The 72,089-nt window shown below is 44.4% G+C and overlaps 2 protein-coding genes across 9 annotated transcripts in view; both read right to left on the reverse strand.

Annotated features, from left to right (window-relative positions):
* Positions 1–22,026: 22,026 nt before the first annotated feature.
* SLC10A3 (solute carrier family 10 member 3) lies at positions 22,027–29,754 on the reverse strand. Its single transcript, XM_077478788.1, has 2 exons — positions 29,221–29,754; positions 22,027–29,126 (listed from the first exon to the last, which is right to left on the reverse strand). The coding sequence occupies exon 2, from the start codon at positions 28,210–28,212 to the stop codon at positions 26,800–26,802; it is 1,413 nt and encodes a 470-aa protein (XP_077334914.1). The 5' UTR covers positions 28,213–29,126; positions 29,221–29,754; the 3' UTR covers positions 22,027–26,799.
* Positions 29,755–58,055: 28,301 nt separating this feature from the next.
* Positions 58,056–72,089, reverse strand: part of FAM3A (FAM3 metabolism regulating signaling molecule A) — a 104,219-nt gene continuing 90,185 nt past the window's right edge. For all 8 annotated transcript variants that reach the window (XM_077478797.1, XM_077478796.1, XM_077478793.1 and 5 more), the window contains 2 exons: positions 62,932–63,058; positions 58,056–60,079 (listed from right to left, as the gene is read on the reverse strand). In XM_077478797.1, coding sequence (XP_077334923.1) covers positions 59,981–60,079; positions 62,932–63,058 — 226 coding nt within the window. In that variant the 3' untranslated portion in view covers positions 58,056–59,980. The remainder of the gene's footprint in view (positions 60,080–62,931; positions 63,059–72,089) is intronic.

Raw genomic sequence — 72,089 nt, forward strand, 5'->3', positions numbered from 1 at the left:
CATCTCCATTGAGAATAATGGATTTTTTCCCCTCCAGCGTTTTGTAGCTTCAGGCGTAGGGCTACAAAACGTTCAGGTGTGAACGGGCTGTTAGCACTGCACATATCTTATTGATTCTCTAGGGGTCTCTGCTAAAAAATAAAAAAATAAATCATGTTCATGTGTTCCAAGTAATTTTCTAGCAGAAAATAATGATTTTTACTTGTACGCAACAAATGTCAGAAAAGGTTTGGTCTTTAAATTGTTAAACTTCCTTTATTTACACACTGGAGTTCATTCCTTTGATGAAAGAACGAAAAGATACTTTGTTTCTATTCGTGTGTTGTGATTAAACTTGGTAGGCTGTCTGCATTTTTACATATATATATATATTTTTCCCAGGTGTGAGAACACTACTCTTGTTAGGCCTAATGTACACAGGACGCTGAGGCAACCTCTTCTGTATGATTTTTTTTTTTGACAGCTTGAAACCGGCGATTAAAAGTGCTCGTTAAGCCGCGTTTGCTTCTTGGAGCATTTAACTGCTTCAGCCCCGGAAGATTTTACCCTCTTCCTGACAAGAGCACTTTTTGCAATTGACAATTGCGCGGTCGTGCAACGTTGCACCCCAACAAAATTGATGTCCTTTTTTTTCCCGCAAATAGAGCTTTCTTTTGGTGGTATTTGATCACCTCTGCGGTTTTTATTTTTTACACTATAAACAAAAAAATAGTGACAATTTTGAAAAAAATAAAAAAGCAATACTTTTTACTTTATGCTATAATGAATATCCCCCAAAAATATATTTAAAAAAAAAACAATTTTTTTCCTCAGTTTAGGCCGATATGTATTATTCTACATATTTTTGGTAAAAAAATAAAATCGCAATAAGCATATATTGATTGGTTTGCGCAAAAGTTATCACGTCCACAAAATAGGGGATAGTTTTATGGCATTCTTATTATTCATTTTCTTTTTTTTACTAGTAATGGCGGCAATCTGCTTTTTATATCGGGACTGCGACATTATGGCGGGCACGTTGGAAAATTTTGACACATTTTTGGGACCATTGGCATTTATACAGTGATCAGTGTTATAAAAATGCATTGATTACTGTAAAAATAGGATTTTTTGTACTCACCGTAAAATCCTTTGCTCTGTAATTCAAGGACTGACACAGCTCCTCTCCTAGACCATTCGGTTGTTACACCACCTTCAGGAGAGGACTAGACATAACATGTTAACATGTAATATAAAAACTAGAACTTTCTAGTACCTCCCAAGGGGCGGTCCCTTAGGTAACAACCACACAGCCTGCCTTGCAGCTTCAGTACGTCAACAAGCAGCATAACGTCGAGAAAAATAGGAGGGGTGGGTGCTGTGTCAGTCGATGAATTACAGAGAAAAGGATTTTACGGTGAGTACAAAAAATCCTATTTTCTCTTACATTCGCCGATTGACACACCTCCTCTCTTAGACCATTGGGATGTCCCCAAGCAGTGCCAAAACGAGGGGTGGGAAATCAGCATAAAACTTCACCCACCATGGCATGTGGGAATTGGTATAAACTTTACGTACAAAAACAACAGTGTGGCAATAACTAAAACTTTTTTACCCACAAAAAAAACAGGTGCTCCTCAACTGAGAGGCACTACCTCCAAACCGCACCAGAACTGCGGTAACAAATGCAATAGTGCATTACTTAATCACTTCAGCCCCGGACCAATTAACAGCCTAAGGACCAGAGGTCTTTTTACAATTTCGCACTGCACTGCTTTAACTGGTAATTGCGCGGTCATGCAATATTGCACCCAAACGAAATTTGCGTCCTTTTCTTCCCACAAATAGAGCTTTCTTTTGATGGTATTTGATTGCCTCTGCGATTTTTATTTTTTGCGATATAAATGGAAAAAGAGCGAAAATTTAGAAAAAAAAAAGATATTTTCTTCTATTTGTTATAAGAAAAATCGAATAAACTAAATTTTAGTCATACATTGAGGGCAAAATGTATTCAGCCACATGTCTTTAGTAAAAAAAATGTCAATAAGCGTATATCTATTGGTTTGCGCAAAAGTTATAGCGTCTACAAACTAGAGTACATTTTCTGGAATTTACACAGCTTTTAATTTATGACTGCCTATCTCATTTCTTGAGGTGCTAAAATGGCATAGCAGTACAAACCCCTCCCCCCAAATGACCCCATTTTGGAAAGTAGATACCCCAAGGAAATTGCTAAGGGGTATGTTGAGCCCATTGAATATTTATTTTTTTTGTCCTAAGGGATTGAATAATGACAAAAAAAAATTTTTTTTACAAAAAGTTGTCACTAAATGATATATTGCTCACACATGCCATAGTTATATGTGGAATTGCACCCCAAAATATATTTCGCTACTTCTCCCGAGTATGGGGTTACCACATGTGTGGGACTTTTTGGGAGCCTAGTCGCGCACGGCACCCCGAAAACCAATCACCACCTTCAGGATTTCTAAGGGTGCAAATTTTTGATTTCACTCCTCACTACCTATCACAGTTTCGAAGGCCATAAAATGCCAAAATAGCACAAAACCCCCCAAAATGACCCCATTTTGGAAAGTAGACACCCCAAGCTATTTACTGAGAGGCATGTTGAGTCCATGGAATATTTTATATTTTGCCACAAGTTGCGGGAATATTACAAACTTTTTTTTTTTTTGCACAAAGTTGTCACTAAATGATATATTGCTCACACATGCTATAGGCATATGTGAAATTACACCCCAAAATACATTCTGCTGCTTCTCCTGTGTACAGGGATACCACATGTGTGGGACTTTTTGGGAGCCTAGCCGTGTACGGGACCCCAAAATCCAAGCACCGCCTTCAGGATTTCTAAGGGCATTAATTTTTTATTTTACTCCTCACTACCTATCACTACCTATCACAGTTTTGAAGGCCATAAAATGTCAAGATGGCACAAAACCCCCCCAAATGACCCCATTTTGGAAAGTAGACACCCCAAGCTATTTGCTGAGGGCCATGTTGAGACCATTGAATATTTTTTTTTTGTCCCAAGGGATTGAATAATGACAAAAAATATAAATAATTTTTTTTTTTTTACTAAAAGTTGTCACTAAATTATATATTGCTCACACATGCCATGGTTATATGTGGAATTTCACCCCAAAATACATTTTGCTGCTTCTCCTGAGTACTTTTTGGGAGCCAGCTGCGTACGGGGCCCCGAAAACCAATCACCGCCTTCAGGATTTCTAAGGGTGAAAATTTTTGATTTCACTCCTCGCTACTAGGGATGAGCTTCGTGTTCGAGTCGAACGTACGTTCGACTCGAACATTGGCTGTTCGGCCGTTCGGCGAATTCCGAACGTTTTGGCCGTTTGCGTCAAAATTCGAGTGACGCGCGCGCGGACCACAATGCACTGCGTTGGCGCAGTGCATTGCTGCCCGATGATTGGCCAAGCTTGCACTGTGACCCCGCATGCTTGGCCAATCGCAGCGCCGGCAGCGAGGAGAGCCATGATTGGCCACAGGCATCCTGCCTGTGGCCAATCATAGCTCAGGCTGTGTAGTGCACGCCCCACACTATATAAGGCCGCCTTTAAGGCGGCCTCCTGTAGTGTGTTACTTTGTATCTGAAGCAGTGGGTGTTCTGTGTACCTTCAACACAGTACACACCAATCGTTTTTGGCTGATTTCCTATCTTGCTGCTGTGTAGTGGTTGTTGTCTGTGCCCTGACTGCAGTATACACCACTATATTCACCTCACCTATATAGCTAATGATCTAGCTTTAACCACTTAACAACTGCCCATTGCCGATTAACGGCTTCAGGGCGGTTGTTTAACTCAGAGAGGCCGTTAATTAATGGCCTCCCAGAATTCTGCTCTCGCGTGCCCCGAGGTGTGCGCACTCGAGAGCATCCGTGACCGCCGGGTCCATAGGACCCGGCGCATCACGGTAAACGGCCGCTCATAGCGGCCGTTTACCACGTGATTGCTCCGTCAAATGACGGAGTGATCACTTGGAAACAAACCGGCGTCATGTTATGACGCCTGTTCCTCCCTCCCCTTTCTGTACCGATCGGTACAGCGGAGGGGAAAGAGATCGGTGTCAGCAGCGATGTGGGCTGCATCTGCAGTGCCCACATCGCTGCTCACCGAATTTAACCCCTCAATTCCCTGCCAATACTCTGCAATACCAGTGCATACTCTGCAGTACCCTGCCATTACTCTGCAGTGCAGTACCCTGCCATTACTCTGCAGTACCCCGCCATTACTCTGCAGTACCCCGCCATTACTCTGCAGTGCAGTACCCCGCCATTACTCTGCAGTACCCCGCCATTACTCTACAGTACCCCGCCATTACTCTGCAGTACCCCGCCATTACTCTGCAGTACCCCGCCATTACTCTGCAGTGCAGTACCCTGCCATTACTCTGCAGTACCCCCCATTACTCTGCAGTAACCCCCAATACTCTGCAGTAACCCCCAATACTCTGCAGTACCCCCCAATACTCTGCAGTACCCCCCAATACTCTGCAGTACCCTGCTATTACTCTGTAGTACCCCGCCAATACTCTGTAATACCCTGCCATAAATTGCCATACCCAGCCATACTCAGAGATACCCAGCCATACTCGGTGATACCCTGAAATACCCAGCCATAGACGCCCCCCACCCCTCACCGCCCTCCGGTGCTTCTACCAACTCGCCAGTACGATCAAAGCCAGAATCTTTTTTTTATTTTTTATTTCAGGCTTCCCAGCCTAGAGGTGAGATGTGGGGTTATATTGACCCCCCAGATTTCACTGTAAAGAGGACCTGTCACCCCATATTCCTATTACAAGGGATGTTTACATTTCTTGTAATAGGAATAAAAGTGATCAAAAATATATTTTTGGGAAAAAAAATGTCAAACTAAAATAAATAAAGTAAAATGAACAATAAAAAAATAAAATAAAAATTAAAGCGCCCATGTCCCCATGTGCTCGCATGTGCCACACATGTGAGGTATCGCCGAGAATGTTAGAGCGAGAGCAATAATTCTAGTCCTAGACCTCCTCTGCAACTCAAAACATGTAACCAGTAAAAAAATATTTAAAGCGTCGCCTATGGGGATTTTTTAAGTAGCGACGTTTGGCGCCATTCCACGGGCATGTGCAATTTTGAAGAGTGACATGTTTGATATCTATTTACTCAGCATAACTTCATCTTTCACTTTATGCAAACATTGGGCTAACAAGTGGTTAATAATAGAGCTTGCAGTCAGTAGTGTTAGGAGATAGTGCGTGCTGTCTGCGTGCTCTGTACCCAGTACATACCGCTATAATATAGGGCAGGCCCCTACTTTCAAACATCCAACTTACAAACATCTCCTACTTGCAAACGCAAGGAGACAGCAGCAAGTGAGATGAAAAAAGATGGACGACAAAACAAATTATACAGGGGTGATAACCCTTCCCTATGTTTTCCAAAAAGCTTAAAGATAGTTTTTTTGACTGGAGCTACACTTTAAAAATGTACCGGTTGAAAATGACAAACAGATTCAACTTAACACAACAAACCTACACAGTCCCTGTCTTGTTTGCACCGCCTGTATACTGCTGTTCTGAGTATATAGGGCCTGGGGGCCACGCGCATTTCCTTTTTTTAATATGGGTACGGGGTTCCCCTTAATATGCGTACAAGACCCAAATAGGCTGGTAATGGGCAGGGAGGGCTACCCATGCCATGTTTCTCAATGATTTTCAACCATATTGCAGGAAGCAGATATAACATTAAAACCGCAAGCAGTTTTAAATGGTGTTATTTCCGTTTAATGTAATTTTGTGCAGGGACTGTTCTAAACACGGGAAACACGTGGCACTTCACAGGCATACTACAGCCACCCCGCAGGCACCATATTTAAAGGAATATTTCACTTTTTTTTTTTCACTTTAATCGTCATTAAAATCAGTGCTCCCGCCAAAACGGTAGTTTTTAAAACTTTTTTTTGCAGTGACCCATGTCCCCTGAGGCAGGAGGCAGGTCGCCAAACCCTTTTTAGGACACTATCTTGCATATTAGCCGTTAAAATGAGCACTTTCCAATTCGAACGTTCGAGTCCCATAGACTTCAATGGGGTTCTAACGTTCGTACCGAACGCGGGGGTCGTTCGCAAGTTCTGGTGCGAACCGAACCGGGGGGTGTTCGGCTTATCCCTACTCGCTACCTATCACAGTTTCGAAGGCCATAAAATGCCAAAATAGCACAAACCCCCCCCCCCCCCCCAAATTACCCCATTTTGGAAAGTAGACACCCCAAGCTATTTGCTGAGAGTCAAGTTGGCTGAACGAAAAAAAAGATTGATCGGTGGGTATGCCCACCATTAGAATACCTCCCTTCATCCACCCACTTCTAATGATGGACATACATGCACCATTTATATATGCCGAAGCATGGGGGCATCCTCCCGCAAAAAAGTTATGCCGCGTACACACGGTCGAACTTTTCCACGGGCAAGCCCTCCGTCGGAATTTCGACCGTATGTACGCGGCAATAGGAGCAAAATCGCTCCTCCGCCCCAGCTACCCCCATGCTTCGGGCATATATGCTCTTTTTTTTTTTTAACTGCAGTGGTGGTGAAATCACCTCCTACAGCGTTGGAGTCGCGGCTTTATGTATCGTGGGAGCAAACGCTGTTGCTGTCAAGATAAATAAATCCATGCTGCAACTGAATGCTGAGCAAATTATGGTTAATGTTAAAACAAAGTAACATTACAGTATAACAGTAAAACCTTACCATACCATACCTGCAAAGCAAATGCCAAAAAAAAACTGTAAAAAATAAAACATTTTTTAACACAACCTATGCCTAAAATATATATATGCCGAAGCATGGGGGCATCCCCCCGCAAAAATGTTATGCCGCGTACAAACTTTTCCACGGGCAAGCCCTCCGACCGTATGTACGTGGCATTAGGAGCAAAATCGCTCCTCCGCCCCTGCTTGCCCCCATGCTTCGGCATATATGCTCTTTTTTAACTGTGGTGGTGAAATCACCTCCTACAGCACTGGAGTGCGCGGCTTTATGTATCGTGGGAGCAAACGCTGTTGCTGTAAAGATAAATAAATCCGCGCTGCAGCTGAATGGCGTACCTGAAAACAAGAAAAATGGTTAACAATAAAACACAGTAAACGGGACAGAGAGACAGAGAGAGACAGAGAGAGACAGAGACAGAGACAGAGAAACTTTTTTTGTATTTTATATTTTTTTGGTTTTTTTTTTTACTGCATTTGGTTGGGAATGGTGAGGTGCAGAACCGTCTGGATACAGAAGCTCTGTGACAACCTCTCTTTGGAAGAAAAGAAAGGTTAAAGTCCCGCCTGAAGCTTTGTATAGCACAAAAGCATTCAGCAAAGCCAATTGAAATAAGTAAGCAGACACTTTTTTGTACCAGCGTCTGGCCTTACGGGAAACTAGATACAGCGCCAACAACTGGTCATTGAGGTCCACCCCTCCCATATTTTTGTTATATTCGTGGACACAGAGGGGTTTCTCCACAATACCAGTCGCCGTAGAAATTTGGACCGTCGTGTCTGCATGAAGGGAGGTAAGAAAGAAAACATTCTTATTATCCCTCCACTTTATAGCGAGCAAATTATTACACCGATAGCAGGCTCTCTCCCCCAGCCTAAGACGGGAATCTACAAGCCGCTGGGGAAAGCCCCAGCGATTAGGTCGCACGTACAAGTGGTACCCCTTTCCGAATAAGGGTGACACCAAGTTCCACACATCTTGCCAGCGCTTCCTATGTAGTCAGGGCAGTTCTCCAGCTCTACGTAACTATCTTTACCCTCATAAACCATAAAGCTCCATGCATAGCCTGTGGCCCTGTCACAGCACTTATAGAGCTTGACCCGGTATCTGTTACGCTTGTTGGGAATGTACTGTTTGAATGACAAGCGACCAGTAAACTTAATCAGGGACTCATCAACGCAGACAACTTGATGGGGAGTAAACAAGTCTGCAAAACGTTGGTTGAAGTGGTTTATGAGGGGCCGAATTTTGTAGACCCGATCGTATTCAGGGTCTCCACGATGACGACAAAGTTCATTGTCACTGAAGTGCATGAACCGCAAGATCTGCTCGTATCGTTTCCTGGACATGGAGTTAGAGAACACGGGCATGTGGTCAGTCGGATGCGTGGACCAATAAGCCCGCAACGTCATGAATTTGTGTGCCCATGTTGAGGGAAAGGCCCAGAAAGGTCTTAAATTCGGAAACCGTAACTGGTTTCCAATCTCTGGCAAGGGAAGGCAACTGGGGATTAGCGGCGATGTGTTGACCAGCATATAAATTGGTTTGGTCCACAATAGATCTATAGAGCTCTTCCGTGAAATACAGAGAATAAAAATCAAGTGGCGTAAAATCATCTGTATCCACCTGAATACCGGGTTGGGCAGTGAATGGGGGAAGTACTGGTGCTGCAGAAGTGGTGGGCACCCAATCAGGATTGGCGAATTCTGCAGGAAGGGCACTATGGGAACGACGGGCCTGCCTTCATCTTCTTCTTGGTGGCAGCGGGACACTACTTGTGCTTGCCACCTCGCCAGCTTGAACTGCACTTATGGGACTCGCCACGTCACCATGTGATACTGCAGTGCTGGATGTACATCCATGGTGTACTAGGCCGCTGGTGCTTGCCAGTTCACCAAAAGGATTAGCGGCGCTAGTACTTGCTCTCTGCTCCATACGAGGGACCTGCGGTTCCTGCACCTCAACAACATCAGAAGATCAGGGTCGGGTACGCCTGACGTTAGCAGGGACCTCATCTTCGTCGTCAGAGCTATCTGTCATGGAGCCGCTGTCCTCTACAGGTTCGTATTCTGAGCCTGAATCTGACAGATCAGTGTCTTCCTCTTCACTATCTGTCATGCTCAGAAACGTGTAGGCCTCTTCACTAGTGTACCTTCGCTTTGCCATTTTGGGCTCTAAATTTAGGGGTACACTAGTGAGACTCACAGGTAAAAAAGCACCTAGCCTGTCAGCGACTGTATCAAAACGCTACAAAAAAAACTGTTAGCGATCGCAGGGATCAAGCCTGACTCTGTGAATGCTGCAGTTATGTGTGTTTTGTAAGTGACAGTGATCGATCGATACTGCACTTGGGTGGGCTGGGCTGGACGGAAGGGCAAAACGCAGGTGCTAGCAGGTATCTGGATTGATCCTGCTAACAATGCGTTTTTTTAGAACCCTAAACTGCTGGGCACGTTAGTATAGATCTGATCAGATCAGATATTGATCTGTTCAGATTCTATACCACTAAGGGAGGTGTATGCTTTGCGCGTGGGTGTTAGCGGTACTGGCACTAACTTAGCACTGCCTGGGGCGACGCAGACCCTATCTGACCCTAAAACCGAATTGATATCACCCGCCGGGTGATCAGGGGGTTAAACCTTTATTAGGTAATAAATGGCGGGTGCCCTGATGCTATAAAAAGCAAACTACCTAACCAGCGTCACCCGTAACACTTATACGGTGATCACTGGTGAAAGGGTTAACTAAGGGCAATCAGGGGGTTAAAACCTTTATTGGGTATTTATATGGGGGTACCTGACGCTATATAAAAACCTGACGGGGAACCTAAATAACTAACTGGCTAACCAGCATCACCAGTGACACTTATACAGCGATCGCTGGTGAAAGGGTTAACTCTAGGGGCAATCAAGGGGTTAAAACCTTTATTAGGTTATATATCGGGGTACCTAACGCTATAAAAACCTGGCGATGAAACTAAAAAAAAAAAAATAGCTTCCTAGCGGGACCAGTGACACTAATGCAGCGATCAGAAAAATGATCGCTTAGTGACACTGGTAAAAGGGGGTGAAAGGGTTAACTGGGAGGGCAATCAAGGGGTTAAACCTTTATTGGGGGGGTAGGGGGCTACCCTGGACCTAAAGGGGCCTAACACTAGCTGCCCTGACACTTTTTACAGTCACAACTGACACTAAATGCAGTGATCAGTAAATAAATGACCACTGCAATCAGTGACACTGTGACGGGGGGGGGGGGGCGGGGGCCGATCGGGGGGTGACTGGGGTGAAAAGTGTGCCTGTGTGTACCTATGTGTCAGTGGACTGTTGGTGCACTTACTTGGATGTCTTCACTCCTCGCCATCTGGTCAAAAAGACCGACACGTGGAGTGTGACATCACTTCCTCCTTCCTGTGTTTACACTTAGGCTGCTTTCACACTGGGCGGTATTCAGGCGTTACAGCGCTAAAAATAGCGCCTGTGTAGCGCCTGAAAAAAACCGGCCCCTTTCACTCCAGTGTGAAAGCCGGAGGGCTTTCACACTGGAGCGATGCGCTGGCAGGACGGTGAAAAGAGTCCTGCTAGCCGCATCTTTGGAGCGGTGAAGGAGCGGTGTATTCACCGCTCCTAAACCGCTCCTACCCATTGAAATCAATGGGACACCGCGGCAATACCGCCGGCAAAGCGCCGCTGCAGCGGCGCTTTGCGGGCGGGTTTAACCCTTTTTCGGAGTTAAAACCACTCCGCTAGCGCCCGCAGACCGCCGCTAAAACGACGGTAAAGCGCCGCTAAAAATAGTGGCACTTTACCGCCGACGTCGCTCCCGCCCCAGTGTGAAAGCAGCCTTACACAGGGGAGGAAGCTTCTCATTCGCCAGGAGCGATCGAGAGGGGATGGCCAGAAACCAACGGCCATCCCCTCATCCCGGATCGCTCCTGAAGCGAACCGTACCGCCGCATCCAGCGGGAGGGGGTCCGATCGGACCCCCCACCCGCTGGAAGCCAAGCACGTACATGTACGTGCTTGTGCCTGTACATGCCATTGCAATGACGTACATTGGCATCCGGCGGTCCTTAAGTGGTTAAAAGTACTGTGTTTTTACCAAAAAAAAAAGGAAAAAATGTAAGTGCAATTATACAGCTGCCTGCAAAACTTAAACAGGCATTGGCCAATGCACTGACATCTACCTTGTAGAATTTTGTAAAAGTGTGAACAGACAACCAAGTCCCCCTTTACACACTTGAGCAACAGACGCTTGCTGTTGGAAGGCCCAAGACGTTCCGATTGCCCTTGTGGAGTGGGCCGTGACCGGAAAGGGGGGCACCTGCCGTTTCAAGGCGTAGGCCTGCACTACAATCTGTCTGATCCACCTGGAAATGGAGGCCAACGAGACCGCTATGGCTTTTTTCGGACCAGCCACCGAAACAAACAAGGAGTCTGACTTCCGAAAGGGAGCCGTAGCAGACAAATACACCCTCGGAGCCCGAACCACGTCCAGGGCATGAAGGGTCACCTCCTTAGGACGTGTAGGCTTAGGACACAGAGATGGTAACACAATGTCTTCATTGATGTGGAATGCCAAAACCACCATTGGCAGAAAAGAAGGTTGCGCATGCAACACCACCTTATCCTTGAGGATAACCAGATAGGGCGACTTGCAAGACAAGGTCGCCAGTTCCAAAACCCTCCTGGCCGAAGTAATGGCCACTAAAAAGACCACTTTCTGGGGAAAAAGAGTCAATAGAGGGATCTCTCTGATATTTTCCAATGGAGGTTTTTGAAGCTCCGATAACACCAGGTTCAGATCCCACGGTGGACGCACCAGAGGAACTACACGTCAGACCCCTTGAACAAAAGTTCTCACTAGAGAGCGAGACACCAGGGGTCGCTGAAAAAAAGACAGCCAAAACTGATATTTGTCCTTTAATGGTGCTTAAAGTCCATTTCTGGTGTACTCCTTGCTGTAGAAACAGCAGGATCCTGGATATAGAAAAGGAGCGCGGACGCCATCCTTTCTCCTCACACATGGAGATGTAGGCCTTCCAGGTACGACGATATATCTTCTGAGAAGAAGATTTCCGCGCTCTCAGCATAGTTGGAATCACTGAGTCCCAAAGACCCTGGTTCCTCAACACCTGGCTCTCAATAGCCATGCCGTTAAAACCAGCGATGGTAAAGCAGGATGGAGAATCGGACCTTGAGACAGAAGGTCCTCTCGTAACGGCAGTCACCAAGGGCGTCTGCCACCAGACGCACTAGGTCTGCATACCAAGGACACTGAGGCCAATCTGGGGCAATCAGTATTACTGGGTTCCCCTCGGCCCCCACTCTGCGGAGCAGACGTGGTAACAGTTTCAGCGGAGGAAAGGCATAGATCAGCTGGTACTAATCCCACGGAGCCACCAGTGCGTCTGAGACGTCTGCCCAAGGATGTCTTGTCCTGGACATGAATCTCGGCACCTTCCGATTGAGACGGGGGGCCAGAAGATCCATGTCTGGTGTGCCCCATCGCAGGCACAATAGCCTGAACACCTCCGGATGCAACGCCCATTCTCCTGGGTCCAGCATCTGGCGACTTATGCAGTCCACCTGCCAGTTCTTCACTCCCGGGATGTAAATGGCCGACAGGACTGGTACATGCTGCTCTGCACACTGAAGGATGTGAGCGACCTCCCGTGCGGCGGCCAAGCTTCTTGTTCCTCCTTGGGGATTGACGTATGCCACCGCCGTGGCGTGGTCTGACTGGATCCTGATCGGACACCCTCGAAGTCTTAATGACCATGTGGAGAGGCATAGCCTGATCTCACTCAGCTCGAGCAGATTGACTGGCAAATTGGATTCCTCCACCGACCAGAGGCCCTGGGTCGACTGAATTCCCATTACTCCCCCCCAGCCGGTTAGGCTGGCGTCCATTGTGATCACTGCCCATTTCAGAGGTAGGAACGACTTCCCCGGACCGAAGTGCCGGGGACCTCAGCCACCAGAGCAGGGAATCCCTGACTAACTGGCTCACCTGAATCTGCCGATCCATCGACAATGGAGATTTGTCCCATTTTGTCAAAATCTCCTTCTGCAGGACTCTGGTGTGAAACTGGGCGTATGGTACTGCCTCAAAGGAGGCCACCATGAGTCCCAGAACTTGCATGCAGAAGCATAGCGACAACCACCTGCGGTTCATCAACAGCTTTACCGTGGCTCTAAGAGTCTGCAGCTTATCTGAAGGGAGAAACTCTCCCTTTCATGGAGTCCAGCACTAAGCCTAGGTACTCCAAACGCTGAGTCGGTACGATCACCGACTTTTTTAGGCTCAACAGCTACCCAAATTCCTGCAGGGTCTGCATGGTGATCTCCACATCCTCCTCTAACTCTGAGGCGGAAGATGCTCTCAGGAGGAGATTGTCTAGGTATCCCGCGATCGCCATCCCACGTTGCTGCAGCAACGCCAAAACAGGAGTCAATACCTGGTAAAGACTCGGGGGGCTGATGCCAAACCAAAAGGGAGAGCCAGAAACTGGTAGTGGGCTTCCCTGACTGCAAATCGCAGAAACCCCTGATGCCGAAGGCATATGGGTATGTGCAGGTACGCATCCTAGATGTCCAAGGACGCCAGGTAGTCCCCTTGATGGAGTGCAGTGACTACTGAGCGAACTGATTCCATTCTGAACCTCTGTACTTTTACAAAGTAATTGAGGCCTTTCAGGTCCAAGATTGGACGTACCTCGTCCTTTTTGGGGACTACAAACAGGTTTGAGTAGAACCCCTGGAAACGTTCCGATTCTGGAACAGGTACTATCACCCCGTGACTCAACAGGTACCTTACCGCCCCCAATAGGGCCTCCCGGCGAGCCAGAAGTACGGGTATGGAGGGGAAGAATCTGTTTTGCGGCCAAGAGAGGAACTCTATCTTGTAGCCTGAGGAAATCAGATTGCAGACCCATTGGTTGGACAGCCGAGAGGCCCACCGGGCTGCAAACTCCCGAAGGCGACCCCCCCATCCGCGTTGTGGGCGGGGGCAAACCTTCATGCGGTAGCATTTTTGCTTGTAGGCTTGCGGTTCCAGGGACGCTTTGGTCCTTCAGAGGTCGTCCTGTTGGGCTGGGGATGCTTGGTCGAAGCCCTGGGCGGACGAAAAAGCCCTTTGTGAGTGGAGAATGAGGACCCTTGCCTACGGCGTAGCTCCTTAGCCTTCCTGGCCTGTGGGAGTAGTGTACTCTTACCACCTGTGGCATTTTTAATAACGTCATCCAATGAGGCTCCAAAGAGCCAGTCACCAAGGAAGGGAAGATCCGTCAGGGCTTTTTTGGATGCCTGGTCAGCAGACCAGCATTTTAGCCAAATCAGACGCCTCAGCACCACTGCTGACACTGAAGCCCTGGATAACAGAGGAAGGGTATCCAGGGCTGTGTCACAAATATACTTCAGGCCTTGCACTAGTTAGTTTGCTAGTTCCACACAGACAGGAGAAGCCTGTTGCTCTCACAATTCGCGGTACAAAAGTTTTGCCCACTGGGTTAGTGTCTGAGAGACAAGTGTGGATGTCAGTACTGGTCGTATTGTTGACCCCACAACCGTAAACAAGGAACGAGCCACTGCCTCGGCCTTCCTGTCCGTGGAGTCCTTAAAGGCAGGAGTCCCCTCTACCAGGATCGTGCTTACTTTGTTTAACCTGGAGGGGTCCACGACCGGAGGAGTCAACCAAGGGGTAACGTACCGCCATGTATTTTGAGACCGAAAAGGTCCGTTGCGGTCGACCCCATTCCTTGTAAATTAACTTATCAAAATAAGTCAGATACGGGAACACCTTAGGTCAGTGATGGTGAACCTTGGCACCCCAGATGTTTGGGAACTACGTTTCCCATGATGCTCTGGTACTCTGAACTGTAGATGAGCATCATGGGAAATGTAGTTCCAAAACTTCTGGAGTGCCAAGGTTCGCCATCACTGCCTTAGGTGAATGGGCTGGCTTACGGGACCCAAAAGGGACCACTACATCAGCAGAGGGATCTGCTAGCTCCTGAATCTTCAGGGTATCACGCACAGCTGTGATAAGTGCTCCAACAAGCGCTTTGTCGCGCACGGACCCGGACGGGGACTCATCCTCAGTGTCCGTTCGGTCCTGGTCAGCGTCATCTGAAACGACAGAGCAGGTGTCACCAGCCTGAGCAGGGCACGAGTCTGAGTCAGAGCTCTCCTCGGAGGACGGGGGGGTGGACCTTTGCGTCCACACACCGCCTCCATCTTGGCAACGAACGAATTGAGGACCACCGACAAAGCGCCCAGAGGCACTGCACTGTCTGCAGGCGAAACGGTTGCAATTGCCTGGATTTCTGGGGAAGAAGCACCAGTTTCTGAAACCATGCTGACCCTACCCTGTCTGCCACCTGATGGGGACTTAGGACAGTGATGGTCCCACCCTCCTAACTGCTGCTGGCTGAGGGGCTCTTTCCCGCAGCACTCAACACCCTGACTGGTTCTGCACTGTCCAGCTAGTAGTGCCTGTGTCAGCTCCCAGATGCATAGGAGACCACACTGCCCTGTGCGGAGCTGCTCTAAATGGCGCTGAAACTGACAAAAAACATGTGCAGGCTTCAAGAAAATGGCCACCGAGCAACCAGTATAAAGGACATAATCAAAGGGAAAATGGCTGCCAAACTACAGGGAAATGGTCAGAGAGCATGCTGCTCCTTGCCCCACCAAAGATGGCCACCGAGCACAGTATACCATGAAGGACAGTGAACAAAACAGGCAGACAAATGGCGGTGAAACAGTGCTACAGCGATCAACAGACACAGCCTCCAGACACCTCCAGGGAGAGCCCTACATACATCCAGGGCAAAGCCAGCCAGCGCAGTCCCCCCCAGGTGAGAGCCCCTGTACATGGCACACACACCGCTCAGCAGCCCATGCAGCATCCCCCACAGGGAAGGGGGGAGGGAAGAAAGAGACAGGGAGAGAAGAGAGGGAGGTGAGGGACCCACGAATCAACCTCCCAGGCAATGCCCAGCTTCTCAGCCCCACCGAGGCAGGAAGAGCTGTACTTACCAGTCCTCAAGAGCTGGGAGACATTCCATCACAGACCCGCTCTCCGATCAGTACGGGGTGGCTGCTGGCCCAGCACACTGTGACGCAGACATCAGTAGTCCGGTCATATGTGTGGCCCGGAGCATTTAAGCTCACCAACCACCTCTGGAGCTGAGGCATGTCTTGGCCGACCCAGCACGGAGCTTTGGTCTGCACACGCTCGCTGGCCAGGCTGGGGAGACTACAAGGATAAGAGTATCTAGCTTGTCACCCAGCTGGCTGTTGATAGCAGATCACAGGATCTTTAATCTTTTGCAAAAAGCAAACCTTCTGCAAACAATTCCAGGGACCGATGGGCCCGCAGGGTTCCTAGGTCCTTCTCCTTAACAGGCAGAAAAAAACTGAAACTGCAAGGCAGGCTGTGGGGTTGTTACCTAAGGGACCGGCCCTTGGGCGGAACTAATAAGTTCTAATTTTTATATTACATGTTAACATGTTATGCTAGTCCTCTCCTGAAGGTGGCGTAACAACCCAATGGTCTAAGAGAGGAGCTGGGTCAGTCGGTGAATGTAAGAGAAAATTTCACTGGTAGGGAAGGTGTTAACACTAGGGGGTGATCAAGGGGTTGAGTTCCCTAGTGTGTGTTCTAACTGAAGGGGGGAGGGGACTGTGTAGGGGAGATGACAGATCGCTGTTCACACTATGAACAGACAATCTGTCTCTTCTTCCCTCAGAGAACTGGAAACTGTGTTTACACACACAGATCCTGGTTCTCGTGTGCCCCGAGCGATCGTGGGATGCTGGCGGTGATCGCGACCGCCGGGCACTCGCATCGGCTCCGTGGGCAAACAGGGCGAAGCGATGTTACATAACATAGTTTCACCCAGCCGTGCCATACCGCCGCAACGGCAGTACAACTGCGGCGGCTGGTTGGCAAGTGGTTAAGATAACATCATAAGACCCTCCCAAAGCACAAAACAGTATTATTTAACTATTTCAGCCATTCTGTGAGACCAAAGTGAGTAGCAGCAGCTGAGAGAGAAGCAGTGTACTTGTATCTACCTCAATTTCGATGCTTTTACTATTAATCCCATAATGAGCATATGCAAGGAAATTTAAAAAAGACAGATATTAAATTTCATGCAACTATGTTTGATCAAGTCGGGGTGAAGCTCAATGGTGGGGTCATCAGGTTCAAATCTAACATATACCGTAGGTCAAATTCCAATTCTACTTTGGCAAACAGCAATGCTAGTGGTGTATTGGATTGGATCATGGGCTCATTAGGGGTAAATGGTCTATGAAGCATTGCAAGCAATTACAAGTTTTTTAAAATATATTTTTTAGTGGTCTTTCATCATTTACTATCATTTTAAGTTTTGTAATGTAAAAAAATAAAATAAAAATATAGGGCACCTTTAACCACTAGCTACAGTGTGGCGCTCAATTGCCGGGAGGGCATCCCTGGATGTGATCCTGTTTACTTCCTCCCTGTGCGCCGCCGTGGGTGTGCATCGGGGGAAATTTGTGTTGGCCGTGTCCCTTGGACACAGCCAATCACAGATCGTGCTAAATGGCCAATCACAGCGGCCATTTAGCACTCGGAGTGTCCAATGAGAGATGATCTTATATGTAAACATATGAGATCATCTCTCATTGCTGGCCCTTGCTGCAGCGTGAGTGAAAAATCATAAAATTAGTGCCACACTAATACAACACAGTGCTCACAGTACCTATCAGTGCCATCTGTCCCCAATGCCACCGATCAGTGCCATCTGTTAGTGTCACGTGCCATTTGTTATCAGTGTTACATGTCATCACTGCCACCTGTCAATGCCACATCATTGTCACCAGTGCCATCTGTCAGTGCCACGTATCACTGCCACCTGTCAATGCCACATCATTGTCACCAGTGCCATGTATCAGTGCCATCCATCATCAGTGTCACGTGCCATCAGTGCCACGTATTAGCGCCATCTGTCATCAGTTTCACATCAGTGTCATGTGCCATTGTCCTGGTGCTTCAGGGCCTTCAAAAGTGTAATAGGTAGTCAACAAGTTAGATGTCTAATTTATCCTCCTAGAACACCTGAAGGTACTCCCTGCATGGCCTCTATATGTGGCTACACTGTGAAAAAGTCCCACACATGTGGTATCATAATACTCAGGAGGAGTAGCAGAATGTATTTGGGACATCATTTGTGGTATACACATGCCATATGAGAGAAATAACCTATTACAATGACAATTTTGTGGGAAAAAAAACACAACTTAATTTTGCAATGAATTGTGGGAAAAAAATATCAAAAACCTCATCATGCATCTTACTTAAAAAATTGGTCATTTGGGGGGGGGGGGGGGGTATTTGTACTTTCCTGGCTTGTTAGGGTTGCAAGAAATGAGAGGCCACCAGTACATCAGGTGTGATCATTTTTTTATGATTTGCACCACAGCTTGTAGACTCTCTAACTTTCACAAAGACCAAATAATATCCACTAATTTGGGTTATTTTTACCAAAGATATGTAGCAGTATAAATTGTGGCCAAAATGTATGAATAAAAATTAATAACTTGCAAAATTTTATCACAGAAACAGACCAAAAAATTAGAAAAAAACAAATTTTTCTTTTTTTTCATTACTAGCTCAAAAAAATAAAAAACCCAGATGATCAAATACCACCAAAAGAAAGCTCTAATTGTATGAAAAAAAAGGAACTGAAAGCTGCAAATTGGTCTGGGCAAGAGGGGGGTTTAAGTGCCCAGTAGGCAAGTGGTTTAAAAAATACTTCTAAAACACCGGTACCACGTTTAGCATCTGAACTAATTTTTTCTACTTCAAAGAAAAGCCTAAAAACGACATTAAATTAACTTGTGTACATGTACACATAAGATGACATTGGATGAGTTCAGGAGCAGCTGAAAAAAAAGCATCCAACTGCCTCTGAACATCCATTTACCAGCAGCAGTGTACATGAAAAAGCTATTCAACAACAATACTGCGCAAATTGAACAAAAAAGAAGAGTTGAAAAGAAAGGAGGGTAAAAAATAGGCTGTAAGCTGCTGACACGCTAAAATTAGGGACTTTTTAGCTGGGAGACATGTCAAAGATAAAGTGTAAGCGCTCAACTTATATATATATATATGTTTCTTGAAGTGATCCAAAAACATACGTGCTCCTGTGTATCAAAAAATATATATAGAATAACCCCAAGGAAAAAAAAAGGGGATAATACTGTATTGCAACAAAAAATAAAAAAAAGATCTATAAAGTGACCTATGAATGTATATGTGAACAAAAATGGGGACTGTGTGGATATTTATCCCAGTGAGAAGGAAAACCAAACAGTAACTATAAATATATGAAAATATAACTAATAACAGTAATAAAGTCCATAAGCAAACATATAGTCCATATGAAAACGTGCAAAATGTCAGTCCAAACGTGTTGTGATAACAGCCAGGATTCTGTGGTATTGTAACCAAAGAAGATGATATTTCACCCTGTGACGATCCCACCACCTTATAAGGTACAGGCTTACCGGATCTATATGACCCTAGCAGACATACGCCTCAGGGGTCAATCAAAGCTTATGGTCCTAGCCAAAATGGTCCCAAGGATTGGATGTATCAATCGTGCCGTGTACAATCCCCACAAACGACTAGATGTAATCACAGTTCTTCATATGCATATACAAATCCGACAACGACTCAGGCATGGAAGATGAAGAAACAAGGCCAACATGGCATAATAACGTTTTATAAAAAAACTTTTAATAAAAAATGTTTTGCTCAAACTCACATTTCCAAGGTGAACAGTAAAGCATGTCAGAGAAAAAATGGCAGTAGCGGAGTCCTCCCGACGCGTTTCGACCTACAGGTCATCATCTGGGGTGGGCTCCCACTACTGACATACTGCCTTATATAGGTACTTACACAATACAGTGATGCCATTCCCCCATGTGTCACAATCGTGCCCACTTCCGGTATATCCAAGATGGCGGACGGGCGTGCGTTGAGCAGTGTACATGAAGCCTTAGAAAGAATCACGACATGCTGTTTTGAAGATCGGGAAGGGAAAAAGATTGCGATTTTGATTCTTAATGATTAATCGTGCAGCTCTAGTGCTTGATGCAAAAGATTCTCTCAAGCATTCTCTTCCCTGTAAGGCACCTCTACGAGCAATAACCATTTTTAGGGCTTTGTTTCCTTACACCTATTAGAAGACATGGGTGCTGCTACATGGGTTGGGGGAGCTCATGTATATACAGGATTTAGGGCCAGTTCACACTGCTGACATGCGCTCTGGAGGTCACATGGTTGGTTCCCTATGAGAGCCGTTTTAACTGCTTCCCGACAACCCAAAGCACCCCCCCATGTTGAGGGCATGTGGCCTGGTATGGTCCGGGGGGGGGGGTGTTCGCTTGTCCCCCTCCTTTCCTGACCTGCCGGGCTGCATGCTAGGATAAGAGTCTGGGATGGATTTTTGGGGGCCCCTACACCATTTTTTTTACATTTTGGCATGGGGTTCCCACCTTAAGGTCCATACCTGCTTAAAGGGCCTGCTATGGTCGGATCTCGTTCATTGAAGTCACATGGAAGTTTGTCCATCTTCCGAAGTCATAGGGCAAAGTCAGATCACAAGTTGTATGACTTTTGTGTTGGTGTGAACATAGCCTTAAAAAGGAGAGCTCCAGGTGGAACTGCGGTCACATGTGCAAAGGCAAAAGCTTACTCTGCCAGCTTATGTTGGTTTACTAGTTTGATTATTGCCAACGTTTTACTTCAAACTTGCCTCCCTTGAGAAAAATGCTACTACACTCTTCAGGTTTCAAAGTTTTGAAATCAAGGAAGACAGACAAAGTTTAGAAGCCCTTATTTCTATACTTGTTGAGGGTCAGTGACTAAGTACTGGACGGCAGAGGCAGCCAGGCAACTAGTATGTCCAGCAGGAGTGATCATCCATGACAGCCCCCATAGTTTTCTCATGACAGGTTTATTATAATGGCTGTGTGAAATATGTGCTCTTATCTGAAATTGTCCAGGCTCCAAAACAGACTGGCTGTTAGAAGAGGTGCTGCTATACATTGATATTTTGTTTCATATGTATAATGGCAGCACCACTCTAACAACCAGCCTCAACATGGACTACAAGGTTTAGACTTCACTAAGGGCTTGTTCATATGTATGGCTATAGTACCACCCAACTGAAATGCAACCTGCAGTGGATTGTTTTTCAAACAGCATTTGACAGGTGGTTAGGAGGTGATACCTCTTCTCCTCACCGCCTGCTTTAACTCTGAGCCGCAACCGCAGACATATCACGCTGTTCTTGGCACAGCCCCATTTACTTAAATGGGAAAGAAAACTTAATTTAATCTTTTCTGCGGCAAGTGTACAGCCAAGAGAGGCAGCATGCCCTAGTTTAGGTGTGTGGGCAAAAGGCAGCAAAACCTTAGATCAACCACCTGCTTTTACCAGCCAGCCCCGTGAACAAGCCCGAAAAGGTACAGCCCCATTACAATAAAATGTTACCTTTCTTAACACTAAACAATAGCTAGGATGCCATTGCTGAACTTTTTTTTTTCCCCATCATACTAATCCAAAAACTCCAATGCTTTCTGAATCGCCGACTTGCAAATCAGGTCCTACAAATCTGAAGTTTTGACTTTCCCCTAACTTCACTAGCTGCATGCTTGTTCCAGACCAGTGACTCAAATTGTATTGGAGGCAACAGGTTAGCTTCTGCATTTCTCACATTATAGGTTTCAGTTAATGTGTTACTAAATCCAGGACCCTTCATTCACTACATCTGGTCTCCCACAGTACATGGACATGCAATTATTTTAGTAAATATAAACTGCTAAATAACTTTTCTCATCAGCGGTATATTTGCAGTCTTGTGACTTCTATCAGTGTCTGGTTAAAGCTTGTAAGAGGAGTTTTCATCCCCCCCCCCCCAATTGTGCTACGAGACTGCATGACCCCTGACCCTCTGTCTGGACAGTGCTGATTGGCCTTGTGCTGATCATTTGCACCCTCCCAAGAAGAAAAAAAAAACTCTAGCGATACACACCAATCTGAGCAAGTGCCCCCAAGGAGATGGATTGGGGACTGTGGATGAAGGGAAGGATCAGAGAAGACAGCCTTTTTACACAATGCAGAGAATTAACCCCTTAGGTTCCACAGCGAGTATAACAAGCATGCTTTACTGGATATACAGGCTGATTTCACTGTTTGTGGTCTTAGTGACACTTTAATGAAGAATTTGACAGTAAAGTGGTTTTAGCAGGCCCCATTTTTGTGCTCCCAGAGCAGCAGAATTAGAATGCAGATAATATATGCAATACACTACGCTATAAAAATAGTTTAAATATTGTACACAAAGTCGCTAAAGACTAATTGAGAAACAAAATGCAGTCGTGCAACAAAATATAACCCATGTAGCTGTAAAACTGAAAAATGTGCAGGCAGTATGCTTACATAAGCAAACAAGACATTCTCAAACACACACAAGACACGCTATGACTTTACTTCTGTTTAATTTCCACGTAGCAAAAAAAAGAAAGAAAAGAACAGCAGAAGAAAGGGAAACAAGTCTTTCACCATACCCCGTTTACAAAACAATTGTGTATATTTGTGTATATATATATATATATATATATATATATATATATATATATATATATATATATATATATATATATATATATATATATATATATATATATAAAAGCCACCCCACCCTCAGTGCATAGAGCCTAATGCACGCATAGCTTTGGCTTTAGGAGTATGACATGGCAATAACTTAGGAATGTCGGGTCAAGACACAAAACTAAGCACCCAAGGGAGCTGATCGAGCTTGTTACCCAAATACAGTTTTAACAAAAGTGCCTGTGGTCACTTAACTTTAAAGTGGTTGTAAACACTTTACAACCACTTTATACTACAGGCAAGCCTATAATTAGGCTTACCTGTAGCTACACTGGATATTGGCTAAACCTGCAGGGTTTAGGAGATATCCCTGTATTTGCATGTGCCGACGTCAGACACATGCGCACTCAAACAAACTGAAGCAACGGCACATAAGTGCCGTTGCTTCAGTTGTACTGTGACATTGCCGGCTGCTCCAGCGCGCAAGTGACGTTATCATGGCTCCGGCCAATCACATGGATTGCGACTTGGAGTCGCAATACCCGGAAGTAACCCCCCGCGGGAGATGTCAGCCGCCGGACCGGTGACCGAGGACCGCTGCGGGGGTTTGATCTCAGGTAAGTAATTCATAATGAGCTAGTATGCTATGCATACTAGCTCATTATGCCTTTGTCTTGCAGGTTTGTTTCTTATTTTAATTTTTTGTTTAACGGGTTTACAACCACTTTAGAATTCATGAGAGAAATACAGGAACTACAATTGCTCCAGCCTACTGAAAATTTTTGTTGCCTGGCTGTCAAGATATTGCAGAAAGATTGGCAAGACAAGCAGGTAACAAGCATTTTCAAAGGCCAGCAATGGCACACCATATTTCTCTCAGAACAGCTTCCTATTAGAGGCATATTAACCAAGTTAGGGTCCTTTCACACGGGGCGGATCAGTTCTGATCCGCCCCGTGGATGTCCGTTTGCTCAGCGGGGATCACTCCGCCGATCCCCGCTGAGCAGGGAGATGACAGGTCTGTCTCTGCACACTGCGCAGGGACGGACCTGTCACAGCGCCGCTCTCCCCTATGGGAGATCGGATGACGACGGACCGCAGTGCCCGTCGTCATCCGATCCGATCCGCAGACGGATGGAAAAATAGCTTTTTCCTCCGTCACACTTTTTCGGATCGGAGCGGGTCGGATGTCAGCGGACATGTCACCGCTGACATCCGACGCTCCATAGAGCTCTATGGAGCACCCGTTCAGGTCCGCCTGAAAAACTGACAGGCGGGCCTGAACGGCACGTTGGTGTGAAAGAGGCCTTACAGGTTCCCCTTTCTTTCAGTTTCTGAAAAAAGGATCAAGTAAAAAAGGTATCAATGGAGGACTTGCATCTATTTTAAGAAAGAACGAAAAAGGCTTCAGCTTGTATAAGGGCAGTGTGGACAGCAAACTTTGACAAAGCATTTGCAGAACTTTCATCATTCAGCTCCGTAAATGTTGAACCTAGATGGTAATGGGAGTGCTGCGCCACTTTAAGCAAGCTGCTAGCAGGCATCAGCACTCCTATTAGAATCCGGGGTGGATAAAAACTGTTGGGATTTTCTTTTATTTTCATCAAATTTATATTAATAAAATGCTTTTGTAGTAAAAAATCTATCTAAAAATTGTTTTCTATTTAAGATACATTAATCATTTCCTTTACGGAGCATGAAATGGAGCTTAGTTATGTAGCATGAGGCTGTATAGTCTGTAATATGTACATTTTTGGTAAACTCATTCAATGAATCTAAGCTCTGTAAGCTGAGATAAGATGCCAGTACTGCATTGATTGACAATTTCACACTACCAGCAAGAATAAGTCCTTACATTTAAAAAGCACCTGTCATTTCTGATCCATCATGGCAGCGCCCGTTAGCAGGCATCCACTCATCTGCTGCCGCCACATCCCTCACCTTGTGTCACTGCATCACCAGCCATCCCATTAAAGTGAATGGGACTGTCGGTGAGTCAACAGCGGGTCAGAGGATGAACCACTGTGGAACATAGATGACAGCTGCTCTTTAAAAATTATGATTTAAATCAAATACACCCTCTTAGGATCTAGGCTCAAAATGTACAAACTTGAGCTGAATGGTACTTTAATAGCTTCAATAAAGCGTGCTGAAAGCTCTGCAAATGCTTTTCAAAGCTGTGAACACTGCTCTTATACAAGCCAGTGTGAAACACTGAAGCTCCAGTATGGTAAATGTTGAACACAGATCCTAATAGCAGTTTTAATTGCCATTTTAATCAAGCTGCTAGCAGGCTTCAGCACTTTTAGAAGAGCGTTGAATGTCAGCTAAAGCCTAGTAGCAGCTTGCCTAAATCAGCACCTCCCATTAGGATAGTGTTCAACATTCACAAACTGGAGCTGAATGGTACCCCACTGCTCTTATACAAGCTGAATCTCATGTGAAACAGGCCTTAGAGAAACCTGTACTTGGGTACAGCAACTATTTGACAACTAAGACAATGAACATGCCAAAGAAATAACTTTTAAATGGTTATCCTGTTCCATTATGCCTGTACAGAATTTCACATTATCAGTTTTATCTAGTAAAGCATGCAGCTTTAGTTCCCTACTAACTTTCGATACAGCCATCTAAAGCTGAAAAAAATAAATGCAAATTTAAATATCATGTCACAAAGGTGGGTACCAGCTCTAGTTATTTCTTGGTACATTGGCTACATGACTCCTCTTCTGTTATTTGTGTTAAAGCATACCTGTGTTTGGAAAAAAAAAAAAAAACATGTAGACTGCCACTGCTGACCTAAACACCCCCCCCCCCCTCCCAAAAATTCTAGCTCTCTAGCAGACAGGACTTCAATACATTGACTGGCCCAGATGAACCATGCATTTTAGGAGTTTTAAAGTGGAGCTCCACCCAAAAGGGGACGTTCCACTTTAAGGACTCGTTCCCCGCTCCTCTTGAACAATTGGCACTTTGAGGAGCGGGGCGGGGGGCAGGTACCCAATTTTGACAGCTACCTGCTTCCCACTTCCATTCCGAGTGTAGCGGTGCTCCGAAACAGAGGATCTCCTCCCGCCCCACTGCAGTCTTCTAGAATACTGACAGGTCCCAGAAGACTGCATCTACTACTCATGATGAAAAGCACGACTCACGTATGCGCAGTGGGCACCTGGCTGTGAAGCCGCAAGCGGTCATAGCCAGGTGCCCATAGTGAAGATGCCGGCACCGGGGACCGAAGACAGCGGGTGAGACCGACTGGGGTGATGGATCATGGGACAGGCGAGTGGCTATTTTTTAAAGTCAGCAGCTAAAGGTTTTTGTAGCTGCCGACTTATTTTTTTCTCACAGGTGGCTGGAACGCCGCTTTAAGCTGGCCTTATACTGTGAGAGTTCAGAGGAATTGGCCAAAACTGTAACAGTGGATGGCCTTGCCAGGTTAACAAGTTCATTACTCAAACTTACAGGGAAGATACTGCAACAAAACATCCGCCAATCAGCACAGCTGTCAGCATACAACATGATGGGGGGGGGGGGGGAATTTGTCCATCCGCACCATTAGAGTTGATGGAAGAACCCGTTCATTTTATTTTTGTTCAGCCTAAGTGAAAAGAAGAAGATCTATTAGCACAAGACCAGCATCGTTATTAGTTTGACTTTGTTTGCCGCATGTCTATTTTAGATAAGTAGTTGTAAGTATTGAAGTAAACAGGATCAGCATGACTGCCAACCTATCAGCATTTTCAGAAGTAGGTCAGCAGTAGCATCCCTCAATTGTCTCACAACACAATTTTTTTTAGTGTACAAAATAATTCTTCAAATTTAGCACACCCAATGGCAACAAAGTTTAAACTTTTCTAATTGAGCTATAACACATATTTGATGTCTTCATACTGCAGAGGCATAGTGGAAAAGAACAGAAAACACCATTATTATTCATAGAAATAAATATTACTTGTAGAAACATGCTGGCTCAGTAATATTTAAGATGCTTTGTAGCTTATCCAGGCAGGGGTATTTTTCTGACGCTCATTAGAAGTGGCTTGGATAAGCGACAAAAAAACATCTTCAACATTACAGAACAAGTCCAGCTGAATGTGACCAACTAGTGCTAGATACACAATGACCTGGATAAATGTAAACCTTAACAGACTATTTATAATATTATATTGCTGTCCTGCCTTACAATCAAATTTTGGCAAAAATAAAATAAAGTTTTTTTTTTTTTTTTTGGAATGTTAGAAAAGCAATATAAACAGAAAAAAAAAAAAAAAAAAGGGAGTAGGAGCAGAAAGTCCATATTTGCAGCATGTAAACTGTTTTAATCATCTTAGTTGGCATAGTCCTCATCCAGAACCTCATTTGCGGTCTTTAAACTTTCGGTAGGCAAAGTGTAACAGGACCAACATTAACATCTCCGAAGTTCCACTCAGAGCCACCAAGAATGGTGCCTGTGAAGAAAGATCAGCCTCAACACGATGGAAGGAGAGCTGTAGAACAGCCAAGGCCAAAAGGCTGTTCTGTACCCCAACTTCAATACTAACCGTCCTACGTTGGGGGATGGGCAAACGCAGAATGTACGCAAGTAGATATCCAATCAGGAGTCCCACCAGTGGCACGCTGACCCCGGCTACCACCAGTAAGGGTTGCACTTTGCTCAGCAGTGAGGACCCCATCTGATAAGCCATGACCAACCCCCCAATCATTAGGACAACACTGAAAGGCTTTATAACCATCAGGAGAAGGCGGGACACTTGGGGAAATCGCCATTTGATGACCATGCCTGTGGAAATTGGCACAGCTATAAAAAGCAGTGTAGCTAAAATCTTCAGAAAAGGAATGTGCATGGTCTGGTGTACACCAAGGAACCGTCCATACAGTGATGATGAAAGAGGCATAAGTCCTACAGCTGCCACTGTGGAAATCAATGTCATAGATATGGCCACAGTGACATCTCCACCCAGTAGGAGACTGTATAGATACCCACCACCGCCTCCTGGAGAGGAACAGGTGACCACCAGGCCCAGTGCCAGGGGCAGAGAGAGTCCCAAAAGCAAAGAGAGGATGTATGCATATAGAGGCATCAGAACAAACTGACCCACAATGCCTAGCAGAACTGGGTGGGGGCGTTTTACTAGGCTTTTTAAAACCTCAAGGTCCACTTTACATCCAAAGGCACATTTGTTGATGAAGATGAGGGGCAGCAGCGCATAGAGGAGAGGACTCTTAGAAAAGTGGCTTGCAGCAAATCCTGTATTTTCTTGAGCTTCATCGTTGGCAATAACATGAATCAAGAAATCATCCCGCTCTTCAATTACAGAATCAAGGAGGTGCAGTCTAAGGTGAAGAGGTGCCGTGCCAGGCATGCCTGACCAGATATGTGCCAGGAACTTGCCTGGCAATCCTTCAGAACCACGACTCACATTGAGAACCTGCAGCACCGAGGTGTCTAAGGACTTCACGCTAAGGTCAAAAGTGGGAGCTGCAGCTCCAGTGCTGATGACAATGACACCCTTACTATGCTCCGGAAAGTCAAACTGCAGGCAACAACCATCTCCGATTTGCAGAAATCCTGGTGCGGAAGGAGTAGGTAGTGAGACTGATAAGGATCTAAAGCTGGGAGGGACAGATGCGATTAGGAGATGTGATGAGTTCAAGGGTTGCCCAGCACTAGGAAAAAGGGAATCCAATATTTGCTCAGAACCATTGACAGGCAGAGAGGATGTGGTGGACAGCACAAAACCAAAAAAAAAGAACACAAAATACTGCATTGTGCATGACAGGGGGGGGGGGGGTAGGGCTCAGTCCACACTGTCACACTCCATAAGTGCTTGGCCTGTCACCTCACAGATAATGATCCTGGCAGCATCATTCAGAGCTATTGTTGGAATGTCATTCTCTCACCCAGAGGGCAACCCAACCTTTGGGAGTTTCTACGGTTATGTCACGGTTTGTTAGGCTTGTGGGTGCAGGGGTCATGTGGTACATTCAGGAAGTCTCCTGGGGACCTCCTTTCTGCCTGCCCACTGCTTCTCTTGATGCCAGGTGTCAATTGTACTGGTTATCTTCAGATCTGTACCCCCTTACTCTGTGAAAAGTGTGCCACCACCTCAACCGGTGTCGCTTGGCTCTCAGGAGGTTTTAGGGCCCCGCAGTATGTCTCTCATGTATGTGGCAGGGTGTCTGCATCTGAGAAGTTGTAGGTTATTGTACTGTAGGAGGTTGCAGGCTGTCTCTCCTGTGTGACAGAGGTTACACACTGTCTGTAGGTCAAAGGTTGCAGGCTGTTGGTCTCTCCTGTACCTCACAGATTGCGGGGTGTCTCTCTCCTGTACCTCACAGATTGCGGGGTGTCTCTCTCCTGTACCTCACAGATTGTGGGGTGTCTCTCTCCTGTACCTCACAGATTGCGGGGTGTCTCTCTCCTGTACCTCACAGATTGCGGGGTGTCTCTCTCCTGTACCTCACAGATTGCGGGGTGTCTCTCTCCTGTACCTCACAGATTGCGGGGTGTCTCTCTCCTGTACCTCACAGATTGCGGGGTGTCTCTCTCCTGTACCTCACAGATTGCGGGGTGTCTCTCTCCTGTACCTCACAGATTGCGGGGTGTCTCTCTCCTGTACCACAGATTGCGGGGTGTCTCTCTCCTGTACCTCACAGATTGCGGGGTGTCTCTCTCCTGTACCTCACAGATCGCGGGGTGTCTCTCTCCTGTACCTCACAGATCGCGGGGTGTCTCTCTCCTGTACCTCACAGATCGCGGGGTGTCTCTCCTGTACCTCACAGATCGCGGGGTGTCTCTCCTGTACCTCACAGATCGCGGGGTGTCTCTTCTGTACCTCACAGATCGCAGGGTGTCTCTCACAAGCTGAAGGTTGGTTCTCAGTCTGTAGAACTTCTGGATGACAGGAGTGTGTCTTCCTCAATGTCCGTCAATGTCCTGAGGCTGTGTTTCTCTGTGTGTCTCTCTCCGCTGGCAGGTTGTTGCCTCTCCCCTCTCAGACTGACTCTCTATGCTTTAGGGCAGGGAATGTCCCTCAGGGTGTAGGACAATGTCTCTGGTTCCTCCTGTACACAGGCTGTTCTCTCCTCACACACAGGGTTCAAGTTGTTTGCTCTTTCCTCTGCCACAGGCGGTCTCTCCTCTCAGTGTGCTGGATATCTGTTTCCCCCTCTGTTGATTCTCAGTGTACGGGGTGCACACTGTCAGCTCGCTCGTGTTTCGCTCAGTCACGGCGTTGAACAGTCGCCACACAGCAGCTGATTTCCAATACAACAGACTCGGCTTTCCTGGCTATCACGTGACCCTCCCAGAGCCACCCCCGGCTCACTTCCGGATTCCAGGCGTGTTAGCGCGCAGAGCGCATCGGGAGTTGTAGTTTTCTGCTGCATGACGTCGTGTTACTTTTAGGGGATTCCGGAAGTAGAACATTGTAGGCTTCTGTGTAGCATTGAGCGCGGCTATTACAGAAATATAATAATAGAAGTCATTTGCATGATCTCAGGAGCAGTTATTTGGTTGCTGGAACTGTAGGGCATCACTTTTGATCTTTAACCACTTCAGCCCCAGAAGAGTTAGCTGCTCAATGACCAGGCCTTTTTTTGTGATACGGCACTGCGTCGCTTTAACTGACAATTGCGCAGTCATGCGACTCTGTACACAAACAAAATTGATGTCCTTTTTTTCCCACAAATAGAGCTTTCTTTTGGTGGTATTTGATCACCTCTGCGTTTTTAATTTTTTGCGCTATAAACAAAAGAAGTGTGACCATTTAAAAAAAAAAAAAAAAGACACCTTTTACTTTTTGTTATAATATCCTACATTTTTTTCCCCCAAAATGTTTTTTTCCTCCGTTTAGGCTGATATGTATTCTTCTACATATTTTTGTTTTAAAAAAAACTTTCAAGAATTGTATATTGATTGGTTTTGTGCAAAAGTGTCTAAAAAATAGGGGATAGATTTATGACATTTTTTATTTTTTTACTAACCACTTTAACCCCCTGAAGGATTCACCCCCTTCCTGACTTTTTATCGTGACTGCGACATTATGGTGGACACATTTTTGGAACCATTGTCATTTATACAGCGATCAGTGCTATACAAATGCACTGATTCCTGTGTAAATGACACTGGCAGTGAAGGGGTTAACTACTAGGTGGCAGTGTAGGGGTTAAGTGTGACCTAGGGGCGTGTTTCTAACTGTGGGGGTGAGGGGGGGTGGCTGTGTGTGACACGTCACTGATCTCTGCTCCAATCACATGGAGCAGAGATCAGTGACACTGTCACTAGGCAGAACAGGGATATGCTTGTTTACATTAGCATCTCCCCGTTCTTCCTCCCCGTGAGGCGATCGAGTCCGCGGGACCTGCGACCCAACTCATGGAACTTGCCGCGGGCACGCGACTGCTGGCCACCTCTTAAAGGACAATGTACAGGTACGTGATTCTGCCTGTACAAGCCTTTCTGCCAACGTATATCGGCGTAGGGCGGTTGGCAAGCGGCTAGTAATGGCGGAGATCTGCAATTTTTATCAGCGGACAAATTGGACACTTTTAGACATTTTTGGGACCATTGACAATTATACAGCGATCATTTCTATAAAAATGTAGTGATTACTGTAAAAATGTCACTGGCAAGGAAGGGGTTAACACTAGGGGGCGATAAAGGGGTTAACTGTGTTCCCTCGGCATTGTTAAAACTGTAGGGGGGGTGGGACTGTCTAGGAGGAAGACTTAGTATGAAGAGACGATCTGTCTCTACTCCCCTAAAAGAACTGGAATCTGTGTGTTTACACACACAGATCCCTGTTCTCACTCTATTACGAGCGATTGCGGGCGCCCAGCAGGGATTGCGCCCGCCGGGCACTCGCATCGGCTCCGGGCACACGCTGCGTGCGCACGCCCCTAATGGTCAAAAGGAAAAGCGCCGGAAGGTAACGTCGATTTGCCCAGCTGAGCCAACCTGTCACAATAAAACTGCAGCAGCTGATCCGGAAGTGGTTAGTCACTTTTATTTATTTTAATTTATCCTTGCTGTCCAGGTCAATGTTGATATTTCTCTCATACATGTTAAAATCAGCATTTTTTTTGTTTTTTGCTAGAAAATGTATTTCCTAACCCTCAAACATGATACATTTTCTGTAAGCAAAAGCCCTGTAAAATAGAATGGTGGCTGTTGCAAATTTTTATGTTGCACAATATTTGTGCAGCAGTTTATTAAATGTAAATTTTCAGTAAAAAATACACTTAAATTAATGTTAATGCACATAAAAAAAAACCACTAAAAATACACACTTTTAAAAAAAATATATAAAATAAGATGTTGCGCCAAGTATATAGGTACGAAACATGTCAATATTTAACATTTCCATAAGGGGCGATTTAAAAGTGTTTATAGGTTACCAGTTTAGAGTTAAACGTGAGCTCTGGAGCTAGAATTATTGTTCTCACGCTGACGTTCATGGTGATGCCTTACATGTGTGGTTCAATCACCATCAACACCTGCACGCCAGACCGATGTGTGCGTTTGTGCGTGAGCACAGGAGGGCAGGGGGCTTTAAAACATTTTTATTTTACTTAAATTTACTTACTTTTATTTTACTTAAATGTTCTTCATTCTACTATATTGCTATCATAAGGAATGAACAACACCCCATGTGATAGCTTGGACAGTGACTGGTCTTTTTTATTGAGAGATCTGGCTTCCATAAGACCCTGGATCCCTCCTGTGCCCTTCCAGGCAGACGATCAAACACAGATCAGTTTGATCGGCTGCCTCCCTGGCCGATACCAATCGGGCAAACAAAGAACCCGAAACCACAAGTGACAAAATCCTAATTGCTTCTGGCTTCCTCAGTCACGGAGGAGGGGGAAGAATGGATGTTCTTGCTTCTCCTCCAACCACTTACAGTGGTCCCCCCTGGTAGAATGGGAGAGCCCAGGAACAATGGCAGGAGGGAGAGGGGCCCCTTCTGAGCCCTGTGATTGGGTGACTGTATAGCCGCTCAGACCCGTTTTACCTGAAAGCTTATCACTGGCTAAATGTTTTGACACCAGGTTCATGATTACAGCAGCAGCCAGGATCCTGGTATAAGAATTTGATCTTGAGACCACAAATATGCGGCTTCAGGACAGCAAGTGGTTAAAGGACAACAATTGTCAACATAATTAAACTTTGATAACTAAAAGCATTGATTTACGTGTATTCTAGCCCTTTTTATCATTTTGAATACACTAGGAAAGAGTTGAAATGTTGTTGTTTTTTTTTTCTTTTTAATTTCTTTTCCCCTTATGAACATTTTCCCTCACTTCATGTTCTTGTGACACCTGTATGGTAAACAGGGAGGTGCAATTGTCACTATACATTAAAGAACAGGCAGCAGTGAACATTTTCAGACTTCTGGTGCCCAACACAGGTCCTTCCCCCCCCCCCCCCCCCTCTTGGGCAGACCAGTGAGTGTTGATAACCACATAAACAAAGGAGCAAGGGCTCCATAGTTAAAATGTAAACAATGGCTGCCAATGGTGACCTGCACACTGGCTGCTGAAGTGCTGGCCACATCCAAGGGATTGGGTTCAAATGTACTAAAGTAAGGTGACCAGATTTTTTAAATGAAATCCGGGGACATATTTTTTTTTACTAGTAATGGCGGCAATTAGCGACTCTCTGCCCATCAAGTCTTACTCTAAGGGCCCTGGTTACTACTGGGTGGGGAGCGGAGGAAGATCACTCCACCAGGGAAGGCAAGGAGATGAGCAGGTGACTGGCCGGGACTTAAGCCAGGCTGAAGAACATGCGAGCAGGAGCGGAACGGGCATGCACCCCAAAACTGAAGAAATATTCTCTCCGCTCCGACCAGCACATGATCATCAGAAAGGAGCACAGATAATGAAAAAAATACACCCCCACCCCCTAAGCTAGTAGGAGCGGCAGAGCAGGGGGGTGTAATTCTGATTTTTTTTTTTATTCTGCAGTGACTGTCTTTGAAATGGCCCCAGCCCCTGTTCAAATCCAATCCGGGGACAACACTGGGGACAGACTTGGTTCGGGGACAGTGTCCTCAATCCGGGCACTGTCCCCGGAAACCGGGGATGTCTGGTCACCCTACACTAAAGGGCAGAGACTGCCAATCTGAGCGCCCATCTGGGGAGGATGATCCTGCAGACACTTTCAGTCCTGCCCTTCTGGAAATGGTACGCTAAAGAATTTAAACTATTGATGACCACATAAAAAATATGTGCAGCAACAGGGAGGGGGTGCTATGATGCTCATGTGCCACACATATGTGCCCATGAGGGCCAAGGATTCAGTACTGAGAACTGCCTAACTAAAGAAGGAATTGGACTTGTTGCCTGTTGCAGTCAATCAGATTTCCTTACATTGCTCCACATAGCCTTTGAAAATGCCACTTCAAGTGGATCCCATATTCCCCTCCCCCACGTGTGTACAACGAAACTCCAGCAAAAAGCAAAGCAAAAAAAAACCAAACACAACAAAACAAAAAAACAAAACATTGTTCTTGTTTTTGAAGAGGAATGGTTAGAACCTCTGTCAGCTTTTTACGTTTGTCTGTGTCTCCATGATCAGGGTTATCCCTCACTTCCTGTGTGGTCACTGGGGTAGGAAGTGAAAGCAAAGCTGGCCAGACACTAGTAGAGTTTTTGTTCACATTTTTTCATTTTAAAAGCGTTTGATTTTCTAATTGTGGAGAAAATATGACATCTGTTTTTGACCACACAGAAAATTTGAAGGAGCTGAACAGAATTTTTTTTTCTCGAACAAGGAATTTCTAACAGTGAATGTATTTTTTGTTCGGGAAATTACATTTATTTCTAAATCAAATGTTAAAAGCAAACAAAATCTTAAAATCATTTCAAACGACATTTGCCCTTGATGGCAGTAAAATCCCAAGAGAGGTCCTAACCACCCCCACTACAAAATGACAAAGCTTTGGGTGGAGTTTCACTATTTTAGAATCTGATTGATTTGAAAAGCAGAATTGGCTTTGTTTTCATTCATATGAAGAAATGTTGTAGGACAGGTCGGTTTGTTGAGCACCAAGTCTGGTAACTGTTGACAGGCAACGTTTGTATTGGAGATGGAATCAGCCAGCGCCACACAGTCATGAATAGTGCTGGGGGAGAAATATTTCCACCTCGCAAAGAATTTGTAAAGTTCAAAGAGGAAATGATGAGGGGAGGGGGACAGATGCTTCACCCTTGCCCTAGGGAATATTACTTGGCTTGCTAAGCTGCAGCTGTATGCAGGGTGTGCATAGTTTGATATGGGGACTGTACTTATACTCTCATGTTCATTAGCTGCCAGAGGGTTTAGTGCTGTTCTTTGTAGGATGGAACACATCATCTAGATCAGGGAGCTCCAAACTTTTAAGTAGCAGGGCCACATTGTATATTTTATTAATAAATCGATCAATAATAAATGAATGAATATGTTTTACTTTGATCTTTTTTGAAATCCACAAGATATGATTTAGAACAATGGTCTCAAAATTGCGGCTCTTTGCTTGCTTTTGTCCGGCCCTTGGGGCACAGTTTCATTTACTGACATTAACAAAGGGGCACGGTTCCTCCCAATGACACCAATCATGGGGCACACTTCCGCCCAATGACACCAACGATGGGGTACAGTTCCTCCCAATGACACCACTAACAATGGGGCCTAATGACACCAAAAACAACAAAATACAGCTTCAAAAAACTCATTATGCCTCTTACTAAATACCTTGGACTGTCCACTATCCAAAAAGGGGTAATTTGATGGATATTTGTACAGTCCTGGCATTTTCGAGCCTCAAAGAAATGAGATACAGTACATCAGGATTGAACAATTTTCATATATATATATATATATATATATATATATATATATATATACATACATACACATACACACACTATAGTTTGTGGACTCTGTAACTTTCCTACAAACTAAACAATATGCACTGATTTGGGTTATTTATACCAAAGAAATGTAGCAGAATACATTTTAAACAGGAACTAAGAAAAACTTTCTGTTTTTTTTTTTTTTTTTTGTTTATTTAGCAAAAAATAAAAACCCAGTGGTGATTAAATACCACCAAAAGAAAGCTCCATATGTGTGAAAAAAAATGATAAAAATTTAATTTGGGTGTAGTGTTGCATGGCCACGCAATTGTCATTCAAAGTGTGACAGCACTAAAAGTTGAAAATTGGCCTGTGCAGCAAGGGGGTAAAAGTGCCCGGTGTTGAAGTGGTTAACACTTGAACAATGGTTTGAGCTGGCATCAAACTGGAGAAGGCAATGCAGAAGGAGAGGGCAATGCAGAAGGAGTGGGCATTGCATCATGTGGTCCCAATAAAGGAGTGCACATGGTAGGTGGACAATGCTGCTGGTAGTTGCGGAGAACAATCTTTGCACTGACAGCCTGAAACAGAAAGTGCATTGTAGAGGAACAATGCTGGCGGAATGTCCAGATACTACAAAATGTAGAAACATTTCACAATAATTATATAATAATTGTTTTCATTTGCAGAAATGTACACAGTGATACATGAAGCAAGACAGAATATTAGCTTTAGGGTTTACATACAGTGCCTTGAAAAAGTATTCCTACCTATTGAAATCTTCCACATTTTGTCATGTTACAACTAAAAACATAAATGTATTTTTTCGGGATTTTATGTAATAGACCAACACAATTGTGACATGTTTGCCTGCCCATTCTTCTTTGCAAAATAGCTTAAGCTCTGTCAGATTGGATAAAGAGCATCTGTGTACAGCAATTTTCAAGTTTTGCCACAGATCCTCAATTGGATTTAGGTCTGCACTTTGACTGGGCCATGAATATACTTTGTTCTAAACCATTCCATTGTAGCTCTGGCTGTATGTTTAGGGTCGTTGTCCTGCTGGAAGGTAAACCTCCGCCCCAGAGTAAAGTCTTTTGCAGACTCCAACAGGTTTTCTTCTAAGATTGCCCTGTATTTGCTTTTAGCGTCTTTGCCTTCTAGGTAGTAGAGGGTGATTGGTTGGAGGAGCGGGGCTGGCAGTGGGGTAGTAGTAAGGTGGATGGAGGTGTATTTAGGGGATATCAGTGCTGGCTTCCTGTAACACGTGCAGTGTACGGCTGATCCCGGTGATCGGTGCTCTGGCACCGCTCATCTCTCGTGACTGAAATGGGGGCGGGGTACTGCCTGTGTCCCCGAGTCCCTCCCATGCTTCCTAGACCTCGGGTCCCTCCTTCTCGATGCTCGCTCACCCCCAGCCACTCCATCCCTGATTGTCTCCTCCAGCTCTGATCCAGGTCCCTCCGACCGTTCCAAAGTGTCAATGTCCAGGGTCCCCTCTGACACTGTCCTCTGCCCTCTACTCCTCCATTGAACCCTGTGTGGGAGCCCTCTCTTCTTCCTGTACCTCCCTTCTACCCTGCACCCCTCTACTCTACAGAACCCTGCCCCAAGCCCATGATATCCTGCACCCCTCCACAGATCACAGCCCCCAACCCACAGAACCCTGCACCCCTCCACAGAACCCCTCCCTCAACCCATGGTACCATGCACCCCTCCACAGAACCCCACCCCCAACCCATGGTACCCTGCAACCCTCCACAGAACCCTGCCCCCAACCCATGGTACAGTGCAAAAAGTTAGCACTTGCCCTTGCATGGGCATGCCTATTTTTCTGATTTAATGTGTATACTTGTAACCTGATTTTATGAACACGTAGATACTTTCTGTATGGATTCAGCCCCCCCCCTTTTTTTTCATGAATAAACCTTAACATCTTGATCAATGTACTGGATCACGCGCCTTTGTTTCTTTCTTACACTGGGCTTACTTCAGACCACCCCTGGTCAGTTTAGGCAGCAGGACTCACATGATCTTCTTTTAATTTATCTCTTCCTTTGAAAGTACTACCATTTAATATCAACAAATGCCTTCACGAACGCAGGAGAAAATTCTTTCTTTGTTTAAATTGTCACCCCTCCACAGAACCCTGCCCCCAACCCATAGTACCCTGCACCACTCTACAGAACCCTGCCCCCAACCCATAGTACCCTGCACCCCTCTACAGAACCCTGCCACCCACCCATAGTACCCTGCACCCCTCCACAGAACCCTGCCCCCAACCCATAGTACCCTGCACCCCTCCACAGAACCCTTCCCCCAACCCATAGTACCCTGCATCCCTCTACAGAACCCTGCCCCCAGTCCATAGTACCCTGCACCCCTCCACAAAGCCCCGCCCCCAACCCCCAGTACCCTGCATCCCTCCACACAACCCTGCACCCTTCCACAGAACACTGCCCCCAACCAATAGTACCGTGCACCCCTCCACAGAACCCTGCCCCCAACCGGTAGTAATCTGCACTCCTCCACAGAACCCTGCCCTCAGCCCATAGTACCCTGCACCCCTCTACAGAACCCTGTACCCCTCCACAGAACCCTCCCCCCTCCACAGAACCCTGCACCCAACTAATAGTACCATGCACCCCTCCACAGAACCCTGCCCCCAAACCATAGTACCCCTCCACAGAACCCTGCCCCAACCCATAGTACTCCGCACCCCTTTACAGAACCCTGCCCCCAACCCATAGTTCCCTGCACCCCTCTACAGAACCCTGCAGCCCTCAGTATACACCCTGCACCCCTCTACAGATCCCTGCACCCTTCACTTTACACCCTCACTATTGGCTGGCAAGTGACACTGCATCTGGTGACAGGCTCCGGGTGGCAAGTGGTACACTGCATCTGGTGGCAGGTTGTGAGTGGCAAGTGGCACACAGCATCTGGTGAAAGGATACAGGTAGCAAGGGGCACAATGCATCTGGAGACAGGCTATGGGTGGCAAGTGGCACACTGCATCTGGTGGCAGGCTATAGGTGTCAAGTGGCACATTGCATTTGGTGTCAAGTGACACACTGCATCTGGCAGCAGATGATGGTGGTAAGTGACAAGCTGCATCTGGGGGCAGGGGCGGTGGCATGCTGTATCTGGTGGCAAGTGACAAGCTCAGGGTTCCCACTTATTCTACATTATGGTGAGTTGAAGTATTTCATTATATATTACAATTTAGTAGGGCTGTTACTGATTAGATTGCTGTTCTAAAGTGACATAACTTCCTCCTAGCATTCTATGATAGAGATAGCAATGCAGGAGGGAAATGAGTGACAAATTCCATTGTCAGCTAGAGTTTTGAAATCATATTTTTTTGGAAAAGGGGGGGGGGGGGGGGGGTGTCCCTGAATGGCAGTTTGGAAATGTGTTCACCCTACTCTGCAGCTACACCAGATTTATCATGGGCCTCTTGGCTGCTTCTCTGATTAATGCTCTCCTTGCCCGGCCTGTCAGTTTAGGTGGACGGCCATGTCTTGGTAGGTTTTCAGTTGTGCCATACTCTTTCCATTTTCAGATGATGTATTGAACAATGCTCCGTGAGATGTTCAAAGCTTAGGTTTTTTTTTTTATAACCTAACCCTGCTTTAAACTTCTCCACAACTTTATCCTTGACCTGTCTGGTCTGTTCCTTGGCCTCCATGATGCTGTTGGTTCATGAAGGTTCTCTAACAAACCCTTGAGGGCTTCTAAGAACAAATGTATTTATACTGAGATTAAACTACACACAGGTGGATTCTATTTACTAAATAGGTGAGTTCTGAAGGCAATTTGTTCCACTAGATGTTAGGGGTATCAGTAAAGGGGGCTGCATACAAATGCACGCCACACTTTTCACATATTTATTTGTAAAACATGTTGAAAATCATTTATCATTTTCCTTCCACTTTGCAATTATGTGCCACTTTGTGTTGGTCTATCACATAAAATCCCAATAAAGTACATTTATGTTTTTGGTTGTAACATGACAAATTGTTGAAAATTTCAAGGGGTATAAATACTTTTTCAAGGCACTGTACGTTAACTTTCCACTCATTTGTAATCTCTGAAGCAGGTTATAGAACCTATAAAACTTGGAACCTATGTACAGGAAAACAGAGCGATGAGATCAAACATGTGATAGGATTACAATTGTGCAATATCATCATCTGACAAGCCCAGAGGTGAATGCCCGTTAAAAGGAAATCATGAAAAGGTTCAAGATCACTTAATGTTTGTATATACTAAACATTCCTGTAAATAAATGACAGTAAACTATATGTTTGTTAAGGATGATCTTACTTGCACCAATTGCCTAAGTCCTAAGCACGCAATAAAAATTTCTCGATCTTCACCTTGATCCTTTAATTATGCATTATCTCATTGCCTGTCATAGAAGTCTGCACAAAGGTTGGAAAGAAAACTCGACTTACCTCCAAACAAAATTATATAACTTTGAATGGCTGCACAGGTCATTTATTTACATTTGCTGTTATCATCATTTCCTTTAAAAAAAAAAAAAAAAGCTCCGGGAAATATAAATATTCTCATTTGCAGTGCCCTGTACACACGGTTGGACATTCCGGCGACAAAATCCGTCAGATTTTTTCCAACGGATTTTGGCCCAAACTTGTCTTGCATACACACGGTCGCAGAAAGTTGTCAGAAAATCTGATCATTCAGAACGAGGTTACGTACAACACGTACGATGGGACTATAAAGAGGCCAGTAGCCAATAGCTTTTGTCTTGTAATTTATTCTGAGCATGTGTGGCACTTTGTGCGTCGGAATTGTCTACACACGATCGGAATTTAAACAATCGAATTTTGTTGTTGGAAAATTTTAGATCCTGATCTCTTGAGAGTTAAAGCTGAACTGTGGAAAAAAAAAAAAGTGAAAGTTATGCTCATTCTCTTCCTCCTCTCCTCTATCCTCATTGGCGGCTTTATTTATTTCCTGGGAATGGGTACCTTTTTTGTGACAGATACTAGCTCCCCCCCCTCCCTTGTCCACAACCTAGTGTGAAAGTGCAGCGTGATTTTGCACACATGAAGTGAGGAGCAGGTTGTGATATAGCAGGAAGTCACAGCCAGCTCCCACAGTCAAGATGGCAGCACCAGAGTTCCAAAGAATGACTAAGAACCAGCCCAGGGAAAGATGCTGGATTCCGGGACTGGGGAGTATCTGTTTATTAAAAGTCAGTAGCTGCAGTAATTAAAGAAAAAAACTAACCATAGTTCCTCTTTAACTGCTTGTTCTCATAACTAATATCCTCCAGACCCTTTATTAGCTTTGTTGCCCTTCTTTGTACTCGCTCCATTTCCAGTACATCCTTCCTGAGGACTGGTGCCCAGAACTGGACAGAATACTCTTTGTGCGGCCAGACCAGAGTCTCGTTGAGCAGGAGAATTATCGTTTTATCTTTGGAGTTGATCCCCTTTTTAATGCATGCCAATATTCTGTTTGCTTTGTTAGCAGCAGCTTGGCATTGCATGCCATTGCTGAACCTATCATCTACTAGGACCCCCTGGTCCTTTTCCATCCTAGTTTCCCCCAGAGGTTCTCCCCCCAGTGTATAGATTGAATTCATATTTTTGCCACCCAAATGCATTATTTTACATTTTTCTACATTAAACCTCATTTACCATGTAGTTGCCCATCCCATTAATTTGTTAAAATCTTCTTGCAAGGTTTCCACATCCTGCAGAAAAGTTATTGCCCTGCTTAGCTTAGTATCGTCCACAAATACAGAGATTGAACTGTTTAACCCATCCTCCAGATAATTTATGAACAAATTAAATAGGATTGGTCTCAGCACAGAACCTTGGGGGACCCCACTACCCACCCCTGACTATTCTGAGTACTCCCCATTTATCACCACCCTCTGAAATCACCCCTGTAGCCAGTTTTCAATCCATGTACTCACCCTATGGTCCATGCCAACAGATCTTATTTTTTTACAGTAAACGTTTATGGGGAACTGTGTGAAATTCTTTTGCGAAATCCAGATACACCCGGCCTACGGGCCTTCCTTTATCTAGATGGCAACTCACCACCTCATAGAAGGTTTATAGTTTGGTTTGGCTAGAACGATTCTTCATGCTTTGCTGATTACTGCTAATGATACCGTTCTCATTACTAAAATCCTGTATATAGCTCCCTATCATCCCCTCCAAGAGCTGGCATACTATTGATGTTAGGCTAACTGGTCTGTAATTCCCAGGGATGTATTTTGGACCCTTTTTAAATATTGGTGCTACATTGGTGTTTCTCCAATCAGCTGGTACCATTCCAGTCAGTAGACTGTCAGTAAAAATTAGAAACAATGTTCTGGCAATTACTTGACTGAGTTCCCTAAGTACCCTCGGGTGCAAGCCATCTGGTCCCAATGATTTATTAATGCTAAGTTTCCCAAGTCTAATTTTAATTCTGTCCTCTGTTAACCATGGAGGTGCTTCCTGTGATGTGTCATGAGGATAAACACTGCAGTTTTGGTTACCTGAAGCCCCTCGATACCCTTGTGAAGACTGGGGAGAAGAATAAATTCAATACCTTCGCCATCTCCCCATCCTTTGTAACCAGATGTCCTTCGTTATTCTTTATGAGGCCAATATGCTCTGTCCTCCCTTTTTTACTGTTTACATACTTAAAGAATTTCTTGGGATTTTTTTTTGCTTTCCTCCACTATGTGTCTTTCATCTTCTATCTTAGCCGCCCTAATTGCACCCTTACATTTCTTGTTGCATTCCTTATAAAGTCTGAAGGCTGATGATGATTCCCTGAACCTTGTATATTTTTGAAGGCCTTCTCCTTTGCTTTTATATGCATTTTTACATTGGAGTTAAGCCATCCAGGACTTTTGTTTGCTCTTTTAAATGTATTACCCAATGGGATGTATTGGCTAAAGCCCTTATTTAATATGCTCTTAAAGTAAACCCATCTCTCCTCTGTTTTCTTTGTTCCTCAGATTTTATGCCAATTTATGCCTTCTAGCAAGGTTCATAGTTTAGGGAAGTTGGCTCTTTTGAAATTCAGTGTCTTTGTATTCCCCTTATGTTTCCTATTTGTGTGATTTATACTGAAGCCAATTGACCTGCGATTGCCACTTCCTAAATTGCCCCGTATTTCCACATCCGTGATCAGGTCTGTATTGTTAGTAATCAATAGATCCAGTAACGCTTTATTTCTAGTTGGTGTGTCTACCATCTGAACCATGAAATTGTCCTGCAAGACATTTAGGAACTGGCGAGCCTTAGACGAATGCGTGGTTCCCTCCGCCCAGTCCATGTCTGGATAATTAAGGTCCCCCGTTATGATAACACTTCCCATCCTTGCTGCTAATCCAAATTGTGAAGGGAGATCCGTCTCCCGCTCCTCCCTCACATTAGGGGGCCTATAGCATACTCACAGTATTATTTTTTTCTTAGCTTCATCCCTTTGGAGCTCTACCCATAAGGATTCCACCTCCTCCCTAGCTCCCTTGGTGATGTCATCTCTCACATTCACTTGTACATTATTCTTGATATGTAGTCATACCCCTCCCATTTTTTTACCCCCTCTATCACTGTGATAAAGGGTATACCCTTGAATGGTTGCCAGCCAATCAGAGAGTTGTTGAACCAGGTCTCTGAAATTCCCACAAAAGCCAATTCTCCTCATACAATAGTATCTCTAGTTCACCCATCTTGTCCGCCAGGTTCCTGGCATTTGTGAACATGCCACATAGTTTAGACCGGTTGCATATTATCCTCTTATTGGGTTTTCCAAGATTGCAACTAGGATTTGTTACTATACTTACCTTGGGTTTATGTGCTTTAGTCAACCTACCACTAATGCCCCTAATAACTAGCCCCTGGAATATGTTCCGCTCTATCTCTACCTCTGGGCCCTCCCTCCCGCTCTATCACTACCTCTGCGCCTAGTTTAAAAACCCCTCTAACTTTTTGGCCATCTTTACTTCCAGCTGATTTGCACCCTCCTCATTTAGGTGCAGTCCGTCCCTTCTAGAATACTGTGATCGCCCGAGAAGTCAGCCCAGTCCTCCAGGAACCCAAACCTCTCCTTACCACATCAGCTTCTCAGCCACTTGCTTACTTCCCTAATCTCCCTCTGTCTTTCTGGTGTGGCTCCATGTACCGGTAGTATTCCTTAAAATACTACCTTGGAGGTCCTTTTTCTCAATTTATCTTCCAAGTCCCTAAATCATCCACAGAATGTTGTCCCAAAAGTCTTGGGGATCATCAAGATGTGTTGTGGGGAAATTGAGACGAGCTTTGATGTTCTTTTTGCTCAGCAGTGGTTTTCTCCTTGGAACTCTGCCATGCAGGCCATTTTTGCCCAGTCTTTTCCTGATGGTGGAGGCATGAACGCTGACCTTAACTGAGGCAAGTGAGGCCTGCAGTTCCTTGGACGTTGTTGTGGGGTCTTTTGTGACCTCTTGGATGAGTCGTCGCTGCGCTCTTGGGGTAATTTTGGGCGGCCGGCCACTCCTGGGAAGGTTCACCACTGTTCCATGTCTTCGCCATTTGTGGATAATGGCTCTCACTGTGGTTCGCTGGATTCCCAAAGCTTTGGAAATGGCTTTATAACCCTTTCCAGACTGATAGATCTCAATTACTTTCTTTCTCAATTGTTCCTGAATTTCTTTGGGTCTCGGCATGATGTGTAGCTTTTAAGGATCTTCTGGTGGACCTTACTGTGTCAAACAGCTCCTATTTAAGTGATGCCTTGATTGTGAACAGGTGTGGCAATAATCAGGCCTGGGTGTGGACAACCACAGTTATAGTATGTTTTAACAAGGGGGGGCAATCACTTTTTCACACAGGGCCATGATGGTTTGGATTTTTTTTCACCTTTAATAATAAACACCTTCATTTACAAATTGCATTTTGTGTTTACTTGTGTTGTCCTTGACTATTGTTTAAATTGGTTTGATGTTCCGAAACACTTAAGTGTGACAAACATGCAAAGGAACAGGAAATGAGGAAGGGGGCAAACACTTTTTCAGACCACTGTAGGTACCATCTGACACTAATACTCAAGCCCATGTGCACTAATGTTCAGGCAAGATTGAATAATGACAACAGTCCATCCATTTCAACCTGAGTGCGTGTGTGTGTGTGTGCAAATTGTCACTACCATTATCCTCATCCGTGTACACTGCATTCACTAAGAAACACATCTAAAAGTTTTTTGAATTTATCTACACTCCTCACTGACAACACCAATTGTGGAAGGGAGTTCCACATCCGTACCACTCTAATACCATGTACACACAAGTGTTTTTTTTCCATCGGTATAAACTTTTCTCCGATGGAATTCCGCTCAAGCTGTCTTGCATACACACGGTCACACCAAAGTCCAACCGCAAAGAAAGCGGTGGCATACAACATATACAACGGGACTAGAAAAAGGAAGTTCAATAGCCAGTAGCCAATAGCTTCCCTCTCGTACTTGCTTCAGAGCATGCGTCCTTTTTGGTACATCGGAATAGCATACAGACAATCGGTTTTCGCAATAGGAATCGGTTCTGTCTGAAAAATTTAGAATATGTTCTCTTTCTAGGTCCCTCAGAATTTTCGACGTAAAAAGTCCGATGGGGCATACACACGATCGGAATATACGTTGAAAAGCTCCCGTCTGACTTTTTCTGTCTGAAATTCCGCTCGTGTTCACATGGCATTACAGTAAAGAACCCCTTACACACATAACACAACCACACCTCATCCAACTTCATTGTGTGGCCCACGTGTCTGCTTTAGAGACCTTAGGTAAAATCGTCTCCTCCCAATGCTAGAGTCACCATTTAAAGATTTGTATATTGCAATGATATTCGCTCAAAAGTGTCTATTCTCCAGGGAGAATAAGTATAATGTTTGCAGTCGTTCCTAAGAATGGAGGTCCTCCAGCCCCCTTATTAGCCTGGTTGCCCTTCTCTGGACTATCTCTAGGTCAAGCACATCCTTCATTAGGATTGTTAACCAAAAATGGACAGGGTACTCAAAATGTGGCTGAACCATATTACAACCAAATACTTCAATGTATTTTATTGGGATTTTATGTGATAGACCAACACAAAGTGGCACATAATTGTGAAGTGGAAGGCAAAATTATAAATGGTTTTCAAATTTTATTTTTTACAAATAAATATCTGAAAAGTGTGGCGTGCATTTGTATCCAGCCCCCTTTACTGTGTGTAATTTAATATAAGTATCAATACAGCTATTCTGTAAAACCCTCGGAGGTTTGTTGAAGAACCTTAGTGAACAAACAGCATCATAAAGGCCAAGGAACACACCAGACAGGTCAGGTATAAAGTTGTGGAGAAGATTAAAGCAGGGTTAGGCTATAAAAAAAAATCCCAAGCTTTGAATATCTCACAGAGCACTGTTCAATCCATCATCTGAAAATGGAAAGAGTATGGCACAACTGCAAACCTACCAAGACATGGCCGTCCACCGAAACTGACAGGCTGGGCAAGGAGATTATTAATCAGAGAAGCAGTCAAGAGGCCCATGGTAACTCTGGAGGAGCTGCGGAGATCCACAGCTCAGGTGGGAGAATCAGTTCACAGGACAACAATTAGTCATGCACTTCACAAATCTTGCCTTTATGGAAGAGTGGCAACAAGAAAGCCACAAGAAGTTCTATTTGCAGTTTGTGAGAAGCCATGTGGGGGACACAGCAAACATGTGGAAGAAGAGACGCTTTGGTCAGACGAGACCAAAATGTAACTTTTGGGCCTAAAAGCAAAATGCTATGTGTGGCGGAAAACTAACAGCACCTCACCCTGAAAACACCATCTCCACCGTGAAACATGGTGGTGGCAGTGTCATGTTGAGGGGATGCTTTTCTTCAGCAGGGATAGGGAAGTTGGTCAAAGTTGATAGGAAGATGGATGGAGCGAAATAAAGGGCAATTTTAGAAGAAAACCTGTCAGAGTCTGCAAAAGATTTGAGAGTGAGGTTCACCTTTCAGCAGGACAAAGACTCTAAACATACAGCCAGAACCGCAATGGAATGGTTTGGATCAAAGCATATTCATGTGTTAGAATGGCCGTCAAAGTCCAGACCTAACTCCAATTAAGTATCTGTGGCAAGACTTGAAAATTGCTGTTCACAGATGCTCTCCATCCAATCTGACAGAGTTTGAGCTATTTTGCTAAGAAGAATGGACAATAATTTCACTCTCTAGCTGTGCAAAGCTGGTAGAAACATCCCCAAAAAACTTGCCACTGTAATTGCAGTGAAAGGTGGTTCTACAAAGTATTGAATGAACACAAATGCCGGCCACACTTTTCAGATATTTATTTGTAAAAAATGTTGAAAATCATTTATCATTTTCACTCCAATTTACTTCCTTCACAATTATGTGCCACTTAGTGTTGGTCTATCATATAAAATCCTAATAAAATACATTTACATTTTTGGTGTAACATGGCAAAATGTGGAAAATGTCAAGGGGTATGAATACTTTTTCAAGGCACTGTACTTTAATCTCTTGAGTAAATACACTTTTTAATGCATGCCAAAAGTCTCCTGGCCTTACTAAACCTTGACATTGTATGTTATTGCTGAGTCTGTCATCTACAAAGACCCCAGATACTTTTCCATCCTCGATTCCTCCAGAGGTTTTCTTCCTAGCGAGTAACTTGTATAGATATTTTTAGCTCCCAAGTACATTACTTTACATTTTTCAACTAAACCTCATCTGCTATCTAGTTGCCCACCCCTTTACATCACTTTTATTTCCTTCACCAACACATGCAGCAGCTGGGAGTGCTGTATAAACTTTCATAGCATCAGCTACATACAGTATACAATGCTGAGTTTCAGCAGCAGGACAGGAACTTCCCATCCTGCTCTTGCAACAGAGGCTGCTCGGCCCTTCCCAGGATGGTTTGTATTTTATAAATTAATACAAGACTTCCACTGATTTGCTGAGGTTGAGATTGTGACATTATCCACTCATGTATCCACGCTCTGTCCCTATGAAATTGGAGGCAAAATGGAAAATTTCGTTTAGTTTCGGTCCGTTGTCATTCATAAAATACATAATTTCGTTCTGTTATATTCGTTATGTTACGTTAATATGTTTTCGGATGATTCGTTATTATTCGTAGAGTGTCGAATTCATTCGTTCGTATTCGTTGAAATTCGCTATTTATGTATGTATAGACATTCGTGATAATGATTCGTAGTTTTGAAAGTCGCTTGTTTATTGAATCTTTTAACACACAATGACAACATCTCTTCTCCTCGGCTCAAATACAATACAACACCCTTCTAACTCAGTTCTCAGGAATGCACTTTGCCAGTAATCCATCCTCCGGCAAAAAATTAATTAGCTGAGTGGACTATAAGATTTACTTTGAGCTGACCTTTTGTTTCATTAGATCTTTAACCACTTCCCGACCAGCGCACGACGATGTACGTCGACAGAATGGCACGGGCAGGCATATTGGCGTACATGTACGTCCAATATTCGATGCCGCCCTGCCATCGGGAGCACGCCGCCGCCGGCGGCGCTGGTCGGGACCCCCGTGAGTCCGGTCGCGGGACCCGCGGACTCGATCGCCGCGGGCATCCCCGCGATCGTCTCACGGAGCGGCCGAATGGAGGAAATGCTGTATAAACAACATTTTTCCATTCTGCCTAGCAACTAGTGACGCTGATCTCTGCTCCATGTGATTGGAGCAGAGATCAGTGTACACTAAATGAAAGCCCAACCCCCCCACAGTTAGTAACACACCCCTAGGAACACTTAACCCCTACACTGCCACCCACTGGTTAACCCTTTCACTGCCAGTGTCATTTACACAGGAATCACTGCATTTATATAGCAGTGATTACTGTATAAATGACAATGGTCCCAAAAATGTGTCAAAAATGTCCGATGGGTCCCCGACAATGTCGCAGTCACAATAAAAATCGCAGATCGCCGCCATTACTAGTAAAAAAAAAAAATAATAAAAAATTATTAATAAAAATGCTATAAAACTATCCCTATTTTGTAAACGCTATAACTTTTGCGCAAACCAATCAATAATCGCTTATTGCGATTTTTTTTACCAAAAATATGTAGAAGAATACGTATCGGCCTAAATTGAGGGAAAAAAATGTTTTTTTATATATTTTTGGGGGATATTTATTATAACAAAAAGTAAAAAATGCGTTTTTTTCAAAATTGTCGCTCTATTTTTGTTTATAGCGCAAAAAATAAAAACCGCAGGGGTGATCAAATACCACCAAAAGAAAGCTCTATTTGTGGGAAAAAAAAGGGACATCAATTTTGTTTGGGAGCCACGTCGCACGACCGCGCAATTGTCAGTTAAAGCGACGCAGTGCCGAATCGCAAAAAGTGGTCTGGTCTTTGACCAGCAAATTGGTCCGGTCTGAAAGTGGTTAAAGAATTACAGAATCATGTCGAATTCATTCAAATTAATCAGTTATAGTTGTTTCGTATTCGTTGTAATTTGTTATTTTTTTTATTCGGACATTCGGATACATTCGAATGTCCGAAAGATACAAAATTCGGCCGAATTTAGATTCGTTACGAAACAAATTGCACAAGCCTAGAGGCAAAAGAGACACAGCGTTTGCATATCTACAAGACTAGAGAGTGTAGAGTTTAAAAGGACAAAACTGCTCTGTCAGTTTTCTCCAGGTTTTGCTAGTACCGAATGGGAATCTGTAGTTTGGAGATCCCTGAGGGTCATGAGTGGGACAGGATCTCCAACCCTGTGTCCGGGTCTTGAGGATAGCAAACAGTGTGTGTGCCCAGCTGCACACAGCCCATATAACGAGGGACTGGTGAGAGCAGAAGGAAGGTGGAGTTGGAGCAGGGGCTCCTAGTGAGTGTCTCTGTGTGAAGACAGAAGCTGCGTGCATTGAGGGGATTGAAGCCTGCGTGCGTTTAAGAAGCCCGAAGCTATGTGCATCCAAGACTGTGGGCCTGGAAAAGCTGGTGGTTTGAGGGACCAGTACCTGTAGCAGCAGTGCTGTTGAAGAGTAGCCAGGTGGGCTTGTATTTTCAGTTGTGTCTGAATGACGTTTAAACCCCTGCGTGGGATTCCTGAGTGGACTTTTATTTTGTTTTTATAATTTAATAAACGTGGGCTACCAGGCCCTTAACTATAAACGCCTGCCTGATGTGGACTCACTACTTGAAAACGCCTCTACCACTGAGCTAAACAATCTCCCATGCCACAGTATATATTACCCTAACATGAAGGCACCAGTCACAACACATCAGGTTACCGCAGCCCACCATAAATGCAGTGTGGTTCCATTCATTTGAACTCAATGACACCTTAACTCACTAAAGCACTTCACTTCTAAGATGCACCTCCTATGTGTTGTGGTGTGCAGTGCTGAAACAAAACAAAAAAAGGCCTTTAGTCTGTTTTTTGTTTAATTTTGGTGTGTTGGAACCCCATTCAAACAAAGGTCTTTATGGAATGCACATTAACACACAAAGAAAAAAGCTTTATTGCACTTCAATATATTGCCTAGGGGGAAATTGGGCCCCAAGTTAAACCCTTGCCTTTGTACTTAGCTTGTTCTTAACAAAATTATCGTGCAACCCTGTGTTAGGATAACTGCCAAAAACAAGCAGAACCAGTTTCTGAGCGTCGATACTGATTTGCCACTTAAAAGCCAGAGGGGAGGAACCGAGTCTGTTACGTCACACAGCCATGGTGGTGAGTGAGCAGACACTCTTATTATACACACATGCGAGTGTCTGTTTTTTTTATCTTGTAAGTGTACTCTTTTTAAGCGTGGTTTATTAATAAACTTGAAAAACAGAGCACCATGTCTCCTGTGTTTGTAATTACATGACACTGGAAACAAGTACTTAGGAGAGAGGCTGTCTGTATGAGAGATCAACCCTTTATCCATGTGAAGCACATTGGGAGTAGCTGGAACTACAAGAGGGCAGAAGATGAACAGCTGATGCATAGAAGGGAGAGATCATTGAAGAGTCAAAGACAAGGAGTTATATTTGAGTCTGACTCATTCTTGAGGAAGCCTCCCCTGTGCACACTGCCTGCGTGCGCTATGATCAACCGAGTTACTGAGACTCGGGTGATCACTGATCCGAAAAAGGGGGTGGTCCCAACCCCTGACCATGTGATCAGCTGCCAGCCAATGATGGCTGATCACATGATGTAGACAAAAGCTCAGTAATAATTTTTTTTTCTCCTCACACTGACAGCGTGGGTAGAAAAAAAAGTTGATCACCGGCTTATCTGAAAGGGACATCGGTCCAGAAGAGGAAGAGGCAATTATGCCTCATCTATGCACACCACTACCCCCCTGCCAGTGCCACCTATCAATGCCCACCAGTGATGCCAATCAGTGCCACCTAGCAGTGCTGCCTATTAGTGTAATCGATCAGTGCCCATCACTGCCACCCATCAGTGCCGCCTCATCAGCATACATCAATAAAGGAGGAAAATTACCCGTTTTTTTTATATTTTGTTATAAAATTTTAAAAAGTATACTTTTTAAATTTTTTTAACAAAAATATAAAAACCAAAGAGGTGATCAAATACCACTAAAAGAAAGCTCTATTTGTGGGAAAAAAATGATAAAAATTTCATTTGGGTACAGTGTTGTATGTTCGCGCAATTGTTATTCAAAATGCATCAGCGCTGAAAATTGGTCTGTACAGGAGGGGGTTTAAGTGCACAGTAAGCAAGTGGTTAAAGAAAAACACGGTGATGATAGAATATCACAGAAATCAAGAATTGTGCTTATAAGGTTTTTTTTGTTATGTGATATTGCAATGACCGATTATTTTTATTACTTGCATAATGTGTGTTATTAGAGTTACCATTATAGTAGCACTGCACTATATATACTAGCTATCTGCCTATCTTAGTCACTTACCTTAAAAAAGCATAACCAGCTAACTCTAATTTTCATAGAGAGATCAGCAACAGTAGCTTACAGTTTTTTTTTCTCATGAAAGAAGCCTGGCTATTATTGTATTATGCCCTGTATGAATTTGGTTTACCGTATATACTCGAGTATAGGCCGACCCGAATATAAGCCGAGGCCCCCAATTTACCCCCAAAAAAACTGGCAAACTTATTGACTCGTGTATAAGCCGAGGGTGAGACATGCCTGTCCATCCCTGTGTGTGTGTCCGTCCATCCCTGTGTGTCCGTCCATCCCTGTGTGTCCGTCCATCCATCCCTGTGTGTGTGTGTGTCCATGTCTCCATCCATCCATCCATCCATCCCTGTGTGTGTGTGTCTCCATCCATCCATCCATCCATCCCTGTGTGTGTGTGTCTCCATCCATCCATCCATCCCTGTGTGTGTGTATCCATCCATCCCTGTGTGTGTGTGTGTCTCCATCCATCCATCCATCCGTGTGTGTGTGTCTCCATCCGTGTGTGTGTGTGTGTGTGTGTGTGTGTGTGTCCAGCCTACCTGTGTCCCGAGCCTTTGTCCCGAGCCTCCGTCCCGTGTCGTGCCTTGCCTTCGTCCCGTCCCGTCCCGTGCCGTGCCTTGCCTTGCCTCCGTCCCGTGCCCTCTTCGTCGGCGGCCATTGTAAAATTCAAAAGCCGCGCCTCCTCCTTCGCCTGTGATAGGCGGAACACTGAATTTCCCAGCAGCCTGTGTTCCGCCTATCACGGACGTCGTATCATCCTCGTCCGTAGTACGAGGATGAGACGATGCCCGTGATAGGCGGAACACAGGCTGCTGGGAAATTCAGTGTTCCGCCTATCACAGGCGAAGGCGGAGCCGGAGGCGCGGCTTTTGAATCATAGAATGGCCGCTGTCTGTCTGCTCGACACGCTGATCGAGCGGGCAGACAGCGATGACTCGAGTATAAGCCGAGGGGGGCACTTTCAGCCTCAAAAAAGAGGCTGAAAATCTCGGCTTATACTCGAGTATATACGGTATGTTTTTTTGGTATAGGTCCTTTCTATATCCACACAGTTTCCACTTTACGCGTAGTTCAGACAAGAACCTGGCAGTTAAGAGAAAGGATATACATAGGACAGCTATTTGTCAAACTTTATCAGTATTTTACACAGTTGTAATTGAGGATGTAAAACGAGAATTCAGCCAATGTTTTTTTTTTTCTGCTTTAGTAATTTTTCTAAACAAGTGAAAGAAAGAAGTGAAACCAGGAAATATTTTGTTAGTATGACTGTTGAAAAACAAAACAAAAGACTGAACAATAATTAAAATGTTTAGTGTATCAGATACAAAATTATGCACTCCTCACCTTGCGCGCCTACGGTCCGGCTGCCCTATTTTTTCTGTTTCTTGCTCTTTTCTCTCTCTATATCCTAACATACACTATATGACCAAAAGTATTGGGATGCCAGCCTTTACACGCACATAAACATTAATGGCATCTTAGTCTGTAGGGTTCAATATTGAGTTGGCCCACCCTTGCAGCTATAACAGCTTCAACACTTCTGGGAAGGCTGTCCACAAGGTTTAGGAGTGTGTGTATGGGAATGTTTGATCATTCTTCAGGAAGCGCATTTCTGAAGTCAGGCACATCCCAAAGGTGTTCTATCAGATTGACGTCAGGGCTCTGTGCAGGCCAGTCAAGTTCCTACACCCCAATCTGGTGCACAGTCATGTTGGAACAGGAAGGGGCCATCCCCAGACTATTCCCACAAAGTTGGGAGCATGAAATTGTCTAAAATGTCTTGGTATACTGAGGCCTTGGGAGTTCTCTTAACTGGAACTAAGGGGCCAAGCCTGTCCGCAAAAAAAAAAACAACAACCCCCCCCACCACCAAATGATTTGGACTAGTGCACAAAGCCAGGTCCATAAAGACATGGATGAGCGAGTTTGGGGTGGAGGAACTTGACTGGCCTGCAGCGATTCCTGACCTCAACCCAATAGAACACCATTTATGCCCCGTACACACGGTTGGATTTTCCAACGGAAAATGTTCCATAAGAGCTTGTTGTCGAAAATTCCAACCGTGTGTAGGCTCCATTGAACATTTTCCATCTGAATTTCCGTCACACAAAGTTTGTGATCTGGAGCTCAAATTTTCAATCAATTCCAATCATGTGTACACAATTCCGAAGCACAAAGTTCCACGCATGCTTGGAATCAAGCAGAAGAGGCACACTGGCAACATTTTTCTTGGCTCGTCGTACGGGTTGTACATCACCACGTTCTTGATGTTCGGAATTCCCGACAAGATTTGTGTGATCGTGTGTATGCAAGACAAGTTTGAGCCAACATCCGTCGGAAAAAATCCATGGATTTTGTTGTTGGAATGTCCGATCGTGTGTACGGGGCATTAGGATGCATTAGAGCAGAAACTGTGAGCCAGGCTCTCTCCAACATCAGCACCTGACTTCACAAATGCGCTTCTGGAAGAATAGTCAAGCATTCCCATACACACTCCTAAACCTTGTGGAAAGCCTTCCCAGAAGAGTTGAAGCCGTTATAGGGTGGATCAACTCAATATTGATTCCATATCTTGAATTACAGTACAGGACACAGGATATGTAGTCATAGACCAATGGTTATTTGCCACTGACAAAAGCTTTGCTGGGAACACCCCCCCCAGTGCACCTGCATGTAACCCCACCCACTAGTGCATTTTCATTGTTTTTTTTTTCTTTTCTTTATAAACCTCTATACCTAGATGGAAGATCCCTTCTGTGTTTTTATTTTCTTTTATAGGTGCATTAAGACCTTAAGACACCTAATGTTCCCTACCACTCTCCCGTACCCCGTTAACCATTTAGCTGCCAGAGCCATATTTGCACACATTTTACTGCTTACCCCCCCCCCCGCCAATGTTATACGACGTTGTTGGGTTTGAACGGTGATGTCTGAATGATGGCTGTAGTTACAGGTATCATTCAGATATCTTTTTTTCAGCCAGCGATTCCCTGCACCATAAAAAAACAAACAATCATAGCGGCTGTTCAGGCACTTGATCGTTCTTATAGCCATCCCCTCCCACCACCCTCCGGTGCTTCTCCCGCCTTGCCATCGGCGAACCGGAGAAGGAAACGACCAGTGGCAGATGTTGACCATAGAGACTTCTGGTGGGCCAGATGGTCCCCGGAGTGTCTATGATCGTTCGAAAGTCTGTCGGGATGTTATGACGTCACACCCTGTGTCTACATTTGAAAAAAATGCCCCCGCCTCGGCTGGGAAGCCAGGATCTTTTATTTTCTCAATTTCAGGCTTCCCAGCCTAGAGGACTTATTGACTATTTCTTTTACAAGGGATGTTTACATTCCTTGTAATAGGAATAAACATGATGCAAAAAAAAAAAAAAAAAAGGAGGTAAAAAGAAAGCATCAAACTATAAAAATAAAAGTAAAATTTACAAATAAAAAAACAAATATTTAAAGAACCCCTGTCCCCGCATACTCACTCTCAGAAGCGAACGCCCAGATATGTATACAACGGTGAAACCACACATGAGGTATCGCTACGAACATTAGAGTGGGAGTAATAATTCTAGCACTAGACCTCCTCTGTAACGCAAAACATGTAACTTGTAAAATGTTTTAAAGTGTCGCCTATGGGGATTTTTAAGTACCGAAGTTTGGTGCCATTCCACGAGTGTGTGCAATTTTGAAGTGTGACGTGTTAGGTATCCAGTTACTCGCCTAACATCAGCTTTCACATTTTTTTTTTTTTTTTTTTTTTTAATAAATCGGGCTAACTTTACATAGTAGGCGAGGTTGAAGAAAAAAAAAAAAAAAAAAAAAAGACACGTCCATCAAGTCCAACCTATGTGTGTGTCATATGCCAGTATTACATTGTATAACCCTGTATGTTGTGGTCGTTCAGGTTCTTATCTAATAGTTTTTCGAAACAATCAATGCTCCCCGCTGACAGCACCACCTGTGAAAGGGAATTCCACAGCCTTGTCCCTTTTACAGTAAAGAACCCTCTATGCAGTTTAAGGTTAAACCTCTTTTCTTCTAATTTTAACCACTTGCTTACGGGGCACCTAAACCCACCGCCTGCCCAGACTAATTTTCAGCACTGTCACTCTTTGAACGACAATTGTGTGGTCATACTGTACCCACATTTTTATAATTTTTTTCCCCACAAATAGAGCTTTCTTTTGGTGGCTTTTGATCACCTCTGGGTTTTTTAAACAAAAAGAGAACATTTTAGAAAAAAAAATACAAAAGCAGTTTTATATTTTGTTATAAAAAGGTAATTTTTTTTTCCTTCATTGATGTACACTGATGAGGCTGCAATGATGGGCACCGGTAGACTGCATTGATGGGCACTGATAGACAGCACGGGTGGGCACTGGTAACACTGATGAGGCATTGACTGGCACCACTGGTGGGCATTGATAAATGGCACCAATAGGCACTGGCAGGTGGCTGTGCCTCTTCCTCTTCGGGACCGATGTCACTTACACAGAAGCTGGTGATCGGATTTTTTTTCTCCTCATGCTATCAGCATGAGGGAGAAAAAATAAATAAAAAATTACCGATCTTCTGTTTACATCACCTGATCAGCTGTCATTGGTGATCAGAGTGCACCGTGTGCACAAAGGGGAGGAGTCCATTGACAGCCTCCCAGCAATGTAGGTCTGTGCTGTAGCTGTCATTTGGCTATAGCGTGCACATGAAGCGATTAATGTGTGGCCACGTGTCTTATAAAACTTCCTTCTGTGGAAAAGTTTTATCCCTACTGTGGGGGTCACCAGTATGGTATTTGTAAATTTAAATCATGTCCCCTCTCAAACTTCTCTTCTCCATAGAGAATAAGTTCAGTGCTCGTAACCTTCCTCATAACTAATGTCCTACAGTCCCTTTATTAGCTTCGTTGCCCTTCTCTGTACTCGCTCCATTTCCAGCACATCCATCCTGAGGACTGGTGCCCAGAACTGGACAGCATACTCCAGGTGAGGGCAGACCAGAGTCTTGTAGAATGGGAGAATTATCTCTCGAGTTAATCCCCTTTTTAATGCATGCCAATATCCTGTTTGCTTTGTTAGCAGCAGCTTGGCATTACACACCATTGCTGAGCCCATCATCTACTAGGATCCCCAGGTCCTTTTCAATCCTTGATTCCTGCAGAGGTCCCCCCCCCCCAGTGAGTAGATTGCATTCATATTTTTGCCACCCAAATGCATTATTTTACATTTTTTCCACATTAAACCTCATTTGCCATGTAGTTTCCCACCCCATTCATTTGTTCAGATCTACTTGCAAGGTTTCCACATCCTGTGGAGAAGTTATTGCCCTGCTTAGCTTAGTATTGTCTGCAAATACAGAGATTGAACTGTTTACCCCATCTTTCAGGTCATTTATGAACAAAAAAAACAGGATTGGTGCCAGGACAGAACCCTGGGGGACCCCAATTTCCACCCCTGACCATTCTTGTAGAATGAGTGGATGATTTCTGTGTGCCTGGGAAAGGAGCAACTATAACCCAGGTGCTGACTGATGCCCTGGTGGTGGAATTACATCAGCTGGAAGATGTTTGCAACTATATCACCAACTAAGTGAAATTACACCCCACATGTAAAACAGAAACCCTGTCTTGTCCATATTGCAGATTCCTGCAGGGGACTTCAGGGCCTGGGGACCATTGTCCCTTATAGCACCTTGTGGCTAACTACATGCACTGCACCATGTGCCAAGATGATTGTTGTCCAGAGTAAATATTACAGGCCAGCCCTGCTGATGCGGGGTCCAGGTACAGTTCCCAAAATGTACATCAAGAGATGCTATTCCAGAAACTGCAAGTGAGCCTTGAGGAAATAAGCAGTTGGATCTTGATATAAGTGTCTGTGATATATATTTTTTACACCAAGTGTAGAAACTTTTCCAGGATAAGAAAAAGTCCATCATCTAAGGACACTAGCAAAACAGGTGGGAAAAATGGGGGTGGCACTGGTGGTGTTAACAGAATAAGGTATTGCTAGCGTCCAATCACTTTAAGGTAGCATCAGATTACCTATGGTCTATGACTGCAGTATCCTGTACCCTTTGATTAGGATAATGCTGTTTTACAGTTTTTTGAAACTGGTCTTTCAATGTTGCCATATGACATTGTAAACTGCAATCCAATGTTTTGTACTGCCATTCCTGTAAATTCAATAAAGTAGATTTAAAAAAACAAAATTTGACCATGTCCAATAATGAACAATTTGGGAATGGTTCCATTAGGTACAATCATTTGGGAAAGAGTGGGGTCCTCTGGTTTAAATCGGTCCTGGTGGAGATGCACCATCATCCTAATTCTCAGGAGTTCTTGTGTCATCAGTATGAAAGATTTTCTTAGGTTTTATATATTCTGCTTGTGTGACTGGCTAAGTGCTTTATTGAAATAATAGTCAACCTTAAGAAAATTTTGATGGATTTCTGCATTAAAAATTTATATTTTTTGTACCAGTGAAGTGAATGATTGAGATACAAAAAGCTGCTAAGTATGAAGCGCAGGCATCTGAAGCCGCCTTGCATCACCTGCCACAACTTTTAATGTCCCTGCTATGTATTAATGTTGCAATTTCTGTCACTTCCAGGTAGTGCTAAAGCCTCCTCTCATTAGAACAGATTCAAGCTGAGCAGGTGGAATGAAAGCAGTTCAAAATTTTGAAACTATTTAGCGTCAGAGCTAAAACTCGACTTAAGTCAACTTAACCAACACATGACTTTGCTAAATTTGGCCTGGAAATTGAAGCCTTTAACAAAAAAGAAAGGAAAAACGCACATAAAAAAAAAAAAAAAAAAAAAAAAAAACACAAAAACACAGAATTATAAGAAATATTTAATTTATTGCAAAGTACATGTGACGGTGCTTGTTCAGTCCACTTTAAAAAATAAAAAATAATGAATGCATGATAATGAAGGCATTTCACCTAGCCTTCTCTGTCACTATCTTTTACATTATGGCCTGTGATTATTGTACACACCTTGTTCTAAAAACATATCACGTGAGACAAGGCCAGCACCACTCCCTATGAATCATGACAAATTAAGCCAACCTTGGCTTACCTCTTGGACAGACGACCATGTCTATTTTACAATATTCGGTGCATACTTTTTTTTTACCATATTAAAATAAATTATTACAGTAGCCAGTAACCGCACTTTTATCATGGAGTGTTTGCTAGTGTTTGTCATAAAAATCTTGCTGCTAATCCACTAAAAAGGAAGCACAACTTATTTCTTGCTCTTGCAATCAGTGACAATTTGTAAAGTATTTGAATGCCAACTCCCAATTAAGAAAACTGATATGATTTAGAATTACCAGGATAAAGAAAAAAGTGATTAATGCATGCATGTCTGGAAATTTAGGACCCCCACGTCCTTATAATGTGTCCTCACATTAAAATGTCCCGCTGCTTTGGTGCCTTAATACAGTGGGCTAAAAATCCAACTAAAGACAATTGCCATATATGTGCCACTAAACATTTTGATTGCGTAGCTGTGTTTAAATAGGGAGTTTTATATGTGGTTGCAAAAATAGCTAATTTATCTCATATCTTCATTTTCCATTTTTGTGGATCGAGATCTGTGAGGTAATGGGAGACACATGCAGATTAACATACACACCTTGTTCTAAAAACATCCCATATGACAAGACAGAACCACTACTTCTGAATCATGTGATAAATTAAGTTTGGCTTACCACATGGATACAGACATGGGTCATTATTTTATTAGGTGTATACAAGTAAAGAAGTCTCTTCAATATAATTTGGTTTTCCTTTTTCTTGCCCTATCCATTTATATTAAAATAAATTATTCCAGTAGCTGCAGTACTTTTCTCATGGGATGTTTGCTAGAGCTTGACAGACCTAAAACATTCTTAAAGGCTGCAGCTGACCTAATGGGCCAGTGCACCACATCCCTTAATCTTTATACTCAAATTGTTCAAGTTGAAGGCAAACAGGGACTTAAATGGCCTAAATTGTTGCTGCCGAGCCATGAAGGAGGACGTGCAACAACTTAATTCCTGCTCTTGCAATCAGTGGCAATTAAGTCAATATTTAAATGACAACAAATTGTTTAATAAAATAGAAAAGACAATTTGAAAGAGGAAGGTTTTCCTTTGCATGCCAATATGGTAAGCATTGATGTCTTGAAATTCAGGACCCTTACCTCTTTAATGTGTCCTCAAACTAAATGCGCCACTGCACTGACACAACTGGGTAAACTCCAAATACAAAGCATGTCCATGTAGGAGTCACTGAACAACATTTTGATTGCATAGGAGTTGCTGAACAATATTTTGTTTAGGTATTATTCGCTGAACAACATTTTGATTGCGTAGCCGAGTTTAAATGAGTTTTAGACCCGATTCATCATCTCCTATCTTTGTTTTCCTAATTTGTGGATTAAGATCTTTGATGAAATTTAAGATGTATATAGAAATGTTTGATTATCAGTTAATACAATCCTCCGACCTCTGATCTTGCTTGGTGAGCGGCCTCTTTAAAAGTCTGAAGAGAAGTTAGGTTTAATTTTGTATTCCTCATCCAGAAAGCAGACTGTCTCTTCTGAACAGTACGGAGAGGACAAAATCAAAGAAGTGGCATTGAGATCTGGACAATGTGCAAACTATATAGGCAGCTATGGCCCAACAATGTACAAATGTGAAGAAAACTTGTTAGCAAAATCCACCACAAGATCCCGCTTGGGTTACACTTGTTCCATCACAATCTAGTCTGTATATGTTATTCAACTTCTAGAGTACGCTGGGGCACACAGCCCTCCAGCTCCACAGCCTCAGGCCAACCCTCGTACTTGTTGCTGCTTTTACTGTTCTTTATTAACTGTTGGAAAGGAAAGCAATACATGAAAATTACTGTCAGCAACTTGGTTACATTTGAAGCATAAAGCCCTAAAGGCATTTATTCCCAGCTAATATGTACATCGAATCAGGTGTAGGTTTGGTTGTCCTTTACAACAATAAATTTGAGAGAAACCTTAGTGGTTATTTTTAACTAGTGAATGTAAACGTATTCACCCCTAAAATTCATAAGAGGCACAGTAGTCATTCAAGTTGGTCCATTCAGCAGCTCTGCTCCCCCTTTCCTTTCCCAGCAAGGGAAAGCACAGCTCAACCTGTTCCCCTCTTCCAACAATGACTTCCAAGCCTTCAAGTCTCTATTATAAACTCAGAGCAGGAGCTCTGGAAAAATTATAAGAGTAAGCCGAGTAGATGAAAGACCAAACTTCAATGACTTCAGTGCCTCTACTGTGACTTGTGAAGAAATTGCTTTACAGTGCCTGCAGATAAATAAACGAAGGCCTGTTTTAAATGTATTTACTGGGTGAAAATACACACAATTTTTACTTTAAAATTATTCTTTAACGGACATTAGTGAGGGGTTGTTTTAAAAAAGAAGTTCACCTTTACAAAAAAATAAAATGAACTTTTTTGCATGTAAAAAAATAAGCATTTTTTGTAACAGACCTGTAAATAATTGCACCCACTATCAGCAGATCGTGGATGTAATGCCACAGTCCTGCAGACTGACTGTATCTGTCTGACTGTAGCTCTAGGCAGGCAGTTGTACTGTGACAAGACTTAATGAACTACCACAGCGTTCAAGAGCGACATGGAAGTTCATTAAGAATTACAAGCCGACAGCCACAAAAGGATGTCAGACCTATTTTTAGTGCAGTTTTCCTATTCACAGAACACTGACTGAATGATGTGACTGGAAGGGGGGGGGGGGGCAGATCTTTGGGGAAGATTCCCTGATAGCTGTCAGCAGAACAGAGGAGCGGGGGGGGGGGGGGGGGGGGGGGGGCAGTGCATCTATAGTATGTAGCAAGGCGAGCAAATGCGCTTTAAAGGATAACAATATGTATACTCTTAACTGTCCATAGCCTAACAGCAGATTTTCTTTAATCCTTGGTTCACAATACAGTATGTGGTGCGGGAAATGCAGCGAATCGTGTGCTTCCTGCATTACATTGAAAATACACTGCATTCATGCGAACTGCAGCAGGTGTCAATCTTAAGATAGCAACACCCCAAAAAGTTCACAAAATGCAGTGTGTTTGACAGAATCGTATCGCATAGGTGTGAATACCTAAATGATCCTATTCCAGTGCAGGGGGAAGAAAAAAAAATTGGTCCTGCACCTGAATGGCTCAAATCGCACCACAGACATCGCATGTGATTTGCACAGGAATGTAATGCGAATCACACGTGATTTGTCGCACCGTATATATGCGAGTTGACACTAGGCTTTATTAGTGCCTGTGCATTTTAAAGAGTTATGTTAAACTTTTAATTTTTCCTGAAAAGATGAGCTTGGTCTTTGCACAGGTAAATAAAGCCTTAAAGTGAATCTGCTGTCAGGCTTTGGACATCTTTTCAGAAAAAAAAAAGAAAAGGTGAACTCACGCCAGCTCTCAATTTATTACGAACAGTGTTACCTCAGCAGGCCTGGACCAGATAAGCTGTTTGTACAGTACAGCTCGACTAGGCCAAGGCTCACAAATCCAAGCCTAAAAGGTCTAGCCACTCCACAAAAAAAAAATGAGTCAGCAACTACAAATACTGTGGCATATAGTGTCCTGCCATCATATAGTGTCTGCCCCATACTGCGAATGAGCAGCGCTTGCGCTGTACAGAGCAGAAAAAGCTTCGGAAAATCTCTGAAGATGAACATTGCCTGCGCCGTGAGTGGAGGTGGTAGCCCCACCATCCAAGTAGACATAGGGCTGGCAAAATTAGAGGGCCCCTCGTGGGCTCGCTACGCTTTGGGCTCGACCTCGCTGCGCTCGGCTCTTTTATATTCCAACTCTATGTCCACTTGGATGGTGGGGCTAGAACTTGGACTCACGGTGCAAGCGCCGTTCATCTTCGGGTATTTTCGGAATCTGTGCATGCCCAGTACACAGCGGACACTATCCGATGGGGGACTCTATATGACACCGGCACCTCAGCCGATCTTTGGATTGTAGCTGCTGCCGGTTCCATACTGCTCATGCGTGAAGTGTGCTGCGTGTTCTAAATGGTCCAGCGACTGAGGAAGGAGGAGGAGAGGGCCTTTTCAGTGGAATTCCGCTTTCAATTAGTACTAAAACTTTGTATTTAACAGAAACACAACAGTATTTCTAATTGTATCCCTGTGGAGCTCCATGGCTGTACAAGATGCCTTGACTTCAGCCAAAGATTAAGCTCAATCCCTTAGTCCCAAGCACTGCCCCCAGTAAGTCTACGGATATAGAGCTACACATTCATGCAAAGTAGAGTTAAGTAAGAAGGGCGATTTAGTGGCAGGAACACAAGAGCTGCCAATTTTTTCCGTTGTCAGAAGGAAGAGCTCCATGATGAAAACTACTAGTGCTGAGCTGTCAGAGCCAACATGCCGGGTTCAGAGCATGCGAGTGTGTGATTTACATATAAATGCTGATGCGTTTATTCTCACTCAAAGAAACCTCTGCTTATGCATTATGTTCATATGCTCTGCTTGAATTGTCAAAATGTGTGAAATAATCTCTTTAAATACAGGGCATTAAACCAATTGCACATTCATAAAATTTTACCTTGCAAATGCAGTCTATACCAGTCATAACCATCATACTTGACAGGATTCAACACTTCCTTCAATGCAATGTACACCATACATACAGGAAAAATAACATCAAACACCCATAAGTGCACCTGCTCAAATGGAGTTTTATCTAGGACTCCCTTAGCTCCAAGAAGAACCCAGCTATCCCTGAATGCCACCTCTTTGGACACAGAGCTTCCGAGCTCAGCGAACATCTTCCGAGCTTCCTCTGTTATTCTATATCAAATAAAAAACGGCAGGCACGTCAGGGAAATGTCAGGCACAAGACACATTCGTCAATTTTTAACACTATATTAAAACTGTGGAGAAGGATTTTATAATTGGCAGCCCTACTTAGCAATAAAGCATGGGACAGAAAGAGGAAAAAAGGTTTTCTGCAGGATTAAGACAAAAAAAAAATGCAAACGAAATGTAACATTAAAAGGGCTGAAACAAGAAAAAAAAAAAAAAGTTATAAAGACTTAATACAAAGAGAAATGGTAAGGAGGGAGCACCCACAGTGCCACATCCGTAATGTATCAAGGGAAAACAAAGAAGATACCAAATGGATATCTACAGGTCGGACTTTTAAGGCATGGAAGCAAATAGCAAATAGACAAAAAATATTTATTTTTATTGAAAAATACAATATCATAAGTGTTCAAAACAATCTGAAAATCATAAGAAATGATATAAGTTGTACATTGAGCCCTAGTGCGTCGCGTCTACGCATTTCGCCATAAAGGTTTCCTCAGGACATGGAAAAAGGTTCAAAGACGTAGCAAGAGAGAGCAGCAATAAATCTCACCATCTTCAAATGAGCTGCGCCTCAAGTACAAATTTCATAGCAACCAGGACAGATAAAAATATATGGAGCGGTCAACCACACTGTGAGAGTGGACAGCAAGTGGCACATTCTGATGAGTACAAATAAAAATTGATAGTTGCTTATAGCAGGGGCAGGAAAGAAGTCTGTCAGTATATTACCATCAATGGGGATGGCCAATAGAGGACATAATCCCATCCACATGAAGCTTAGTAGATACTGGTGACACATAGTATGGCCAAACATCATATAAAAACTAAAGGTAAAAGTATTTTTGTGGAGACAATGAAGGCATACCCCTGGGAGACAGCCCAATTCTGATACAAAGTTACCTTGTTTGTATGGAAACACTGTTTTGAAGGGAAGAAAAGAAAGGAGGATAGAAATAAAGATGAGGGAGCAGAACCGTCCTGTGCATCTGTCTGTGCAACTGGTTGTTCTAGCGTCAAACCTGAAAAAGGACTTTTCAGTTTCTTATTAGCCTTTCACTCCCTTACTGCACTGGTCAGGAAAGGAAAATTACGGTAAGTATTTGATATAACATTTTCAGTTTTCCCGGCAGACTCCATGGCAGCCTACATATGGGAAATAACTAGATAATACACTCCAGGGTGGGAAATTGCTGGTTTAAAGAAAAAAGGTTTAATTGTCACCGTCAACAGATAAGAAATTCAAACCAAAGTTAACTGAAGACAGAGCAGCTGGCTCAACACAATAATGCGTTATAAATGTGTTTATCGCCGACCATGAGGCTGCTTTGCAAATCACTTCCGTAGACACATGTCGAGAAGCTGCCCATGACGTAGACACTCTCCTGGTCGAGTGAGCAGCCACTGCCTCTGGAGGAACCAGACCCTTAGCCTTATACACCCTTTGGATAGCCTGGACAATCCAGGCTGCGATGGTTCTGAAGGAAGCATGTAATCCTCTATTCTTCCCATGAAAGAAGATGAACTGAAAAGTTGAAAGAGTCTCCTGATTCTCGTGGAATAGATGACACTTTAGGATTTGATCCTAACATGGGAATCAAGACTACCCAATCAGGGAAGAACGTAAGAAAAGGCTCCTTGAATCCTAGAGAGCTGAACTCGGAGACCCTCTTGGCCGATGTTATGGCCACTAAGAAAACAGTTTTGAGAAAAAGGTCTTTCATAGATAATTGATCCAATCGTTTAAAATATTCTCCCTAAAAGAAATCCAGGACAAGGGGGGAAGATCGCATTTGGAAGATCTTGGCCTTCTTTGAGGTCTAAGCCTCATTGATCCCTTGAAAAACCATCTGGTAAGAGGGTGTTTTGCCCAGGATACACCTGTGAAAGCAGAGATTGCAGAAACCTGAACCCGTAGAGAGCTCACAGATGAGGGCATATCCAGGCCTGTTTGAAGAAACCCCAAAATGTCCTTTATCGTTGGATTACTACAAGAACCACCATTAAAAGGAGACATATTTCAAAATTTTTGCCCAAATTCCTTGATACACTGTTAGTGCTTTCTCTTCTGGCATTCAGCAAGGTAGCAATCGCTGTACTTGGACATCCTAAGGCTTCTAGCCTTTCCCTTTCAACCACCAGACCATCAGATGGAGATGAAATGGGCATGGGTGAAGAGACGTTCCCTGCAGCAGGAGATCTGGCCTGGAGGGGAGAGGAAATGGGTCCCGGTAACTGAGCTGCATCAGGAGGGGTAACCATGGCCTGTTGGGCCAATATGGAATCAATGCTACTACTTCGACTTCTTCCCACCTGAGCCTCGACAGAAACCGGTGAATGACCGCAACTGGGGGAAAGGCATAAGCCTTGTGGAACCTCCAATGGTCCTTCAGGGCATCCACTCCGAAGGCCTGGGGACAGCGACCTCTCGTGTAGTATTTCCTCAGTTTGCCATTGCAGGGAGATGCAAAACAATTCTACCTCCGGTGTCACCCCCCAGGGACAGGATCCAGTTGAAAACTTCTGTGTGGAGGGACCATTCATTGTTGTCCAGGGATACTCTTAATAGGAAGTCCGCCTGGACATTTTGAATTCCGGGAAGATGAACTGCTGTCAGGTTTGACAAGTTCGCCTGGGCCCAAGACATGATCGGGCACACTTCTTTCAGTAAGGAGAGACTGAAGGTGCCCCCTGTCTCATGATATAAGACACCGCGGTTGTATTGTCTAACCTCAAGAGAACCGAGGCTCCTGATGTCAAGTGAAGAAATGCTTGAAGGGCCTGGAAGGCAGCACTGAGTCCCAGAACGTTTGATACTACACCCTGGGATGGGAAATCCCACTTCCCCCGGGCTACCTCCAACAGACAGACAGCACCCCGACCTCTGTTGCTGGCATCCATCGCCACTGTTATCCAGGAGACTGGAGCTATTGAATGGCAATTGAGGAGATTTCTCCTGCTGCAGCCACCAGGGGAGGCTCTCCTGCATGGAAGGAGTTACACGACCAAGATGATCTTGCGACTCCGGATTCCACAATTGGAGAAAACCCTTCTGGAAGGGCTGCATCTTCCATTGTGCCCACTTCACCATAAAGGCTGTGACTAACATTGGTGCCATTATGAGACACTGATGCTCTGAGAAGGGGAGATGACATTGCAAGGTGAATTCTGTCCCAAATCACTGGAATCTTCTCCAGAGGTAGGGAGATGGTGCTCTCCACCGTGTTGAATTGTGCTCCAAGAAAAGTTAGGGACGGAGACGGGTCCAGATGACTTTTCTCCCTGTTCAGCAGCCAACCAAACTGTCAGGATAGAGATGACCTGATCCCGATTGCTACTTGTCTTGTGAAAGCAGGAGTAAGTCGTCTAGGTACTGTTGCAACCCGATACCCGATCAAAGTCACCACTGCCAGTAAGAGCTTCGAAAATACCAGAGACAATGTTGTAAGCCCGAAAGGGAGACATGTAAATTAAAGAGGTCTTTGGTCTACTGCGAATCTGAGATATTTCTGAAAATCCATCTTGAACTTTTCCTTCTGAATGAAGGAGTTTAGGCATGTCAAATCGATGACCGGCCTTCCATGAACCATTCTTTTTGAGGACCATGAAAGGGGGGGGGGGGGGAAATACACCCCCTGAAATCTTTCCTGTGCTGGAACCGGAATGACAGCACCTTGAGCTATAAGGGAGTCCGTGTAGGACAAAAGGACTTTTATAACTGTGATAGGTTTGTTGGAACGAAGAGATGTGTGGGTGGATTGCTGAAAATCCAGGTGTGTCCTGAAGTAATTGTCTTGATTGTCCAGTAATCCTGAATCGAGTTAGTGAGCTCCTACCTGCTCCGCCTGGACAGGCCCCGCATCAAAAAGATTTTGCCACTTTCCGCCCTCCGGGAAGATGCCGTCTGAGGATTTCTGTCCTGAAGGCTGGTTTATTTTCTATTTTTTTCTGAATTCACGACCAGGCCTATAGCGACGTGCCTTCCTAGCACGTTCCTGGTCTTGCCTTCGTTGAGCTCTTCCCCGACCCAGGAGACAGCGATCCTGGGGTAGGAAACCTGACTTGCCCCCAGTAGCACGTGTAATAGTAGAGTCAAGCTTATTCTCAAAGAGGGAAGAACCCTCAAAAGAAATTTTACACCATGCCTGTTAAGAGGCAGGATCTGCTACCCACGGTCGTAATCATAAGGCGCGTTTAGCTGCGACTGAAGCAAGCATTACACGTGCTACTAGATGGATAATATCCAGGGACCCCTCACCCACAAAAGCCGATGCCATCTTCAGTTCATGAACGGAGAATTCTTGACCATTTCTTCAGAAATACTCCCTAAAGTTGCACCCACATCATCTGTCCATGATTCCATGGCTTTGGACAAAGCTGCAAGAGCCAGTTTACAGGCCATGCCTGCAGTGATATTAATACACACGTTTAAGATCAGTATCGATCTTTCTTTCTAAACCATCCTTAAAAAGAGAAACAGTATCTTCTAGAGGGAGCTTAACATGTCCACCAACCTCATCAAAGCCACATCAATAAGGCCAACTCTAGATGTTTGACTTCTTCACCTTTAAATGGGTACATTTTTGCCACTTTGGAGATTAGAGTTCTTCCTCTCAATCTTGCCCCATTCATCAGATGATCTCGCAAAGTTCAAATAAGAGAAAGTTTGGGCGTTCTTTCTTAAAGGAGGATTCTACAGCTGCTGACTTTTAATAAATAGACACTCACCTGTCCCAGGGTCCAGCGATGTCGGCAGCCAAGACCGATCGCTCGGGTCTCGGCTGCTGCTGCCACCACCATTCTAGGTGAGGGAATCAGGAAGTGAAGTGTTGCAGCTTCGGTTCCCTACTGCGCATGCGCGAGTCGCACAGCGCACTAGGAATGGTCCGCGCTGTCTGTGTGTCCCAGCAGACAGCGCTGCGGGACAGATAACTGCATAGACTCCCGTGGGAGTCTATGCCCGGAAGTGGGTCTTAGACAGGTTTCTGCACCCCCTCCCCCCTGAAAGGTGCCAAATGTGACACGGGGGGGGGGAGGGTTCCGATGAGCGGAAGTTCTACTTTAGGATGGAACCCCACTTTAAGATGTTTAAAGTACTTCCTCTGCTTAGAGGGCTTCTCTACTGGATCTTCCCATCTCAGCGCGTCCTTAACTGCTCTGACTAGTTGAGGAACAAGGGAGACGTCAAATCCTGCGCCAGAGTCATCCATTTTGGTTTCACCGTCAGAAGATTCACTTAATGAAATACTGCCACGAGAAGGACCCGGAACCTCAAGGTCACCCACGTCAGCGGCTGAGGCTAGTACAGAAGGAGGATTGGCTGTGTGGACGGAATACGTTTTGTTCAGACACAACTTTCCTGACTAATGCTTCCACCAGCCGGTCTCCGGCACCTCTCTCCTTCATAGCCCGGGCATAACATAACTCACAGGGAGATTTACCCTCTGGAACCTAAACTCTACAACCTCAGCAGGCTTTCCTCTCCGTGTGACTGGAATGGTGGTGAGAATTGTGTTTAGATCCAGACCTTGATCTATCTGTGTGGTGTCTAGAAGATGACCTAGGACTTCTAGAACTTGTCTTTAAATGATCTCGCTGTGACCTAGACTGAACATTATCTTCACGTGCTGATAAACGAGGTTGGGACCTAGAAGGGCTAAGAAGAAAGCAAACAGAGGAAGAAAAAAAACATGTTTTTTCTTTTTTGAAAAAAAGCTCTGCAAATTACCAACCCACGCAACACAGGCAGAAGGAACAATAAATTCCATCCTACCTGTGGCGCAAGGGCTGGCCACAAGGAGGCGGTGACACATCCATGGTGACAGAATCAACAGAGACTGAGGAAAAAACACAGGCAATAAACACACTGCCTCCCATATAAAGACCCCAACCTAGCCATAGGAAACAAAGGCAAAGCAATCTTACCTTGAAACAATAACACTCAGCGATGAGAAGCAGTGTTTTAGGGATTTTTGGAAACAAGCCAGAGAATAGCTGTATCTGACAGCTATTTGAATCTGCAGCCTGGGATGACGTCACAACGCCCTATGCGCTGTCCTGCGCCGCTCTACAGCGCCCATGTGCATGCGCGCCCACCGTGTCACTCAAACTGCGCACACACAAACCAAGCCTCGATCTCAATCGAGACTCTGCGCCTGCGCAGTAGGAACAAGAAGCAGCAGACGAACACAGATGCGCCCCAGCCGCCATTATCCTGCAACCACAGACAAAAATATATACAGGCTGCCATGGAAATATACATTACCGCTTCAGCACGCAGGCGATCCGACCTGACCCATTTTAAGCGCACCTCCACAGCGAACAACCGGGCATCATAGAAGGGGCCTTCTGCTAATAGCTAGGACGATTGGCCATACTGCCACTTGCCAGCCAATGGCTGGATAGTAAGCTCTTCAAGGCACCGCTTTATCACCCATGTCCACCCTGCTAATAGCTGGGAAGCTGGACTCCCACAGAGGACACCGCCATTATTCACCACTATGCTCAAAAAGAAAAAAAAAAGGAAAAAAAATCGCCAGGACTGGATCATCAACTCCTTTAGGTAAGAACTACCCTTTGGTCCTAAGGAGGAGGACAAAAAAGGAACAAAGTCTCTGAATTGAAGCAAAGATTTATGGGAGAGGGGTCCTATGAGGTATGAGAGGGGGGATTAACCCATACGTAGGCTGCCATGGAGTCTGTCAGGAAAAACATTTTACAGTATACAAAAAAAATATCTTCTTTTCTATTTCTTGTTTATAGAGGGACACAGGAATTCAGAAACAATCAGGATATCCAAAATCAATTTAACAGAGGCGAGAACAGCCACCGAAAGGCACAGGACGGTACTAAGTACCCTTCCCAACTCCGGTTCAACTGAAGACCAATGGCCGAACCTGATCTAGAAGAAGAGGTGAAGTCCCCTGCAAAACAAGGAAATGTTTCAATGACCAAGGGAAGGTCACCAAGGATCAACCTAATGCTCAAGACCTGGATAAAATAAATAAACTTCAGAGGGGAATGACTACCTCAAGAACACTAATCCTGAAACTGGAATAGAACTCAAGGGTACAATGCCTGATATTGTTAGGGTGCAAAAGGGGCAGCCCAACAAGTGTGCAATCACTGTCCTGGTACTAAGGGCACTAGAAGAAATAAAAAGGATTAACCAAAACAAAATATCCCACTCAGCACTCAAGGTTGTCTCTGGGTTCTCAAAAGATGAACTCTACGGGACTTGCCTAACCATGAGCACAGAATATGGTCCAGGGATCTCCTGGCTCGCCTTGCTTTAACCAAGCATCTGTGGAGCAACTTTACTGCTAAGAAAATGCATCCAATTATGGGAGGTGCACGGAGAAATTGAGAGTGGCGCTAACCTGGCCACCTGGATATACTGATGGGTCCCCACCAAGGACTACCTAATACACAGAGACAATGCAAGTGGCATTCATATGCTCGCATATAACTTTTATGGGACTGAAGAACCGAGACACAGCAAAATAACGTGAGACCATCCTGAGATGGGGATCCTCTAACAGTTGGAAGGGGTAGACACCTTGACCGCTGATGAAGGGGGTCAAGGACACACAGGGTGTGGACCATTTATATGCAGGCTTAAGGTAAATTGGAACTAAACTCTTTCAATCAACATTATTTTGAAGGCTTAAGAAGGTAGGAAGATAGGAAGTCATAGATTTACTTGTTTTAATTTTTTTTTTTTGCATTTCTTTAGTTGTGTCCTGGTTTCTGTCCTGAGCTAAAATGATGTCATACATCCCAGCAGTCTTCATGGGCATGTTTTTTTCCTTTCATCTGTAGGAGAGAAGGGGCTTTCTCCGTTAAGCACACTCTCCTACCTGTGTGCTTGAGGGCAGATGGATTCCAGGAAGTAAATGCTACATAAAATAATCTATCCTTTCCCAAGATGGCTATGGCTAGAAATAAGGGGTGTGTTCAAGTAATTCCTCAACAAAATAAAGCATGAAGACATCCATAAATGTCTTTATGCTTTATTTGTAGAGAAATCACTTTGAAAATGCCCCTCTAGCATTTCTAGCTATGGCCATTTGATTAAGGGCAAATGATTCATGGGTGAGTTTGCTTTGAATTTAAAAAATTAATTTAACAGCATTTTCAGTTTGAGGTGCTCAGATACAGTTCAGTTCTACTTTAACCAGCCTTGTCTGCTGAGGGCATTGAGTAGTCAGCAGTAGGCATCTGCAAAGCCTTACCCAGACAAAGCTTGTACATACAGTGGGGCAAAAAAATATTTAGTCAGCCACCAATTGTGCAAGTTCTACCACTTAAAAAGATGAGAGGCCTGTAATTGTCATCATAGGTATACCTCAACTATGAGAGACAAAATGTGGAAACAAATCCAGACAATCACATTGTCTGATTTTTGAAAGAATTTATTTGCAAATTATAGTGGAAAATAAGTATTTTATCAATATCAAAAGTTCATCTTAATACTTTGCTATATATCCTTTGTTGGCAATGACAGAGGTCAAACATTTTCTATAAGTCTTCACAAGGTCGTCACACACTGTTGCTGGTATGTTTGCCCATTCCTCCATGCAGATCTCCTCTAGAGCAGTGATGTTTTGGGGCTGTCACTGGGCAACACAGATTTTCAACTCCCTCCAAAGGTTTTCTATGGAGTTGAGATCTGGAGACTGGCTAACCCACTCCAGGACCTAGAAATGCTTCTTACGAAGTCACTCCTTCGTTGCCCGGGCGGTGTGTTTGGGATCATGGCCATGCTGAAAGACCCAGCCACGTTTCATCTTCAATGCCCTTGCTGATGGGAGGTTTGCAGTCAAAATCTCACAATACATGGCCCCATTCATTCTTTCATGTACACGGATCAGTCGCCTTGTTTTCTTTGCAGAGAAACAGCCCCAAAGCATGATTTTGCCACCCCTATGCTTCACAGTAGGTATGGTGTTCTCTGGTTGCAACTCAGCATTCTCGCTCCTCCAAACATGACGAGTTGTGTTTCTACCAAACA

This window comes from Lithobates pipiens, unplaced genomic scaffold (genome assembly GCF_037356315.1).
Source record: "Lithobates pipiens isolate NorthernLeopardFrog02 unplaced genomic scaffold, aLitPip1_a1.2 Scaffold_1, whole genome shotgun sequence".
In the NCBI taxonomy this organism is placed as follows: domain Eukaryota; kingdom Metazoa; phylum Chordata; class Amphibia; order Anura; family Ranidae; genus Lithobates; species Lithobates pipiens.

Excerpts from the sequence above, each read along its gene's own strand:
- SLC10A3 (XM_077478788.1), bottom strand. The coding sequence starts at position 28,212 with ATGCAGTATTTTGTGTTCTTTTTTTTTGGTTTTGTGCTGTCCACCACA.